Here is a 72,089-nt window from a genome sequence, read left to right on the forward strand (position 1 = left end):
TGTTAAATTTTAGTCAAGAATTGCTTCCTTTCAAAGTGGTCATTGATCCACTGTTAAAATACCTTATAAAAACAACCATTTGTGAAAAGATTTATAAGATTTTACTGCTGTTCTATCACAATTTTTAGAGTTATTTTCTAAAAAAAATCTCAATATTTTCAAATAATTATTGGTCTAATTACAAATGGCTATGAAATCTAGGAATAAGACAGCATTTGTATTATTTGTATTTCTACAGAAAGGAAAGATAATATCCAGGACTAGCTTTTAAAACTATTAATGAGCCCTGGCAATGCGAGAAAGAGATGGATTAGGTAGATGTAATGAGATATGATTAAAGGGTGTAGGCACTGAAGGGTGTTGGAGAAATTCTTTTCAGAGGGAGTATAATTAGTGTCTGATAAAAGTACTTAGTAGATAAGATTTTTTAAAGAAGAAAGGTTAAGATAAACACATACCATATGACAAACCTGTTTAATTTTTTTCCTTTGGTTCTTGCATAGTCAATAAACTGTTGAAGTTTTATACATAAATAACATTTGTTGAATACCTGATGAAACTCCACAAGACAATTAAAAGGGTTTTAATTGCAAAGACAGAAAGCAGAGAAAATGTCCTATTACATTTCCTTTTCGCTCTTCTTTTTTGATTTATACAAGTTGGATAATAACATGCAACCTTTTCCTGAAATTAAGCAAACAAATGGACTTCTTAAAAAGCAAGATTTCTAGAAGTTGCTTAGCAACTTTCAAATCACTTTTTATTAAATTGGAAGCTTCTTCCCATAGTTTAGTGTCTAAAAAAATATGCATCAACCTAAAGCAGACCATCCCAGCCACCTTTATACAAGTCCTGGGCAGAGATGCTTCTTTGTCCCTTTAGCCAATAGTATTGTGCACACTTGAAAATAACTCTTATAATGAGATACCAGGCCTTTAGTTTTCTACTTTTTGGTGTGAACCTTCAACCTACAACTGGAGTTTGGATTTGGACTGGCAGATCTCAGTCCAGTTAGAGCATTCATAGATGAATTGCAAATAAATATATTAGATACTTACAGATCCAGAAGAGAAGTTCACCATATGAACTGACCATGTGAAGCATAAAAACTTGAAATAAAAACAAATGCTGTGCCCTGAACATCTGGGGTTCCTCAGTAAAGGAGAGCTACCATGTCATGGTCTCTGGTCCTTATTTACAAGACCAGCAGTGGTGAATTCCCCTTTCTTGCCTTGTTTTTAAGACACACTATCTTTTCTACAGTAATTCATTACAATAGAAAATTGTTTAGGACTTCATAGAATCACAGAACAGTTTGGGTTCAAAGAGGTCCTAATCTCATTCAGTCTGAAGCCATTTCCCTTTGTCCCCTGTCACTACATGCGTGCATAAAAACACCCCCTCCAGTTTTCTTGTAGGCTCCCTTCAGGTACTGGAACACTGTAATTAGGTCACCCTGAACCCTTCTCTTTTCCAGGCTGAAAAAAAAAAAATTCTCTCAGCTTTTCCTCATAGGAGAGATGCTCCATTCCTCTAATCATCTTGCTGGCCCTCCTGTGAACCTGCTCTTGAAGGTCAATGTCTTTCCTGGACTGGGGACCCCAGGGATGGATGCAGTACTCAAGGTGAGGTCTCACCAAAGCAGGGTAGTGGAGCAGTATCACTTTCTCTAACCTTCTCATCCTGCTTTAGGAGATTTGAAATGGTTGGCTTTCTAGGCTGCAACACTCTGCAGTATTCTGGACATAAAGTGCTTCAATTGTCCTTTCCTTATCATGCCTTCATGAAGAAAAGCATTGGTAAACATTGGAAACTCTAGCCTGACATGTGGCTTCTGAAATAGCTCTGAAAGCTGATTCAGGCCCATGTTCCAAGAGAATTGGCCTCAACATGGCTGCTTCTTCACACTCAGTCTCAGAGCAGAGGAACTTATTTTGCAGTTGCAGAGCAGAAAAGCAAAACTGCAAGCCTGAGATCAGGCTTGGCATGGAGCCCACATGCTGATAGCACTGGCTTTATTTCAGAGCAGAGGAGTAAATCAGGATCATCTTCCTCATCCTCAAAAAGTATCTGTATCTCTTAAAGGACTGCCACACATCAGGAGCAGATTTTCTTCCTCCTTCTGTGTACAGGAGTGTCATAGATTCTTACATCAGACTTCCTGTTCCACGCTGCACATGTGGAAATCAAGCCTCTACATGGCATGGAGGGTGATCCCACTTATGAAAAAACACACACTTATACAAAACATTCTCTAAATCATTGGCCAAGTTATTTAATCGTACTTCTTAATCAATACATAGACCAGTTCCCACAGGGCACATAACCTACCCAGAGAATATCTGAAATTCCTACAAGGTACTGAGTTCAAGTATCTTGCAAAAACTACCCCAGAAGACTTACTGTTATCAATGAGCAAGTAACCAAAACAAATAATAGAATTGGAGAAAAGTTCCCATCCCTAAAAACTAAAACCCAAATAAATACATCCAGACTTGAGGATTATTTTCATTGTTATGAGCAAGGACAGTAGTGATTTTTTGTGATATTTCAATACTAGATCAACATCTTAAAGAGAATAGATCTTTTTGTCCCGTGACTTCAGCAATTTATGCAGTTCCTACCAGTTCATTACTAATTAATTAATTAATTGTAAGATTTTTACCTCCTCCAAACTTCAAGCAGATTTTCAATAGCAGTGAATTAATTCTAGGTGCCAGAAGTTTCAAAGTCACTCCCAATCAATAGACCTAAAGGAAGATTGAAAAACTCATTTTCTCGGCAGTACTCTGTTATTTCTGAAGTGTATTGATAACACTGTAAATCAACATTGTTTAGCATCATCAGCCTTGGGTTTGATACTTCTTTTTCAGCTTCAGCTCCACCAACAAATCTGAAATATTTGATTTTTTTAAATGAGCATACCAAGGTGGTTTATAACTTGGCTTATGTTTTTGTGGAAGTATCAATCCTAGAAATTTACAGAAGAAGGAGCTACAGCTTCATCTATTTCTTTTCAGTGAAAGGACATTGCTCAGATTACATTAATCTCTGGGGTTTTTTTGCAAATTTGGCATTGAATGATTAGATCCATGGGGCTTCCAATATTTATGTAAATAATCTCAAAAATCTTTCCACCTGTTTCCATCAATCAGGAACATTTTGAGTATATTTAAACTTTTTTTACAGTTTTTTATCATTAGTCTGTTTCTTCCAGTGATATTTCTGGGTCATAAGGCAAGGAGGCAAAGATTTGATGGGCTCTGGCAGAACAAGAGTGAAAATGGAAGTGTCAGGAATTCTATTGTGTTGTAGGAAGAGAGAGAGGTGATTCTTTGGAGAGAATGAGGCAGCTAGGTCTCACACATGCTTACTTGCTTACACAAGTATCCATGCCCAAGTTTCTTCCTGTAAACCAACAACACTATTTCATAGTTTCAATGGGAATCATGGTGGAATTTTACAGAGAAAGTCTGGGTATCCTTAGGATCTACATGAAAACCAGGCAGGAAGCACTTTTTGGCTTTGCTGGTAGGGACATGTGTCAAAGAACTCTTAGGGACATTAACAAAGATGGGTTCATATGCTGCAAAATGGACTGATCAGACACCCAAAGACCTACACTACTTTCTCTTGTTACATTTCAGGGTACTGCAAGCTATGGTCTGCTCTGTTTTTGGGGTAAGAATCATGTAGGCTGGAAATCAGTAGTACCATTCTGTACTGCAAAACACTTCTACTTGCTTTCTTTCACTGCCATTAGGCTTTCATTCTTCTGCCTTCTATCTTTCTTTCCTTGATAAAGTCTTAAGGTTGCTGTTGCTGATGCTGCTGTTCTGCTTGAATCAGGAACCAAAAACTTGTGACTTTTCTAGCTCTCCCCTTTTTTTTACAGTTTCTGCACCACTCAGAATGATGGCACAGAGTCCAAAGTCACAGCTCTGGGCTTTCCATAGATGAATCTTGAAGATGCAATGCAAACATGAAGAGAAAAAAAAGGAGTTTGCCTGTAGGTACTCTGAACTTTTCACTGAGTTCATTTGAGCTGACAGGAACAGGATGCTATGTTTGAGTGACAGCATTTACCCTAAATGGAAGTCAGTGTAGAGGAGAGGAGCAAGAGAAATATTATGAAAATCTTTACTAAAGATGAGAAAAGATATCCTGTTTGAAAAGAAAACTGTGGAATAAGCCCTGCTGGTCATAAATATTTTAGGTGTTCCTGCAGAGAACTGAAACCTATCATTGATTAAATTTTTTTTAACCACAGAGATTATGACTGATATTTTCTCCTTGTGTGTGTGTGGTTTGATGTTCCCTACAATTGTACTACACTGATTCATTATTTTCTTTAAATGTTAACATAAAGAGGCTCTCTTTTACTGCATTCTCACTTGCTTTGGGAATTGTTTTGTGCTTGGTTTTCTGTTTGGGATTTAAGGGGTGGGTTTTGGGGTTTGAGTTTTTTTTCCAATTACAATCAAATTGAAACTACTTTTAGGTGAAATAGGGTTATCCTCCTCCCCTCTCCCCAAAAAAAAAGAGTATCACTCTCCTTTAGGAAGGTCTGTGCAATCTTTTGAATATTAGGGACACATTGTAGGCATGAAGAAAGTTGTCTGGGTTTAGATCAAAGTTGGGGATTGGTGAGGAACAGGGGAAGTGGAGAGAAAAATAAATCACCGAGATGATCTCAGAGACTGCAAAGCATCCAGCGTCTTGTCTCTTAGGGCAATGTGTACTTTTTTCCTACTACTTGCAAGGAGTTTAAATAACTATTTGAAAAATAAGGAAAATTGTTATTCCCATAAGGCCTAAGAAATACTGAGCTGAAGCTTTAGGAAAATATTGCTCCTTTTTCACCTCTCAGATGATCAGAAAATTCTTTGCATTTTCTGTTTCAGAAAACCCTAAAAATAATGGATAGTTCCTTTCAGAAATTGCCAGGAATACACCATTTTTCCCAGGTTTTCAGAGCTCACAGTAGTGGCTGTATAGATGAGGCCATCACGAGCCAGAGACATCATCAGAGCAGAACACTCTGCTTTTTATTTAGACTCTGAAAAAAAAAAAAAAAAAAAAAAAAAAAAAAGCCTTCTTGCTTATTTTCCTAAAATAATTAAAATGCATCACTTAAGTTCCGATATGCTAAAAAAAAAAAAAAATTTAAAAAAATTTTAAAAAAGGCGTGGGAGCATAAATGTTTTGGCTCTGAGCTGACAGTAAATATATCTTCATGTTTTTATTTTACCGTTTCCAATGCATCTATCCTTCCTAGCCCCTTCCCCTCCCCCATTAATTTCTGAAGTGTCTGAAAGCCCTGGAGCTCACAGCATTCTCTCTCTCCCCTCTTTACGGCGGGAGACCAGATGTATTACCTTCCCCTTTCGCACGCCTGATGGCGGGATGGAGGAGCGGGTTCAGCCGGCGCCGGGCCCGGCCCGGGGCCGCGCTCAGCGGGGCGAGCCCGGGCGGGAGCGGCGCCCGGCCCCGCTGCCGGCGCGGGGCTTCCCGCGGCGGGGCCGTGGGAGGCAGCGAGCCCGCCGCCGCTGGGCCGGAGACCGGCCTTACCCCTGTCTGTGTACCCCTGTCTGTGCGGGCTCGGCTCGGGCGCTGGTGCTGCTCTGTTGATGGGTTTTTTAACCCGCAAAACAGGTCGGGGGGGCGTTGCCCCAAATTCCTCCACTGCTGACTGGCTACCCCGGGAAAGGAGTTTCTTGGATTAAACTACAGGGAAATATAAATATATGTTTATTTCAATCTTCATTCGCCTCGAAAGCTGAGAAATGTCTGTTATTTACACGATGTGCAGGAAAGCCAGCTCGATATTAATTTAAAGAGAGTAACTCCAGCACTGCTGGTGATGTTCATTTGCAATTCCTACACACTGGCTATTATGTGCAGGGAACTAATCCTGCCTTTCCTTGAAAACAGAGCTTTCACTTAGCTCGCTGCGCTCCTCAGATTTCCTTTAAAAGAGAGCCCTTGTTTTGCTTGGATTTTATTATTTTTAATAACATTACATAGATATTTGAATTCTCCCAATATGTGTGTAGTGCTTTATTTTTTCTTTTTCTCTTTTGTTTTTTGGTTGTTTTGGTTTTGGGTTTTTTTGTTTGTTTGTTTGTTTGTTTTTTGTTGTTTTTTGTTGTTTTTTTCCTGGCTTTTTCTCTCATGAGCCCTCGGGATCCTGCCGTGCTCCCGTCGCTGCCGTGAGACGGGAAAGTTGGGAGCACCCATGATTTGTTCCTCCTCCCTGTTACAGCTGTCGGCGGTGAACACCAGCCCATAGGCACTGCATAATGGCCAACCCTCTCACACCCTGGATCGGTGTCCAGCTAGAGAGCACCGCCGAGGTTTAATTGCATCCATCTGCTGGCATTCACTGAAAGGGTGAGCGATATGGGCCAAGCTACCCACCAGGGAATCCGTGCCTGGGAGAGTTGTGTCTCCTCGCGGGCAGACCCCAGGTCCGGCACGAATCAGGCAGGGTTGTCTCCGGCCGCTAAACTCAAAGTCCTGAAATCCTGAACCCGCTGACACGAAGCGAGCGCTTGCCTCTGCGACCCCTTGCAAGCCAAGACTGGCCCCTCCGAGGAAAGAAAACCCAGAGGTCAGTGTAACAGACCCCAGCCCACCCAGCCACATTCTCCCAGAGCACCAAGAGCACCCGAAGGTAGGACCCAGCGGTCCCGAACCGAGCCAGATCTCCTTTAAAACGGGCCCGAAGGGCCGGGGCGTCTGATGGCCGCTAGCAGGACGCGTTTAAAGCGTTTATTGGCATTACGGCAATACAGTGCACGGTCAAAAATAATTCAAGATGTTACAGGCTTGTCCATGGCAGCCCTTCCCGCCTAAACCGAGGAAGAAGCTCCGGTTCTGCACAAAATTACTCCAGGAATAAAATAATGTTTGCAATTTTAGTAGGATTTCACAAGTGACTTCACAACCTCTTTTCCCATCCTATCCCCTACCCCGGGGCAGAAAACTTGTTCCCTACGATGGTCGGCGATTATCGAAGAGCCTGACTTAACCTCGTACACCTGCCTGGAAGATTTTGGGATAGATTATGTTATAAAGTACTGTCCTTCGAGTCGGTCGGGATCCACATTCCACAGCCGCATCTCGGAGCGCTCCGGTGGCGCCTCTGCCTCCCGTCAGTGCTCTAGCCCATTTGACAAACGCAGCTTCTCTTCTCCCGGGGAGACGATGAACTCATGCTAGCATTACAGCCACTGATTTCTCCCATCTCTCACTCCCCGTCCTCACTGACCCCCTTGCCAGGATCCCCCTCCCCCACCTCACCTCCATCTCCCCCCCTCGCCCGCCCCTGCCCCCTCCCCACTTTTCTTTATGGTTCTAGAGAACAAAAACCGGCTTTTGATGCCAGCACACTGTCCTGGGCTGCTTGTGCATCATGACTTCGCAGACCTCATTCATCACGGATCCTTCTCCCGGACAGTTCCCACTTTGGCTGTCAAGCTTTTCTCGTCACGTCACCTTCTTCCTCCACAGATACCTAATCAGGGAGAGAGCACATCCCAGGCACATCCAAGGCAGAAAAGTCCGCCCACCCCCACCTTCCCGTGCTCCCTGAGACCGCCCTCCAGACCCCATGGCTTCGGTTTCTCAGGGCTCAAGAAAAACAGGAATAGAGAAGAGGGCTCAGCCCTGCAGGACCTGGTGCTAACACAGCTTCCCCGGGTCCCAAGCTAAGTGCACCGATTGAGGGAGGAATTTCCCCAAGCATGACGCGACAACACCAAAAAACTTTCTGAACGGACTGTCCACATCAATTCCTGCCAAAACACTTGCAATGCTGGAGAACGATGCTGCTGAGATAGCTAACGACGGCTGGAGGTAGGTTAGGAAACGCTGAAGGTCTGGTTAGCGGAAAGTGCAAAAAAGCAAACATCGAGGAGAGTTTTTCAAGAGCTCCTAATAAAGTCCCACTAAATCACTATTTTCTTCAGAAGAAAGGTAAAGGTATGAGGGCACCTATTTAACCCTTTTTATTAGTGTTTTTAAAAGTATGAAAGAAGGTACAATCCTTAAGAGATTTCTCTTTACTTAAGTGATGACTCAACACACCGTTAGTAGCTTTTCAACTATCGGCTACCACAAGATGTGCATGAAAACATTGAAAAAAAAAAACCAAAACAAACAAAAAAATACCAAACAAAACAAAATCCAAAACCCAGCAACAACTAAAAGAAACACCAAAGCAAAACCAACTAAACAAAAAGGAACTGCGGGCCCAAACTCCCGTGAGTCATCATGTTTAATAACTAGCTAGGTTCAACTCTGCATCTCTATGTGCGTTTGTATTTTCATTGTCAAAGAATAAGCGTGCATGTTCTTCACATGTTAGATTTGCAATTTCGTGTTCATTTCGACATTCCCTAACGACCCATCCCACAGAGGTGTCTAAAAGCACCTACAGATTATCTCTCATCTCTCTACTACTCTAATGTGACACACCTACTTACATTTTAGGGGTAAATAATTTGAGACAGATTTACAGTTCAACCCTCTCAGCAGACAGGAGGAGAGGTCTGCGTGGAATATAAATTCAAGAATGTAATTCTTTCTCAAACAAATAATCTGTTCCCTTTCAAATATAATTAATGTTTTGATAGTGCATTTCTTGTGAGAGAGAGATACAAAAACAGAGGCAACCTCTTGGATCTCTGTTTGTATATTTTCAACAGGAATTTACAGTACCTATCTTGTGAATGTGACAGATAGAGTGTTTTGAACATTTAGAATTTTATTTATTAGCAGAACTACAGCAAGAAACTGATAGGTCCTTACTATCCACCATGCCCATTTAATGCACGGTTTTGTTGCAAAGGAAATTGCAGTGTCAGGAGGAGGGCATTAGTCTTTCAGGGGGATGAGAAATGTTCCCTGGTTCTCAGGGTGCAGACTTCTGTGCTCTTGTGCTCCGGAGGCATATGTCCTTGTGCTTTGTCTTTCGTTCTCCTCTCTCTTTCCTCCCTGGGACTGAGCCTATGTCCCTTTTCTTCTCACGTGGGGAGTTAAGGAAAACGGTGGGAACATTTTGGTTTTGAGTCTCCGGCGTTCACACTGGTCCGGGCAATGATGTGTTTCAAGTCATATAGTCTGAACAAAGCCATGTTTGAAATTGCCCAGAACATTCGTCAGATGTTTGTTTAATACTATTTTATGATTGCATCGTTCATTAGTTATAGATCTGCTACCTAATTCAGCTGGGCTGAATTGTCTTTTTTCCCCTTCTTCCTCTCTCTCCCTCTCTTTACTTCTTTCTCTCTTTGCTTTCCGTCTCTGGTTTCAGAGGAAGGTAGGCAAAGACAATTCTGCCACACTTGGGAACACAAAATTCGCTGATGTCTGTTCTCAATGCCTACATGGTTTCTAAAGCACAACACAAAACTGTCTTTGTGAGGGAAAAAAAAAAAAAAGCCTTAATCAAGCTACCAGCAAACAAAAAAATTCAAAACAAAACAAAACAAAAAACCCACCCAAAAAAATCAAAACCCAAACATCCAACCCCAAACCAAACCCAAAAACTATCTTTTAACTCTAAACGCTATGAACGCTGGAAATCAGTTTGAGGCCAACGCCATATGGACACTACTATCTAGTTCATGAATGGCCAGATTCAACTTTCACAAGTATCGAAAGTAAATTTCACATTCCTGCCACTGCATTGGGTCCCCATTATGACTACAGCTTAATAATACATCTTGTCATATCGTTCATTTTCCAATGTCATATTATTTTTGAAAAATCGAGTATTAATTGGAATAGCAGAGAAACTTTCAAAAGCGTTGGTTTCCAGCTGGGGTTGCCTTGCCTCACCTCACTTTGCTCAAGCCGGTACTTTCAAAGAAAGGGAGGATACATCTGAAAATGACTCTTCATAGAAAGTGCCAGACCTGCAGTCGGTCTGAAAGTCTTTAGCAACAATAAACATTAGGAATATGCGTCATTACTAACCTTGAAAAAATAATCACTGGGCTTAGAAGAGTGGTGTTTGCGTTTACAAAATACTGCAAGGAAGGCCCTCTAGTTGTACAGGAAAGAGACATGGCTATTCCGATGTCAGTCTTTAAAAAAAAAAAAAAAAAAAAAAAAAAAACCTCTATTTTTTAAAAATTTATAATCTCTAGATAGATTATTACAGACCCATAGAGTGTTATCTCCTTAAACACGGGTAGTATAACTTGGATTTGAAGTATACAGTATTGTAACACCCTTTTAGTTTTATCGTGTGTATTGTCCGGATTTACCTTTTCTAGAAACTCCTAAAATGTCTTGTAAACACCTGAACACTATGACAGAGATAACCTTAGTTCAATACAAAGTTACCAACCTCAGTCATTGAGATCCAATTAATTCGATGTTTGCCTCCAGTGATCTGTGAAAAAAAAAAAAAAAAACATACGGAGAGGGAGGCGACGGACACATAAAAAAAGGAAAATATTTACCGCATTGATCTGATAATATGTAGGAAAATGTCAAATACACACTTTTTAACTATCCTCTTTAAAAATAACAAAAAATAATAAAAATAGCTTCGGTACCTCTGATATGCAACTGGTCTTTTTTCGCCAAAGGCTAACATTAGGGACGATCGCACTTACGTTCAGAAAATATTGTTATTTTTCTTAATGGGGAAAATTGGACTCCCGCGACTTAGATCTGTGGTTTTTAGAACTGGGATGGAAATTGGACTGACACCACTTTGCACTTTAACAATCGGATTTCGTCAGGGTACAAGTTGTTTGTTTAACCCGACAGCTCCGTGCACCCCGTCGCACGCTTTTACACACTCATTAAAACGATTATTCACGACCTGTCGAGTGTTTTCTCGTTCATTCACAGGAAAGACTTAGCGCTCTAAGATTCAAGAGCATACGGTCAGCTATACCACTGGCCGAGGGGAGAGATTACTTATCTCTGTGATCATCTGATGCGGGGCTGTCTTATCTCTACAGGTTGTAAAGCAGCAGTTCCTGGAGGTAAAAGAAAGAGGGGAAAAAAATCTCCCCCCCCCACCCCCCACCCCCCCCCCCCCCGCCAACAAAACTTGCCGAAAGCAAAAGACGAGGAAAAGAAGTGAAGAAGGGCTCAACACCCGCTGAGCACGGCGCGCGGGTCCTGCTCCGCTCCCCAGCCCGTGGCTCGGGCTCCCGCCGCGCCGCTCCCCGGGCAAGCGGCGGCCGGGCCGGCGGGGGCTGCGCCCCGCGGGGCAGCGCGGGGCCCGCCGAGGCGGCCCTGCCTCCTGCACCGGCTCCCACACCGACCCCCGCCTGCTATCCCTGCTCCCAGCTCGCTCCCCGCCGCCGAGGTGCCTGCGTCGGCACAGTCGGAGCGGTGCGGAGAAGGTATTGATAAAGCAGAGCCCTGTCCGCAACGGCTGCGAAAAAAAATGCGGGTGTCGGCTGGAAAAGTGTGTTTAAAAAATAGATCAAAATGTCAGCCTTCTGGGGTCCTGAGACGGGATGGCTGGAAAATAGACCGTTTAGCAGAGAGACTGGGGCGATTCCTTTTGGACCGATGAAATCATTAAGCCAAAAAAGCAACACAAAATACCGCCTGCTTTGAGCGCCCTGATATTTGTATGCCTATCCCTCTGTTTTGTTTTGTTGGCTTTTTTCTTTTAATATGTCGATTTCTGATTTCGATATTCAGATTACCTTCCATCTATGAGGAAACCCCAGGAGCCACTCTGTTGCTGGGAAGGTGTTTTACACTTACAAAGGAACCTAAGGGCCCGGAAGGCGAAGCACACATCAACTCCTGTTCAGCCTCTGCGGATCCAGAAACCCATTTTTCATTTGGAAAATATCTAAACATAATGCCCCTTTATTTAAATGAACCGACCCCGAATGCAACAAGGGATTTTAATCTGAAACGGTTTCCTAATTGCTCGAAAGGCAAGCACGTATAAGTAATTTGTTAAACTTATTGGATTGCAATAATCCACTATCAGGTTAGCTAAGAATGGATCTGTCAAGTGTGTTTCCCAGTCTAAGCTCTTTCTTTCAAACCAATCTGGTATAATAATTAGCAGACAAAGAACCCGAAATATGTAAGCAAATACCTAAAGATCTGCATAAATAAACATACTAATCAATAGCAAGCTACTCAACACTTGTCTTATTGATGAAGAGACAATCGATTTTGCTGTTCCAACCCGCAATCAGAGATCTGTATTTAATTATTAGTACTTTTACCTCCACTGATTTAGTAATAAAAATAGAGGTAATAAGACCTACCCTTCCATCTAAATACAAATGATAGTGATGACATAACTAAAAGCAACTTACGCTTCCCAGCAAAACAAACAATTTTGCTCAAGCAGAATAAACAAGCAAGCAAGAAAAGAGCTGCCTTTTCTGATGAATGCTAGATGACACCTTCACAGTCAGAAGAGATCGGACAAATATATACACGCATATACACACACGTGTATACACGTGTATATGTATAGCTATAGAAAGATAAATATAGAGGGAAAAGTTCATTGATGAAACAACAATGCCATTTTTATTTGCAGAATTCTCATCTGTTTTCTCATAAACCCATATGAATGTGTGTATACTATATGCTAATAAAAATACACTTGGCATTTTGTACCACTGCGGTACAAACTCTAGACTGCATTTAGAGCCCTCTAGATGCACTCGCCATCAGAAGTGCAGTTCAGAAATCTAAAAGGAGATTTACTTATCACCAGCGTGTTGTGAAGTTACCTATGAGCCACAGCATTAAATATATAAATGATTACGTGATAGGCTTAACCATACTCCGCCACAGACCTCTCTAATAATCTTTCCCAGCTTTGCTTTGTTCGGGGTCTAGTGAAAAGTCTAATCGGAGCCATCATCCCCATTAGAAAATATATTGGTGTGGGAATGAAAGTGTGTTTGGGCGTGCAAGCATCATAGAAAGATTTGAAAAGCAACTTATAGTATAGCATTGCCAAGATTTTTGATTCAAAAGAGCAGTTTTGTAACCAGTGAATATTACCCTTCCTTAATTTATAAAAGGATTGCATCCTTTTGAGACATGCCACGCTTCACAATGCGATTATGCATAATTTTTATGATAATGTTTTTTCTCTCTCTCTCTCTTTCTTTTTTTTTTTTTTTTTTTTTTCCTGGTTGTGTTCGGAGGCTAAAAAAGGGTTCCTTTTTTTTTACTTTATAACCAGGCTTCGGTCAGATTTTTTGGCAGGTGTGTGTCTCCTCTTGGATAGAACTAACTTAGTAGACTAGCTAATATGAAATACTTGAGAGAATTTCTGAGTAAAAGCAAGCAAGGTGGGGGTGTGGGGTCCAGAAGCGACGGAGACGGGTTCTCTTCCTTCTACTTGCGAACCGTGTAGGGCAAACACTTAGCTTGGAGGGCCTTCAAGTTAATGGGGATCTTGGCGGGGCCGACCGCTGCAAACCCGGCTCCTCCGCCACCGTCAAGGGAGAGCTGCCGGGAGAGTCCCGAAGGGGAAGGGCTGCTTTCACGTGTTTCTACTTTCCTGTAAAAGATGCCCCTGCGAAACCATTTGTAAAGAGCTCTGAATTCCCCACCGCGGAGGAAAAAAAAAAAAAAAATCAACCCCAGAGAGCCCAGGCTTCGTGCCGCCTTTGTAGTTCGAAATTCAGGCTCCCTGGTCAGGCGGCTCCGGGCGAGGAGAGGTTTCACCTCTCGGGCTTAGGTTAAGCAGTTCTTTGCAGCTAGCTTTACAGGGATGCTTTACTCACCTTAGGGTAGGGTGACAATGGCAGGCTTTTCTCAGACCCCCTCTCGTTTAGTCTTTCCTCTCAAATCACGGATAACCCCAAATACACTTGAAGGACTCCCTAGAGATAATTCTTTGAAATGGACTTTGCATTCATTTCCTCGACTGAGAGCAGCAAATCCGCTCGCTGAGTCTAATTCGCTAGCCTGATACTGTATTCTGTTACACGGTATTGAAGTGGGGGAGGAGGGGAGGTTGCTGGTAGTTGCTTTGGTTATTTGTTTATTTTGGCAGTTTAATTTTTTTTGTTGTTTGGTTTTTGTTTTTCAAGTTTTCCCTGATTTGTTTTACTCCAGTGGAACGAGAGGTGAGTTTAACATTCCCATTCCTGGATCGAAGCATCCTGGACTAGTTCTTGGGAAGAGGGCTTTAAACGCCTTTCCCTAGGGCAACATCTGTCTCTCGGTAGCTAGAAGAACGCGACTCTAAGTCTGCATGGAGAAGGACACTTCAGATCTTTCCTCCTTTCTGCGGGGAGCGAGGCGGCAGGGAGCAGGCCCTGCGGGTGCAAACGCCGCCTGCAAGCCGCCGTTTCAGCGCCGGGCGGGGGTTGCCGGGCCGCGGGAGAGCCCCGAGCGGAGGCCGCGCTTTGCGGGGCGCAGCGCGGTGCGCCGGTGCCCGGGCCCGGCGGGGCGGCTCTCCCGCGGGCCAAGAGCGCCCCCAGCCCGCCGCAGGCGCAGCGCCGCCGCCGCCGCCGCGCCGGGCCCCGCGGACACGCGTGTGCGGCCACGGCGGCTCGCTCGCGCCGGGAGGGCGCCGGGGGCTGGCGGCGCCGCTCCCCGCCGTCCCGCGGACACGCGAGCGCGGATGCCGCCCTCCGCAGCGCAGGGCGTGGGCGGCTCCACCGGCGCTCCGCGGCACCCACGGGGCCATCCCCGGACGGGTTTGCACCGGGCACACAACGCGCCGGCGGGTCTGTCACAAGTCACCGCCGGCGTGTGCTGTGCGTGTGCGAGCGCTCGTCTCCCTGCACCTGCGCCGGTGTCTGCCATGCGAAGGAGACGGGCGCTCAGTACCGCTGCCCCCTGCGCTGAGGTGTCCCAAGCACAGCGTCGCGGAAAACTCAACTTGCTGTATATTAAAAAAATTAATTATTTTCATGAGGTCAAAAATGACAGGAACAAAGGGGTCAAAGCCATCCGCCGGGTGGGACACCAGCCGGGGCTCTTTCCCCTCCGCCACATCAGGACAGCAAAAGAAGAACAAGTGGGTCCACGGAGGGCCCCATCCCGGGTCCTGCCCACTCAGCAGCGCGCCTGCCCCCACCCGCAAGGATGAGCACACTGAGCACATCACTTTTATCGGTCGTTTAAACTTTTGCCCCTATTCCGAGATTTTGGCATGAAAATCTCAACGTATACAGAACTCAGTCATGGAATTTGGAGAGTGGGAAGACAAAGGGAGAGTGCCTGCAGCTCTCTCATGGACATGAACGTCGCCCGCGATGCCTTTTAAGGGCGCATTTTCTTCACTGGAACACTCAAAGGAGTACCCAGCTCAGTACGGCTCTTTGCAAGGTCTCTTTCCTCAATCTCCCCAAATTTTTGGTATTTAGTCACTTTCCTGAAAATTTAGGGATATTAGCACCCTTTACACAACCCCGAAAGGTGCGATAAGCCTGTAGCTTTTTCTCAAATGACAAGCTCAGAATTTTTAGAAATAATTCATTACAGAGTCCGCCTATACTCGCCATGCTAAAATCGTCTTTCATATAGCAGAGATGGATAAAGGACCAAATTTCCTCCCGACATGAGTGGCGGAGGGGAATTTTGCCTAGCCCCCGTAATATTTCAAAAACGCAGAGCACGCTCAGGGATCTGAGGGAATGGCGCTCTCTCCCATTCTGGCACCAAAGGACAAAAATCGCGCGTGAAGTTACTTGATTCCAGAGTGTAAACGAGGAATAAAATCCGCACTCACCCGGTGCCGTCGGAGGACTCCTATTCCCAAGTGCCATCGTGCGCCTTTCTTGCAGGTAGAGGCAGTTTCTCCCGGCATCTTAAAAAAAGGCAAACACAACATTGCACCCGTGTGACTTTCTCTGACATTGGTGGCAAACAAGCAAACAAAGAGCACGTTAACAAAACAAGCTAAAATATCTACAGATTAACCACAAGAACTGCTAAATCGGCGAAGAAACTTCCAACTTACCGATTGAAACGAAAGAGCCCGAGGGGGAGGGGGAAGGCCGGGGGAGGAAACGCTTTGAGGAAGAGACCGAAAAGAAAAAAAAAAGAGAGAGAGCGAAAATCCTGACATTAGGCACACGCAGTTTTGGTGTAACCGGTACTTTGAAACTGTGCTTCGGTCGCACGGGCGACCTGCTTATCGGGGGCCACGGGGAAACTGTGCGTTTAGACAGAAGTCTGTCATCTCTATTCATTCGTATCACATGGATCTGCCTGTGGGGATAAGAGGTAGGGAAGATTTTCTTGAAGTGCACCTACCCTTCTGGCGGGAAGGATTGCTGGGCAGGTTTCTTCTGGAGGGTCCCATCTCTCTGGAGTAGCTGAAGTGGAGTTGAGGGCAGGTTCTCCGGTGAGGTAGGAATGTGCAGGAACTCCGCCCTCTGGGCACAGTCACACAAACCCAGCACAACAGATACAGCCAGCCCTAAAACCTCTATTGATCTTCACCTTCACCTCTTCCTAACCCATTTGCCCACCAGTTTTTGACCCATTTACCCAGGCACCTTCACCACGGGGCGGAAGGGGGGGGGGGGGGTATTAAAAACAAGGACACTTCAGTGCACAGAAAAGCAGAGAAGCTACTACAGACACTAGTGCAATGGATAGACACCTCTGCAGTCTGCGTGTGTCTATATGTTGTATACATATTTATTGCCAATCGCTGATTTTGTAGTTGCTTAAGATGTATGCGCATATACTTTCTCCGGCGGGTGTATTATTCGCGATCTCAGTGCAATAGCGGTGATTATCTACAGGCAGACTTTTTTGTTTGTTTGTTTATCTCCCATCCTAAGGGAAAATACAATAATTAAAGAATAAAGTCGCTAATAAAAGGAGTGTTGCTCAGTGTTCTTTCTTAAGCAAAACTCTGATGTGGATCAGTCAAAACGTAACCGGAGTTCAGTGGGAGTTTTGCTTGAGTGAATATTGAATACATGGTGATTGAGACCTCATATTAACACAAGTGGTGAGGGGGTGTGTACCTGAATCATAATTTCTGACATAAATCTTAATAATCATCAGAAAAAGTTATAAAGAGCAAAATGACGTCTCGGTTAAACTATTTTTTTCCAAGTATCAGATTTAAAAAACGTCACTCACCCAAGCAGAAGTTTTGTGCCATTTAAGCCAAATTACATTTTTGTTCACTTTTTTGGAAGCCCTTTCGTAAGAATACATTCCACATAAGGGATGATATTTTACTGTAACAAAAGAAAGATATCTAAAATATGTCAAAAATTTGTTGGCCAAATATCGCGTTGAGAATTCGAGTTACTGTTTATTATGCTTCAAACATGTTTGCGAAGGCAGTCTTAAAGTCGTAATTGGATGTTTCTTGATGAGCAGATTTCTTCTCCTACGATCTACGCGAGCAAAGTTAATCACCTCCAACATCAACTAAGAATATAACAATAGCTCCTTAATTCCATAAAGACCGCCCGTCCCCCATAAACACTCTAAATTAGGAAACGCTAAAGAAACGACGCTAAGACACTGCATCATTCTAGAAATGTACATGTTTAAAAAATCCTAAAGGCTTAGCTTGAGGATTTGACATATAAACCACGGCGGAAACAAGTTATCAGATAACAGAAATACTGTATGTTAAACCACCCCCCCTAAAAAAACCCCAACCAAACCACAAAAAAACCTATCACCAAAAAAACCAAAAAAAACCACCCAAAAAAAAAAAACCCAAAAAAACCAAACAAACCATCGCCAACCCCACCCCCCCCCCCCCCCAACAATAAAGCAACAACAAAAAGAAAAACAAACAAACCACCACCTCTAATTCAGTGCCGAACGAGCCTGGGCAAGGATCAGCCTCAGCGAACAAAAGGGTTTCTCTGTCTGAGGAGCAGGCAGAGGTAAAGACATATTTGGGGCCTTAGCAGTCCTGACACAATCCACCACAACTTTCGCGATTTACTGGTGTTATTTTATTTTTGGTTTGGGTTGTACTTATTTTTTCCTTTACAAAAATAGTCTGATTCCTGCTAACGTGAATAAATTACCAGCTCAGCAACCACCCCTGCGCCTGGTGTAAGAGGGAAAAGTCTGTGGCACCTGAACTCCTTAGGCAATACTTTGCAACACCGAGCCTAAAGGAGAGCTCTGGGAGCGAGTGCCGGCTTAAGCTAAGTCTGGAGAGACTTACATCAAGACTACCTTTTTCAGGAATTATTATGCATCACGCTTATCTAATTAATGCTTATTAGCCAACCTCAAACTCTGACATGGTGAGATTGTGCTTTCCTCCAACCTGATCTGTCTCTTTCCTCCCTTCAGTACACTGACAGCAGATTTAATTTTTTTACATTGCAAACAAAATAATACTTTACGTATGTGCTATTGGATTTCCTACAGCATACAATCAGTTGCAAGTGGTAAATAATAAATCATTTTCTTTGTCAGCTGCAGCAGATGCTGCTCTTTTAAGTTGTTTAGGCACTGGTACATAGAATGGGGTCTCTAGGCTTCAAGAATTTAAATCACACCTATTGTATTTTATTATTTCCAATAGTTTTGTTGAAAAGGAGTTTTACTTTTTTTTTTTTTGTATTTTTGCATTATTAGTTTTAATGATAATAGAGTCAAGAAAATGGGGGAGGGTAGGAGCTTCCAAGTGATGGTACCATCTCTCCATCCCCAAACAAAGCAATCGTTTTCTCATAGTGATGATTAATTTTGAATTGCAGGAGTGAGAGTGAAAGCTAAGAATATCAGAGAGTTCTCTCCTTCTCCCCCACACAGTGCAGAGCTGGGTGTCCCATCTCTCATCCGTAACCTTTCACTTCTCTCTCTTTCCTGTAGATCTGTTTGCATCTGTTTATATATTACTTATTTTCGGGAGATTCTCTCTTCCTCCCTTTATTCTTTCAGCACGACAAATACACTCTGCAAGAATTCAGATTTTCTATTGCTTCATTATTCACCCCCGGCACTTTTCCCCCTCTTTCTTCCTCTTTTCTGTCTTTCTAAGATAAGCTCTTTAAAGCGTTTGCGATAACATCTCCGACCTAGAGATTATTTTTCATTCGGCCTATTGTGAGCAGTCGCCGATTTATTGCACTGCTGCAGAGCTCAGTTTGGGCTACAAACGCAACAAATGAACAACTTGTCCTCTGCGGACTCTCCGCGGGATCCAATTAGTTCCTAAACCTTTTGCACAAGTTTTCTAATTATTTTCAAGAGTTGTGGCCTTTATAGGCTTCTCTAAACTCATCAAGACACCAATTCTTTCAAGGATTAAACGCTTCTTAAAATTACTAGCAGCGTTGCCCCCTCAAAACTAATGGATCGATTCTCCGGGCAACGCAGCTTTCTTAGGGACGCCTGCGTGAGTTACTGGGCTTCAGCAGGCACCGAGGGAAAAAGAGCTCGTTTTCAAAAGTTTACATGTAAGTGCATCCATACAGGTTTGTTTTGTTGATTCTTTTTCTTTGTTTGTTTGGTTGGTTGGTTGTCTTTAGCCCCTAAAACCTTTAAAGATCGGTATGCAAGGCAGGGTGTCACGTGAGCCCGCGGCGCCCTGCCTCCCTGCCATGGACTGCGCCTTCACCTCGCCGTGCTCGGCTCCTGCCCCCCCGCCCAGCCCACGGGGCACAGCTCAGCGCTGGCTGCCAAAAAATACCGCTACTTTCACAGTACCTACAGCCAAAGTGTCTGCAGCACGAAAAGTATATAAATACACACAGCCTAGATACTTCCGGAAGAGCGCTCCTTTAAGATAAGGGTTATATTTTATACACACACATATCATAGCCTGCTAAATTTGGTCAAACGATCATATGATAGCTGATATGTGTGTGTATTTACGCACACATACACATCCTTTGCTAATATATCTCGAGTCATCATAGAGACGAAATTAATTTCTTTCGGTACAATAAGTCTTTGAATGCATTTCAGAGATTGCAGGAAGAACACGTACCTACACAATAATGCACCTTGGCCTTTTCCCCAATGTGTGCTTATATACTTAAATTGTATATGTATGTATGTATATTTGCATACATATACAATGTTAAGCATTTTCAGCCTAAGTCAGATTTTAGTAAAACACCCTACCTTCTACTAACAATTTTTAAGCAGATATTATAAGAGTCCTGCCCCAAAATGGACATCAAAATAGTGGCCATGGTGATTGATTCAATACCCTGATCCTTTACATTTGAAAATACTGCAGTTAAAGACAGCATGGGAGGGGGCGGGGGAGAAAGAAAGGAGCATGTGAAAAATGGTGGACCGTGCAAAAAGCAGCGCTCTGATCTCACTGTAACTTTAAAGCCTCTGCCACATTAGGGTTAATAAAAGAGACAAAAAAACTATCAAGTATATATGAATTTAGCCTATTTTTTTATTTCTGTGTGTTCATAGTAAACATTTTTGTAAGTGACAAACACGGGCATATGACCACAGTATCACAATCAAGAAATTTTAAGACGACATTAACAATCACTCAAATTTATGCGGCTTTTGCGCAACACAGGTTACATATTTGCAAGGTTTACCTATAAGTACAATAGGTATTAACATTTCACTACATTTAGAAAAAAAATAAAGGTGACCTGTTAGTGACCACATACATCAAAATATACACAACACAAACTGAAGGCAATCATTAATTTTGTCCCCTTCTGATTAATTTGAACGGGCAGTGCTGAAAACTGAAATAATCTTGCTGTGTTTTTTAAATTACTTCGTACACTGAGTGCATTTTCTAAAACCCAATCTTTGGTCTAAAAGTAAACAAACAAACAAATGAACAAAAAAAAAAAAGCAATTCGGTAAAGAAAATAATAAAATAATAAATGGCCAAAAGTAGATCTTGGGCATTTTTCATTATTAATTCTGCTTAAATACAAATTATGTTTTAAGGTTTTTTTATAGTTTTCACAAATTTAGTGGTTTGGTTTGGTTTTCTTTTTTTTTTTTTCTTTCAAGGTCTGCACCCACCGACATGTCCATGATAACTTATAATACTGCAAACATGGAGAATCGGGCGGCTTTTAGTGATAGACTCATCATATTTGAGTAAAAAATTGCAAAAGCAGTCACTATTTAGATACACATTCTACTATAATTTTGTCTTCCAAACTTCATAGTCTACAATGCAATCTCCCCACATTGCACCTTGCTGACACTCCTCACCTTGGTGGAATAATAAACAACCCTAAAGACTGAACAAACGTACAGAAAATGGGGGACTTAATAAAAAATACCTGGACTTTTTTGTTTTGCTTTTTTTTTCCTTTTAATTATCATTTACAATGCAAATGTGTGTAAAATGTTCACTTACAGTCTGATCCCATGGATGTTAATGTATTAAAGGGTTTGAAGAAGACCCCTGATTTTGATGTGTGAAATAATCAGAAAGTCCTCCGGAAAGTCCCGTTGTAAAACTTGGCAAAGAAGGTCTTAAGGACTCACAGGGGAGAGTGGAGGGCGCCTGTGGCGACGTGGAGGAGGAGGCTGCCCTGGCCGTCATTGAAGTGCTGCTTTGAGAAGTCATTGAAGGGTGAGGAACATGGGGGAAAAAGTAACTCGTCTGTCCTGCTAGGAGATTTACAGAGCAGGGATTTAGGGAATAGGTGCCGGAGCAGGGAACTGACAAGCCACACGGCACTGAGGCGGCCAGAGCTGCTGCTGTGAGGTGATGAGTGGCATAAGGTATCTCTCCATTGACTAGTCTATCAACACTTAACCCATTAGACGTGGAAAAGGAGTGGTTGTTTCCCAAGGAGTTTTGAGTCAACACTGAGCTGTAGGGCATGGGGTGGCTGGGGTAGGCGGACGTGGTCCCATTGTAACTCAAAGTGCTGCTGGCCCGGGGGTGGTGCAGGGAGAGGAAGGGGGACATAGGCCAGTACAAGGATCCTGCCCTATCCATGAATGTCAGTCCGGTAGAGGTGAGCCGGGCGCCCCGCTTGAAGGCCAGCTTGGCCCGAGAGGTGGTGGAGCGCCGGCGGAGCTTGCCGGTGGTGCCCCCGATGAAGACGTCGTCGCTGGAGGGGTCCAGCATCCAGTAGTTCCCTTTGCCCGGGTCGTCGTAGTGGCGGGGCACCTTGACGAAGCACTTATTGAGCGAGAGGTTGTGCCGAATGGAGTTCTGCCAGCCCTGCTTGTTCTCCCGGTAGTAGGGGAAGTTCTTCATGATGAACTCGTAGATGCCATTGAGCGTGAGGCGCTTCTCGGGGCTCTGCCGGATGGCCATCATGATGAGCGCGTTGTAGCTGAACGGCGGCTTCTCGTACTTGCCGTTCTTCTTCTCCCCCTCCTTCCCGCTCTCCCCGTCCTTGGCCCCCTCCGCCGCCCCCTTCTTCTCCTCGGCCGCTTTCTCCTTCTCCTCCAGCTCCGCCGCCGCCGCCGCCGCCGCGCCCGCTTCGCCTTTGCCCGCCAGCATGTCCGCCTTGGCCACCTCCAGGGCGCCGGAGGCGGCGGCGGTGGGGGGCGGCAGGAGGTGCTGCCCCTTCTCCTCGTCCTCCTCCTCGGCTGCGGCCGCTCGCTGGGGCTGCTGCGGCGGCGGGTGGTGGTGGTGGTGGTGGTGATGGTGGTGGTGATGGGGGTGGTGGCTGTTGTGGTGGCTGTGGCTGCTGTGGTTGTTGTCGCTCTGGACGGCTTCGGGCACCAGGCTGTTTATGCTAAAGGAGGATTTCGGCAGCATTTTCACTTCCTTCCTATCTCCCATGTCCAACATCACACACTAGTCTGAGGGGGAAAGTTGCGGCGGCTGAGGGAGCTGCGCGCGGGGCGGCGGCGGAGGCGGCGGCCGGAGCGGTGGCGGTGGCCGAGGCAGCGGCGGCACCACCGGCAGCGGCGGCGGCGGCGGCGGCGGCGGCAGCGCAGTTGGACCGCAGTCTCAAGCGCTGGCAAGTCATGTAGCACGGACAGGAACCGCCGGGGAGGGAAAAAATAACAGTAATAATAATCACCGATCAGAGAAAAATCAAACCGAGTCGGAGCGGAGGAAAAAAAAAAAAAAAGGTAAAGAAGGGAAAAAACCTTCTGAAACCTAAAAAAAAAAAAAAAAAAAAAAGGCAACAACACACAAACACAGACACACCAAAAAAAAAAAAAAAAAAAAGCTACTTCATGGTGCCCGGTTCCCCCGGCACGGCAGCGCAGGGGGAGGCAGGAGGGAGCAGCAGCCGCCGCGGGCCGGCGCGGAGCGAGGCAGACGGGCGATACAGCCCGCCCCGGCCGCAATTAATTTCAGAGCTGCCGGCACGCACCGGGGCTGTAAAACATTTTTTGGTTTAACCTTTCCCACCGGCCGCCCAATCAGGGCCGGCGGCGTGCCCGCGCGTCTGCCCGCCCGCCGGCCAATGGCGGCGCGCCGCCCCGCCCCGCCCCGCCCCGCGCGCCCCGCCCCCGCCGCCGCCGCGGCTCCCGCGGCGCAGGGATACCGGCGCAGAGGCGCATCACCGCGCGGTGCGCGCGCCCCCCGCCCCGTGCCCCCCCGGCCGCCGCCGCGAGCACAAATCCCCCCGCGCCGAACAACCCGCGCCCGTCCCGCGGCGGCGGGCCCGGCCCGGCCGCCCGCTCCCCTAGTGCCTCCGGGGCACTCACGTTGCCCCGAGCGGCTTTGCCCCTTCCTCTGGCGACGAAGGAGGCGGGGTGGGAGGCCGGGTGGGTGAAGCGGCGGCGGCACACCGGTAGCGGCGGAGGTACTACTTTGCGGATCCCGCCGAAGTCGCTCGGCGAGTTTATTTTCCCAGGCCCGGTTATTTCTGTTTGTTATTTTGCCGAGGCAGAAAACAAAACAATCGTCCGGAGGGGACGCAGGCGGCGGGATGGGCCCGGCTTGCGGCGGCGGCCGGACGCCGCTGCCCGCGGCCTGCCGGGGGAAGACGGGGTCTGCTCCGGCCCGCCCGGGCCGTGCCCGCCGCTCTCCGGACTGTGAGTTGGGAGGCTCGGGAGCGAGCGGCCCATCTCTTTCCCTGCGCTCGCCCCGTGTCACCGGCGGCCGGAGCCGGGCTTCGCGCTTCCCTGCCCGCCGCCGCCCCCTCCGCCCCGCGCCGCTGCCGCTCGGACGCCGCTTCCCTTGCGCGGCCGCCAGAGCCACGCGGGAGGCGTCGGGCTCCGTCCGCCTCCTCCTCCGCGCCGCCGGCCTGACGGAGCCAGCCGAGCGCAGGCCGCGCGCCAGGCGTGCCAAATAAATGTTGGTATTGGTAGCCCATGAAATCGACCCTGCGGTTTCCTGCCGGCCCGGCCCGTGGGCCCGGCCACGGGGTCTGAGTTCCGCGGGGTTTCGTTTTGCTGGGAGAAAGGATAAGGCGGGCGGCAGCGGGCCGGGCTCTCCCGGGGCAGGGAAAGGGTCTGGCACCGCCGCTTCCCACTAGGCTCGGGCTTACGGCTGCGCTTTGCCGGGACCAAAGGGTTGGGTATTAATGGTCCACAGCATATCGCTTTTTACTGTCAGCACAGGAACGAACAAACAAACAAACAAAAAAACCCACAAAACAAACAAAAAAAACACCCAACCGGAAAACAAAGTGAAATATATCGCGCAGCCTTCTTACTCGGAAAGGAGAAGGGGAAATGTAATGGACAGAGAGCGTGCTGATCGCATCAGACCAAAGCTGTGGTAAACCTCTAGCAGCGCGTTAAGCTGCTTCACGTTTGTGCTGGAGGAAAAGATGCTCCGTAGAAACAATACGTGCAGCTCAACCCCAGCTAAAACAACTTATCCTAAGGAAATTCAGGTTAGAGCGCAATGCAATGAATGTACTTCTGTGCAGACGTGCGTTTTATGTGTGTTTGTGTATGTCTGTGTACGAGGGAGGGAGGAAAACCGAGTGTGGGAAAGAGAGAGTAAATAACGAGGACAAGTAAAATGGACCAGTAATAAACAATTGCAATTGGGGATGGCATGAACTCTGGGCATTGGATTAACCTCGAATGACCTTACCACAATTGTATTTATTTAACCAATTTCATAACAGGTTGCTACTGACACACACAGACAAGTTAATGATCAGCAACCACTCTTTTTTCCTTTGTTTGTTGTTTAGTTTTAGATTTTTTAGGCATTTTTTAGAAATGCAGGTTGTTTGGGTTTTTGTTGTTTTTTTTTTTTAATCATGACAATTCATAATTATTTCGTTTCTCAACGCTGAAGTCAATGTATGGGATTTCTTGACGAAGAGTGCCGTGTGGACGATATTATATGACTCTACCATGGCAAGGGGTAAGAGGAAAGGTAAGCTTCCTGCATATTATTATGATTATGATGATCATTAACTAATATGTGTCATTATGGTGCACTAGGATCCCATTAGGGTGGCTGGGCCCAGTGCGTTTTCCTACTCGGTCTAGCATGTAATGATTCGGTGTAACCAGATTCTTGAGAAAGGACAGGTTACGTAAACATTTACTGATGTGGAGTAACTATACTATTTGTACTCTGATATGCAGGAAGGAAAGTGTTGATTAACACAGAAGAAAAAAAAAGCGAAATTAGCTGATTGCATGCTCATAAGTGCAAGCTGTCATTGAACTGCTTTTAAAATAGACACAGCTGGGTGTTTGTGTTGAAAAATTTCTTGTGTTTTTGCTAATACTGAAATAAGCATGATTTTGTATACCAAACATTTTCAGATCATTAAAATTTGTAATCTGTGCTGGTTTTAAACACAAAGAAAAGAAACAGATTCATTTCGTTGTAAAATTTGCTGATATTATATTAACTCAATCAGGTCTGTACAAATGGTGTATTGTGCCTTATCAAATCTCTTTGATCCATTTAATACACAAAGTGCCAAACGTGTGTATTGTTTGTTAACATTGAACGTTTTATTCAAATCCCAGCTCTGTAGCGAACTGGAGGAGTTCTTGTTTAATGTAACACTGACATTGCCTGTTGAAATTTTAATGCCTTGAGGTGTTTCTTAGGTCAAAGCTGAGTTTACTTTGTGTTGTGATCAGGGATGAAAATGTAGCAGGGAAGAAAATAGAAGTTTTATCTTTTTTGCATTTCTAAGCAAAAGGCTAACACCGCCAGAAGCACACTTTAAAAACATTTAATGATCTAGATTTAACATTTGGTCATTTGTCACGGGTGCGGAATAAAACTCTGTGCACAAACTTAGGATTTATATATATATATATATATTTAATGCTGTGCATATACAGTTCTACTAAAAAAGGAAATGTTTTGTCCAATATGTAGTACGTATCTTTCTACGTCCAGAAGATTAATTCATTGTTTACGGGAGAGCAAAAAGATATGTGAGAGAAGCCACGTCAATTATAATTTCTGTTGGACTTAAACTTTCGAGTCCTTCTTTTTTTTTTTTTTTTTTTTCTTTTTTTTTTTTTTTTTTTTTTTTTTTTTTTCCCTTCGGCAGAAAAGGCACCGTTTATAAAACTATTTACTTTGGAAATGCGGCGGTGTTACTCTAACGCCAGTTCCTTCCTGAGCTCTGCCCCGAACACGACTCCACTTCAGTGGTACCTTTGTGCGTCGGGGCACTGCATGAGCGGCAGGTTTGACCGCTCAGCTTTGGCTAAACCCGAATTCTCTCTTAAGAAAGTCCCTCATGGCAGCATTTTCTAACAGGGAGGGTTTTGTGGAGTGTTTGGAATAGAAGCTTCTGCGTGGAAAGGAGGCGCACAGCCCCAGCCCTGTGAAATGCGGGTGGGTGTGCAGAGAGGAGCTGACTCTCTGCAGAGTGTGAATGATGCCTCACCTGCACGTTCGTCGGCGCTGCGGATCCACCGAACCCAGCGGCGGGGATGGACTCAGAGTATCCAGCTCCGGGGTCAGGATGGGGCTGAATAGCTGAGCTGAAACATCCTGGCTGAAGTGCCATTCAACAGCGATCTCCGTGCAGCTCTTGGGTATAACTCGTAGGGATAGTGTTTCAACCACATACTTTTCCGTCCCCGCCCTCCCCCCTACCTTTTTAAAAAAATTATTTTAATTTTTATTTCGTTTTTAAATTAAAGGCCAAAGGAAGAAAAGACCCTTCCCAACGTACACTTAATGCATATAGCGTACTTCCCTTGCACCACCCCCCGCCCCAGCTTCAGCCTTCAATCCCCCTTCACACGGGTATAGTGGCTCTGTACTCTCGGGCTCTTTCAAGGCGGTTAAGCTGCTAAAATGTACTGACAGCTTAAGAAATGAATGAGATTTTTTTCAGCCATGAAGAAAGGGTATTTAGTAACCAAGCTTCGATGGCATCATGCTTCCATGAAACGAGTCCGGACACTTTGGTTTAACAATCAGTAATATCACATTCAGTACAGTAAATGCCTCCATGTACGCTTATATAATTCTATTCCCCCTTGACTATAAGCTTGCCTTATTTATTCCAGGTTACCTGGGCAATTAAGGTAAGGACTGCTCAGCAGATACTGATACCCTGCTGCTAAGGCATGGCGAATGGGGACGGAGCAGTGCGCTAACAAAGAGAAAGAGGTAGTCAAACATTTTGAAGAGGGGTGAATGGGACTGAAGGTGGATGGATGAATGGAGGCAAACAGGGAGAGGAAGAAGCATTCAATGGTCCAGACTTCTCTCTGAATTTGTAGATTTAAGTTTAGGTGTCCGCCTCTAGCCAGTTTCCAGTTAATCCGCAACAGCTTCTAGTGATTAGAAGTTAGTCTATTTAGCATGCTATATCCTTCTTCCTTGGGTTTTAGTTACAAGTTATACGATTAGGATTGCGAGAACAGTAGTGAACTAAACTTCCCAGTAAGAGGTCTTCACACCAGGGAAGTGTTACTTTGCTGCAGCAGCCCTGCCTCGTCAGTCATTAGGAAGCTGCAGGTTGTCAGAGGCTTCTCTTGCGCGCACACAAGCGCAGGCACACACGCGCGCACACACAAAACCACAGCACTAAAACTAAATTAAGAAGCCGATGATTAAGACAAGCGTCTACGAGGCCTGTCATTTCAGCATCCTTCCATCATAACATTGTGGCACCGAGAAATTTGCTTGAAAACCCTGGAAAAAAAATGTCTATGGGAGAGCCTCGTATTTGAGGTTGTTAATATCAAATATAGACTGGGAACTGCCTCGGATGCAAGATAGTATTCCGCAGAGGAAAGGCGCACTGCAGAGACCTTGGTGCTATCCGCGCACTCCTGAAACTCTGGTAAGTATCTCTCCCTTCTATTGAAGCAGGTACGCACTGTGTAACTGGAACTGGACCGAGTTTGAAATCCGTAGCTGTATTCCCTTCGGGGAACTCCCCCTAAAGATAAATCTGTAATGAAAGGTCCCTACTGATGACTAATGGTTATTGGCACTCGGTGCCCCTTTAAGGAGAGCAGCACATATTGTGCCGAAGACCTTGCAAGCACACTTTAAATACAAACCTTTTAAGTTTCCTTCCCATGCATACACATCCCTGTTGTTTTTGGGCTAGCTGTGTTGTGTCTCTCCCCCCTGCCCTCCTTATTTAAGCTCTCTAGTCTTCCCTCCCCCCATCCCATTCAGAACTAATTGCTCAGTTACTTAAATGTTTCAAAAAGAGCTAAATTTCTCCATCCGATGATCTTTTGAGAAGCTGCACTGTACCATAAGGAACCGCCAGCGGGGCACTGTATACCTTAGAGAAGCCTGAGCAACTAGGGGAGAGGTAGCGTTAAAGCAATGACATTAATAAACTAAATGCACTGAGTTCCCCTCCTGTTGAACTTTAGGGAGTTTCTTGGGCGGGCAGAGGTTGAGCGCAGAACGTCGAAGTGGGAAACAATGGCTGTAGGGGCCAGAAAGCTTTGCTGGTGTCGTAAGCGTAAAACAAGACAGAATAGTGACAGAAAGAGATCCGAGTAAACATTGGAGTATACATTTCCCACGGCGACTACGCCGAGTGGAGAGGTCTGAATTAAATCGCCTTAATTAAAAGCTGAAGATTTTATTTATTTATTCCTGTAGCTGTAGAATGCTATCCACAGAAAGTCTATCTAGGGAGTGTAGAGAATCCACTGGATTTACTGTGTTCAGCTGCCACTGCCAGAATTTTTCAGAACAGAATATTTTTATACTCACTGCCAACTTGAAGATCTGCGGGTTTTTAGAACCTAAATATCGCTATTTTTTATATGCTAGTGTGCAGAAAAGAGCCGCTACACCTGCACAGGCAATGGGTCTATCTGTGTAATGAAAGCTCCCCTTAATTCAGAAACCAAACAAAAATATAAAATATCCTTTAGGAATTATCCACAGCGTTATGTAGACGACAGTAATAAAATGCAAGAGATAAATGAACAAGTGAAAAGCCTTGTTTTGTTCTCGAGGTTTAAATGCATAATTTAATATTCTGTTTGGTTTACTGTTAAAACGTTCTAGGCCGGTGTTGATGTCGGCGTTGTGATATTGAAGCAAAGAATGTGAAATAAAATATGGGGGACCTGGGGAGAAAAAAGAAAAACAGCAGAACAAACCCCAAGTAGTGCTTGAAGAAGACCTCTAGCTGCTCTTTGACTCCTAAGAAACTGTTGATGGAATATTTTCATGGTGTAGTTCTAAAGATCTTCAGCCGCCTATAAACGTAATCTTTGGCAAATGACACATGAATCTGGCTTTGCAGTTTTTCGGTGACTCGAGAGAAAAGACGCCCTTTTCCCCCCCTCCACCCGCCCCCCTTCCTCGGCTTCCACCCCTTCCTCAGCAGAAGGACAGATAGAGTCTCTCTCCCAGCGCTGTTCCCATTCCGTCGCTCCGCCAAAGGCATCCGGGCGCGGGGGGGCGCCGGTGCCCGGGGGTGCCCATCCGCCCGTCCTACCTGGCCGTGCCGCGCCCGCCGCTGCCCGCTCGCCGCTGCTCCGTGCGCCGCGGCCCGGTACCCGCACCGCGCCTCCGCCGCAGCCCTCGGCCGGGTCAGCTGCGGATCCATATTTTAGGGCCTACAAAAGCGCGTCATTCTCCCTTATCCTCCTATCTTCCCCCGCCCCGCGGTTCCCTTGTAACCACAGCAAATGCCCGATGTAGAAAGAAAGCCACAATCGGCTGTACACCGCTCTAGGAGAAGGCGTTCGGCAGCCTCGGAGGAAGGATGCTGTTGACTTTCCCCGTGTCGGGGCTCAGGCGTGAGGAGGTGCCGGAGCGAGGTGCCGTTCTCGCTCTCGGCCGGACCCGCGCTTGGCGGGTGTCGGGATGATGGGGCTGGCGCTAGCGCCAATGAGGCTGCTCGGGAAGCGGACCCTGCTCGCTCCTTGGTGTCCTGGCACAAGCAGGGCTCGCAGGATCTACCTCTTTGTTTAGCTTGTTCTGAACACTTTTTATATCGGGCAGGGTGGTCTCCATGTTTTCTTTCATTCTTCCTTTCTTTAGCGGAGGGAGGGGGGAGTGATGGCAAGGGGCTTGTTGGATGATTATAACCGCTACCACTTAGAAATAAGTTTCTTGGGGAAGGGCTGATATCGTACCCTTGATATCAGTGGGTGTGTCCATGTATTATTTTAATATGATATGCCTTTTATATAGAGCTTGTTTTCCTCCTCCCTCTCTCCGCGGCCTCCCCCTCCCCCCCGCTTTGTTTCTGGAATTTGTTTCGCTTTTAAAGCACCAGCACAAACAAACAAACACACAAAAATGACTGGCAACAAGTTAAATCCCATTTGTGTCCCTCCCACCGAGCACGGACCATGCCTCGCTAAAGCCTGGGGCTTGTAGTTTTGCCTCGATGATAATAATATGACCAAGAAAATGAAGTGGCTGCAGACAGACTCTCCCGGCACTGACAATGCGGAGAGGAAAAACATAGAAAGATTTCTTCCGGAATGCATCCCCCTGGTGTGGTTTCTTCTCTCCATCTTTTAGATGAGGCACTCGCATAGACGCTCACACACACTGAGGTTATGTTTTCTAGGAGTTTTTAGAAAACAATGTTTATTATAATCGAGCTATACACACCACCAAGTAATGAAATCATGCCGTAGCTACGGAAACTCCAACAAATAAGTAATTTCCATTTGTCTTCTAGCAGAATATTGCAGAGGATGACATTACACTTTATTTTCGCATTCGTTTCAAAACACCAATGAAAGGGCAAAGAAAAGTCTCTCGAGTCGTTGCACACTTTGGAATTAATTAAACGAAAAATAGTTCTTTTTTAGTATTTTTTCTGCCTTCCAAGGCGACTTCAAGCTAATTTCTGTGGCTATGCTAAAGAGGGAATCTGCAAAAGCAACAAGCATGGTTCTCACTGAAGGTCGGTATCGTGTCCCGCTAAAGCTTCACTGAAAGCATCTCACAGTGAGCCACCCGCTCATTCCTGCACCTTCCCTTAGTTTTAGCTTACACAATAATGGAGAAAACATTCATGTTTGATTGTACTTAAAAAAAGCATCTTTTTACGCCATCGCACAGTTTGCAAACGATAGTTCAACTTTATCTGTTGTGGTGGGCACGTGTTTTGTCATATGAAATTAACTTGTGAAAGCCTTTGTATCAATTTTTGATTTGTGTTTGTCGACAACGCAGATCATACCTCTCCGCGTTGATGGTTGATACAATTGCTAAATTAAAGACATGCTTTCGGCTTTGGAAAACAACAACAAAACTCCAGCCCTCTGAGAGCTCATTCTCAGAGAAACAACCCGAGGAGCAGTAGAATAACTCACCGCAGTGGGTTATTTTGTATGTGTTTACGGTCTCTCCATATACTTCTGTATCATTCTGCATCTCTATTGTCTGTTCCTAAAGGTAGCCAAGTCAGTCCTGGGATTCTTACCTATAATCGCCTACCTAAAAGATCATACGGACAGTATAGTGGCTCTAAATTCTTAGAGGAATATAATTGGCGTGTATTTTCCCCGCGCATTTTTCTTCTGTGGTAAATACTAGCAACTGAACTGCTTGTCTTGATGTGTTTCTATGTTTGAACCTCAAGAAACTCCTCAAATCATTGCAGTAGACTCATCAATCCTTCCTATGCACACTGGAGATTTTTTCCTCTCTGCTTGTTCTGCTTCTCATTTCCAAGGATAGCGTGTTGAGCCAACGGTCTAGTTTAGGCACTTCTCTGGACTTTCAGATTTTCAATCTAAAGCTTTAAGTATGTTGGGACTGAAGTAATGATTTTCCACGTTTCAAAAGGGACGAGGCTCTATTTATAAATGTTACAGAAGGTTTCGTTACTTCAGGATCAACAAAACAGGAATAGAACTGCAATTTTCAAGAAAATAGAATTTCAAAATATAGAAATAAAAAAAGTAGTGGAGATGATGTATAATTCAATCAAATTACAGAAAATTGCTTTAAAATTCAGAACAGTAGCGATCCATTATGTCTCTGTTTTATTAGTGACAAGTACAATTACTCTAAAATAAAGAACAGTGGTGAATATATAATTGGCTGTAATCATGTTAGTGTTTGAATAAAAATGACGGGGACATTTAACACTTTGACAACAAAATGTTCAGAAAGAACTTATTTATTCAAACAGTTTTTATTTGCATCCACGTGAAGGAGAAACACACTTTTGCTTACGATAAATCCAGGGGTTTTCACTTTCAATAAAAATATAACTAAAAAGATATTAATTATTTTACTATCCAAAGCTTAATAAAGTCTCCTGAGTATGACAGTACTATTATTGATTACTCAGTACCCAAAGGACGCCATCTACAGGAAGAGGTCTCTAGGCTTAACACCATTCTAATCAATGTTGATCTAAAAAAAAAAAATCTGAGTTAATATTCCTCTATAAATCCGGCTCCGATTTTACCCACAACACCGATCACAATATTTGCTTTGTAATTGCTTCTTGTGATTCAATTCATTATAATTTGACACGATCTAGGAATCTGTTATAGGAGGCCTTTTCTCTGAGATATGGCATTTAAAATAATTCATTGAACTCACCGAAGCAGCAATTTTTCTCCTTCTAAAGCCACTTTTTTTTTTCCCCCCTCTCTCAGGACTGACTTGATCGTCTCTGAAAAAGCAGAGCAGCCCATGAGATCTCTCCTTTCCACCAACCGTGTGGAAGATGCTTGCAGAACAGCCCTGAAAACAAAATAACATAATTGAAGGCAGTTCATGCAACAATGGTGTCATGGAATACCTAACATTTCTTTATCTGTAACTAACTTATTTAATTTTGGATAGTTCAATAAATATCAGCTATGCCGAGCATACTCCCATCCGTTCTTACAATACATCCTTTGCCCCGTATCTTGGCACTTAAAGGTGCCATTTTGCCGTAGCCCAGCAAGGGCTCGGAAACCTATCGAAGTAACAAGAGTGCCCTTTACTATTTTGACCACACAAATACAGATCCATGGGAATGGCATATGTCCTCCGTGACGCGACTCCAACATCCCAGTACAAACTACAGACTGCAGAAAATACGAAGAGAGCTAGAAGAAACTTTCAGGACTCCTCTGCCAGGGGGCTTTTTAAAATTACTATTTTCGGGTTTAACCCCCAACGATTTTTTTTTTCTTTTCTTATTTTCAATTTTTATTCACTCCCCCGCCCCGACAAGTCTTCAAATTTCTGCTGCTGGTGTGTGTGTGCGTGCTCACAGCGGGGTGGACCCCACGCCGACCCGAGCGGGTCCCTCCTGCCGTGGGGCGAGCGCAGCTCGGTCCGGCCGCGCCTTCACCGCCGGCTCCCAAGAGTCTCCCTGCCCAGGCGGCTTTCGCCAGCACTCGTAAAATAAAGTAGCTCTGGTTTCTTTCTACTTCAGATCCGTGATGTGAATGGGCTTTGAAAAATTCGGGAGGGTGGTAGGGGGATGGTGTATAAACTATACAGTGAGGAGTTAAAAGGCAGAGGTGTGTTGGCACAAAGGCTGAGGAAAATGACCCACGGTGCAACCTCGATTTTGCGTGTTATTTTGTAAACCGGGGACAAAAGCCTGGAAACTATTGTTATTTGTACTTTCACTGCAATCAGGCTCAAAGTTTATACCGAAGGTCCCCTTCTATCTTTTCACTTCTGGCCATTGACCGTGAACGTTCCAAATCTAGAGACTGTCGTATAGCTGTTTTCATATTTGAGGAAAGCTCAGGAGAGGAGGTTTCCTTCCCTGGGGCAAGCCGCTCCCGCAGGCGCCGCCGGGGCTCGGTGGGTCCCTCCCCCGCCGGGAGCCGAGGCGGGGGCGCCCCTCTGAACCGGGAGGTCTGTCATTTCTCGGGTGCCTCGTACCAAATCGCAGATGTCAGCCTTTCCCTACGTGTTCGGGCTGCTAATGCGGACACTTCACACAACAGAAATGCTCAGCTTGGGAGCTTTTCCCAGGGCCAGCCGCCGATTTCGTGCTTCGCATCTGCCTCTGGCGGCACCGGAGCTCCGTGTGGGGGATCCCAGTGTGCGCAGTAGCTTTTACCGATGGGACCCTATTCCCGTGCGAGCCAAGTACCGCGGTGCTCTGCTCCCTGCAAACCGGCCGCAGCACAAACTCCGTATATCTCCACGGGAACACGCTACCCAGGCTCCCGGCTCGAACCTCCTGCGCGTCTTCCGCAGAGACCCTTTTATCGTCGAAATTCACACCATAAAGCCCCTCACCCAGCCACCGTATCGCAAACCGAGGCCGCCGCGGCCGGGGCCGCAGAAAGCCTTGCCGCCCGTGGGACTCCGAGGTTTCCCCGCGGGACCCGGTCCCCGCGGGGAAGGCGGGGGCCGTGTGCGATGCCGGCGGGGCAGGCCGGAGCGGAGCGGGGCCCGCCGGCCGTCCCCGGGCCGGAGCGGGCGGCAGCGGCGGCGGCGGGCGCCATCCGAACGGCGCCGGCGACATCTAGTGGCCGCGGGCCGGCAGCGCCCGCCGCACCGCCCGGCCCGGCCCGGCACGGCACGGCACGGCCCGGCACGGCCCGGCCCGGCCCGGCACGGCACGGCACGGCACGGCACGGCACGGCCGGGGCACGGCACGGCCCGGCACGGCCCGGCACGGCCCGGCCCGGCCCGGCACGGCACGGCACGGCACGGCACGGCACGGCACGGCCGGGGCACGGCAGCGCCCGGGGAACGCGCCCCGCACCCCCGGCCCGTCCGCGCTGGCCGCGCCCGCTTTTGTAAGCGCCAGCCACCGCTGTGCTCCATCTCAAACGCCCTCATGTTCTCTGTGCAGTGTTGGTACCAGTACAGAACGGGTTAGTTTCACGTTTACCTACACGGGGCGCCGAGAAGAGAATTGTAAGCACCTTCGTCTCCCCTCTCGCCTCCAAAGGACTTCCATAAAAAAAAAATCCAAAACAGAAGCGCAGGAGTCCTGCCATCTTCACCCTGAAAGATGTCCCCTCTGTCAGGCCCCTCTGTCCCTGCGCTCACTGCTGGGGCACCTCTCAGACCTATGAAGAAGAGGGGAGGAAAAAAAAAAGAAAGCAATATTGCGGAGACACGGCTGGCGAAAGGAACCCTCACTATTTAAATCCTGGTGTCAGCTCTCATTAACAGCTCAAGTCATCTCTTCCCCGGGGCAGACCTTGTCTGGTCTATCGACTTAATGGAAAACAAAACACATGTTTGTATTCTATTATTGCGGTCTCGTTCCTTGCCTTACGGAGAGCAGGGACAGGCTTCGTCCGCTTCGTAACGGGCTTCCCGAAGCGACAAAGGTTTCCACTCCTTACTCCCTCCTGCCCTCCCAGGAAAAGATGAGGATTCCGACGTCGGTGTCCTGCTCTTTCTCATGAATAGGGACTGAAGTGGCAGCCACAAGAAAAGGCTTTCACTGAAGCCGCTAAAAAGAGCCGAAGAAAAAATAGTTACTGGTATGTTCAGTAAAACTTAGCAAAGCACAATAGTCTCTGCGGGAAACTTTGGGGGTAATCTGTGCAGCAGGTGAAGTTCTCAGCTCGGATCCAGCTGCCAGGACCACGGCACTCCCAGGGAGGCCGGCCGTGAGGAGATGCGCACGCTAGGCAGTAACAAGCGACAGACTGAGAGAGTTTTGAGACAACCCAAAACAAATAAACAAGCACTCCCAAATCTTCTGCTGGGAAGATGTCTTTGATAAGGAAGCAGGGAAAGTTTTGAAGAGCTGCAGACATTTTTGCAAATGTATTTTAACTGGTCTAAGTAGCTGAAGTAAATTGGGTGGCTGTTGGCTTGTTTTTTGTCTTTCCCCCCCCCCTTTTTTTTGTCTTTTTTTTTTTTTTTTTTTCTTTTTCTGAGACAAGGCTACAGGAAGGGGAGAGTAAGAGCTTGATAAAAGACAGGAATACATTTCTCAACCAGCGAAAGCAGGAGAGGTCTGTAGAAGTGACGACCTGACTTGGATAAGGGAGAGGATTCTGGTCAAAGGAAAATAAATTATTAATTTCACCCCATCCTCAGTGCTTTCGTTGAGGTACAGGTCTCTGTGCAGTGCCAAGCACAGAGCACTTGAACCTGGCAAGAGTAACCGATCGAAATTAGCTGTTCTAATGTGTACTTATTCGCTCTACTTAGGCATTTTAAAGCCATCTCCAGCTGATCTCCCCCCTACCCCCAGCCCCACTTCGGGATGCGCAGGAAGGGTGGGAATGGGAACCGGTGCCAGGGCACTCCTTGGGCGGCTGCGGGGTCCCAAAGGAGGGAGCGGGTTTCTGCTCCTGGGCCCCTCTCCCGCCTGGGGTGCTCCTGGCATCTCGGCATAGACAGTAGGGCCCCCAACTTCAGCGCTTTTGAAGCGTCGTTTGCTCTCAAGTGCTTGGCTGTAAATAAAGGCTGTAGCAGTGACAACACAGCCGTCCTGCAGTCAGAGCGGAGTCTGCCTCTGCACCTTTCCTCTGCAACACACGCCGTCAGCGTTTTAATTCCAGCTCCAAAGGGAACCTGCAATTATAAGCCCCCCTCGTCCCCTCCCGCTCACAATCTCTTGTCTGAAACGTTCACTGAGGAAGGTTATTTGGATTGAGAATAAAATCAAACAGGGAGGGGAGGAAGAAAAAAAAAAAAAACATAAACCCAACAACCCCGCAAACCCTTCCATTTGCTATTTACAAACCTCATTGTCATGCTTCACTCAGGCTGTCTGCCTAGCTTAGGGAAATAAATGTGACTGAACCAGAGACAAAGCCGATGCAGCTGTATTTGAATTTCTCAAACACTGTCAAACGTGCTCTTGTCTCATAATTCTCGGGGTTGTTGTTATTATTATGAACATCATACCTAATGTGAACATACTCGAAAGAGAGCTGCTTGGCAGTGGAGAGATGTGGCTCCGATCGGGATTGCACTGATATTTCTTTAGCAAAAAAAAGATAAGAGCTAGTTTTCCCTCCTGCTTGGAAGCCTAGGGACATGAATTAAGGAATATTTGAGACCTATAATTTCCCTCCTATTTTTTCCTTCTCTCTCTCGCTCTCTCTTTTTTTTTTTTTTTTTCCTTTCCCTCTCTTTTTGGTTCCTTGTGTTTTCGCGATTCCTGCAGAAGCGGTTTAGCTTTGACTATCTAATTTCCCAGGTGATAACCCACTTCGGCAGCCCCTCACTGCAGCCGCGGTGGGAAGGAAAACGAGAGCACCGTTTCCGTAAGAGGGAAAGGTGTCTGCTAGCGGACACCTCCGAGCCCTCACGCCAACCTCCCTTCCCGGGGGCTCTTAGTGCCTGCCAGTGTGCTTGGTGTTAGCAGGGCTATCATGAGGCAGGTCCTTGCTCTCGACTCCTTTGGAGGCGAGGAGGCTAAAACACTCCGAGGCCGCCACAGCAGTTCTCTAAGGGATGCCTGGGAGCATTCCCATGTATCACGCCTTAGACGCCCTGCTTCCGACGGGAATGAGCTAACCCTGCCGGCCCTTCCCCAGGCCCCGCCGCCCCTGCAGGCCGGGCCGAGCGGGGAGCGCTGCGGAGCTGTCGGAAGCCTGCGTGCCCCGGCAGTGGCCCGGTGGCCTCGGCGAGCAGCCTCGGGCCTCGCCCGGCCCCGCCGCCGCCTGAGGCAGTGCCCCTCGACGTGTCGGCAGCGGAGGCGGCGCCGGCCCAAGCCAGGAGGGAGCTCCGGCTCCTCGGCGGCAGCCCCGGCCCTGCCCTCGGGTCCCCTGCTCCGCCCGCGCCCCTTGGCACGTCCTGCGAGAGCCACCCGTCCCGGGTGCCGCCACCAGGTCAAGCCGCCGCTGACCCCCGGGCTCTGGGGAAAATGGGGTCTTGAAAGCCGAGGGGACAGACCTCGCGACCCCAGGTGTAAGCTCTGTCCTCGCCATCCACCAGCGCAGCATCTCCTCAGCCCTTTTTTTTTTTTTTTTTTTTTTTTAACCAGCTTTTTCGTCGCCACACTCCTCAGACGGCCCTTCCAAGCTCCCTTGGAGGGAAGTCTTGTGTCACCTCTTCCCGGCAGGACCACTGCCTCCGAGCAGGGCCGCCCTCTCTCCCCAACTCCTTCGCTCCGTGTCCTCCGCGATTTTCGTTGCACGGTGTCCTTCAGAGAGTGGAAGCAGAGAAATGAAAAGTACTGTGATCAATTATTAGTTTTAGACCATATTTATGGACGTGTAGTAGTAATAACAGTTATTTACTTTGTCGAAACGTTTATTTCGCACTTGGTATATTTCCTTACAATCGGAGAACAGACGTGGGAAAAATAAGCACAAATAAACTAATGCACGCAAAGTACGGTTTTAGCCAAAGGTGATCCTTCTCCTGTCTAATTTTCCCGAGTGCGTTTCTTCCTCCTAACATTAATTCAAACCAGCGAAAGGGCTAAATAGATTAATCTCTAGCCCTCAAATCAAGCAAGAAGAAAAATAATAATTTAGTTGTCTGCCCCCTTCATAAAAGACTAATTTCCCCCCCTTTTCTTCAAATTATGGATGAAGAACAATCAAAAACCAAAGCAGCCAGGCGGGCAGGAGCCCTTTTGGGTGTCTCGAGGGTATGGCCAGGGTACCCCCGCTCTCTCCTTGGTCCTGTGGACTCCCTTGTTCTCGCTCCCTTCCCGAATTACCGGAGATGGCCTGACCCTTGGGCGCAGGGCTTCAGGCTGCTTTCACACCTCCTCACCAGGCTTTGTTCCTTTTGAAGCTTGATAGATTTCCTAATTTGTTAGCAGCACTTCGACTGCCCTCAGCTCAAGGAGGAGAATGATGCCAGAGGCAGGGCAATAGACACCGCTCTGGGATTTCACAGTCTTAGTAATAGTGCTTTCACATGCACGTGTTTCATACATCGCTGACACCAGGGTGACCTCAGCGAGGGGGACAGGGGAAGGGCTGGGGAGGGAAAAATTTTAAAAAGATGCAGTCCTACTGTGTATGTCAAGGATTACAAGTAGAATTGTGCTTTATTCCAAGGCAACAGTTCCCCGTTGAGGGCTCTTGGTCTTTGAATTGCTTCAATTCTCATATTCCAGCTATTTATTTTATCACCTGCGACGGTGCCCCAGATTGGGTGACACGTATAGCCACTGGCAAACAAAAAGTGGTCCTGGTTGCCCGCAAACGCTCTGCAGTGGGTTGTGCGACAGCTCGGTTGTCTCACGGAGCAGCCGCTGCCTCCTTCCCCACCAGCAGCAGCCGCTGTGCTCTGCCCCGCACCGCGAGGAGCTCTCTGACCAACAACCACGCTCATGACACCGTCCCGTCCTACACTCATTCCCACTCTTTCTGTTTGCTCCACGGTTAAAACTGACACGTTTTATAGACCATGGCGCCTTGCAGTGGGATCTGCCAGGGAAAGAGCAAGAAATTCTGGAGAGGGCAGGGCACCTCACCAATACTTACAGGGGTCAATTTGGAAATGTGGTTTTTTTATTGGTCTCTGTGACATATGCAGTCTCCAGTCTGTTGTCTTCTTTGACGGGCAGCAACATGCTGCCCTTTTCCCTGGATACGTAGTCTTTATGCAGTGCCCATAAATAATATATCACCTGGAATCAGAGCGTTCAACATCTTCCTGTTCTGTTGCTGGGGCTGCCCCTAGATAAAGTCCCATCAGCACAGAGAGATACCCACCGTCACTGCACCTCAGGACCCTTGCCTTCTGCCCGGTCCTGGAGTTCAGGGAATAAGGCCAAAGACGAAACTCAGCGCTCAGCTGAGTTTCTGTCCCAGACCTGCAGATCCCTCCATGCAGCACAGCCCTCCCTTTTGCAGCATAGTCTGTTCAGGATTCCAGCATCAGACGTTCCCGAGAAAACCTATAGGGCTGACATGGCACAGATTACTTGGTTTCTGACCCTGCTCTTCAGTCCTCATTTTCAAACCCCTACTCTACCAGCAGCTCCAGATGGAGAGTTCCTCTGTTCGCTCAGGTATCTTTATGTTGACAGTCCTGCTAGAAGGGACAGAATAAAAGAGGAAGATATTTGGTCTTTAGACCCAGAGTTCTGGCCCTACTTTGGCACAGTGTTACTTCTTGAGCAGCTCTAACACCAACTAAAGCACACTTAGACAAGGTTCTTCCAGTTTATGAGCCAGTTAATTCCTCTGGTAGCTGTCCGAGATTATAGCCTTGTGTTTCAGACAAAGTAAGGCAGGTAAGTTAAAATTTTATAACCACAAATTACTTACATTTTTTCCTCAAGTGAACTATTTAGTTGATTTAGACATACCACATTGGACAATAAAATACCATCTGAAACCTACCAGGAAGTTTTCAACATATAAAAAAATGCCAATCTTATTTAATCTCTGGGAAAGATAATTGTTTGCCCTTGACATATGCTTTGCATTCTTGAAGTATATATTTTGAGACATAATATCAATTTTGAAATCTTATATATGCACCTTTACAATAGTAATGGCTTTCCACAAGCTCTGTGGGAGGTGACATTTCAGCAAGATACTTCCCCTTGACTTTGTTTATTCCAGCAGTTTAAATTCTACCTCTGGTGATAGCTGTTAACTTGGCAATGTGAAAAGTGCTACATGATGTGTACTGTGCTCAGTCAGCTCATCAGAAGCTTACCAATTACGACTGTGGAGCCCATTCTTCTTGCCACAGCATGCCACCCACCATGCATAACTGGGACAGCTGATCTTCACATGTGCATAAAATCTGAAAGTATGCACACATTTACTCAGAAGCCATGCAAAGCAGGCACAATAAGTCTGCTGCTTCTTAGAAGCCTTTTTATTTCCTGCAAGCGCTCATACACAAGCAGTTGTAGATAATTTTTTGCTCCCTGCCTGCCTTGGAAATGTCAAAAAGGTGGAGCTTTCGAATGTCACCCTACAAGAGGATAAGCTTTGTACGTCAGGCATTCAGAACACCTGTCCTGGGACCATACGCTGAGGACAGCTGTGAAATAGGATGTTGCAGCTATTAGGATTATCCATCTCACCCAGGGCTTGGTTTCCATCCACATCTTTGAGGTGCTTGGGAAAGGAGGTAGTGGGAAGCAGATTGTAGACTCAAATAATTGAAATGTGCTGGAACGGCCCATAAATTTGGCATCTAAGCATTATGAAATGAAGAACTTACTTAATAAAAGCCTTTGTAAGCCTGTTTCTGCAGAATGAAATCTAATCTCTGTTTAAGGTCTCTTAACGACATCAGTGAGGCAAGATTTAATTCTAGACAGATGCTATTTATCAAGCATATAGGGAGTGTTTGAGCTGCAAAAATAATGCTACCTTTGAGCATTCATTTTTGTTTGGAATATCCAAGTGAACATATGAAGTCCAGATTGGGCTTTTTGTTAAATTGCGATTTGCGCTTATCCAAAGATATTATTTTCTTTATTTTGAAGCAGCTCTTTTCAAAGACATTTAGTGCCAGACTCTGTCACCTTTGACTGTAGTTTCTTTTGCATCAGCTAAAATAGAAGTAACTCTGTTCAAGTAAGCAGAGTAACACTTCTGAAAAAACAGAATAAATAATCAGAGAATCAAGCCCTTTGAATAGAAAATGACTCCATAAATAGTCCCATTGATTTCAGCAGTATTTTATGACATAAGTAGCTACATTAGTGGAAGCAGCATACAAGACCCTTTGGGCTTGGACAGAGAAAAAATTCCCCAAATTATAATTATTAAAAAAAATATTCCATAGCACATCAATCAATTGACATGTTACTAGCTTATTCTATGACTTATCATGTTACTAGCTTATTGTATGACAAAGACAGAATCAAGTGAGTTGATGATAAGGATGATTCCTCTGTTAGCTGCTGTGACATGAAAGCTGGGTCCCTTATTTACAAAAAAGAGAAAGCAAATAAAGCCACACCAGTGAAATGCTTTCCATTACCCTTAAAGAAATGATTCTTTAAGTCAGAAAGAACATTTTAGCAAATGGTGTTGCCCCTTTCTGGATACTGTTTATGGACAATAGCAAAATGCGAGAATGCAAGGACATGGTCTCTCCTGGCTCTATCACTTTGCGCAACAGAAAAATTCTTTTGCTTGCTTTTCCTTGAAATTTGGTAAAAAAATAAGTGAAGTCCAAACATGCTGTCTTAATTATGTTTCTTTGGCTAAACACATTTCTTAAAAACAGAGAAGTGTTCTCTCGAAATGTTTAGTGGCATCTTTAAGCCTGAATATGAGAACTGTGTCTGGATCCAGAGAGCAGTAAAACACCTACCCAGCTTAAAGTCTTCTGGAGCCAACAAAAATGTTCCTGGGATCTAATTGCTGTGCTGTGGACCATTTCTGAAAGAGACTTTGAGTGGTTTAACTCCACTTAGAGAGTTGGAACTTGATGCACAAGAGCTGGGGAAGAAACCACAATGATTGGGGAATATAACTGCCTGACTAGAAATGGCATCAGATCCCCCATATCTTCCTGCCAGTACTGAACTTGGAGTCATCATTCTCGGGGAAGCAGGTGATGTATTTCAAGTATTCAATAAGAACTATGCACCCACGTACACGCTACTGCTGAAAACTTTTGTAATTACAGTAATTTTAATGAAACCACATCAGCTTTGTCCTTGCCTTCCTCTCGTTGCTTTTCTTTGTACTCTCTTCTAGTCATATCACATAGTAACTGTAAAAAATGTTTTGTCCAAATACAAACTCCCTGTTCTGAGTGCCATTCTGCTATCAGCAGGAACAGTATTTCAAATAAGATGCCGGGCATTTGCCTCTATGAATAGCTTCTTCTTTGCACATGCTAGATTGTGAAAAGTAGATATATATCTTTTGAGTGCACATTTTTCATTAAGAACCTCTAGAGCACAAAAGGAAGGGGTCAGTAAAAGGTGAAAGAAGGATATCTTTAGCTTTATCGCAAACAGTTCTCTGCTGTGTTTCCTCAGTTATGACCAAGCTGTGGCTATTTTCTGTTGAGCGTGGTGCATTCTTATTCCTGGAAATTTTTTAAGGGAGATACTTTGAATAAGATTTTACAGTGCTGATTTTTCAATGCTATCTGACAATAGTCTGCCATTACTTTTCTTTCCATGTAACAGTGAAGTGACACAAAATGGATAAAAATTTTCCTTTCTGTCAGGTGAGGACAAGGCTGTGTACCACCCCACACTTGTACTGTCCATGCTGTTATCCCATGGCTGAAGGGTAGGAGGTCTGCCTATATCCCCAGTTCTGGGGAAAAGATCCCATTTGGTGCTCACAGTGTACCTTGCAAAAGCAGCTGGAGGAGGTTAGATGGGGGGTGGTCCCCTACAGTTGACTTTTGTAATCTTTTGGGTTAGGAATACTGTCTTGCTGGAATGGGTTCCTAGTGAATTATTGATACCTTTGAAACAGAGAGGACAAAGAGAAGTAAATGAGATATTTGTGAACCAATACAGCAGTAAAAGATTCCTAAGAATGGAGTTCTCACCACCTCACCACAAACCAGAGGGATATTTGGTGTTGGATGCAATTCCGGTCCCTAGTGTCATAAAAACTCAACTCCCTCCTTTTTATAAAGTGGGACTCTAAAACAAAATTTCTAGGTTACTAGTAACAAGTCTACCCAAGCTCTCAGAAAACATAAATGAAAATTCAGATTAGGCTGTTTTCTGAAAATCACTTTTTATAGCAATCTCTTGATATTTAGGGGGAAGAGGGAAAATATTTGGCTTATTATGTTTTGGTGTTTGGGTATTTTTTCCCATACTTATCTTGAATAATTTTTCCCATAGTCATCTTGAAAAGGATCTCTTGAAATATTTCCATTACTGAATGATTTTGTTATGTCTTACTCTGCTTAAAAAAGTCAATAACATCTAATATGAATTAGCTGGGGGTTTTAAGGGGTCTTGTCCCTGAATTGTTTTTCATTTTTATTTTCTGGACTGAAACAATCTTCTTTCCCTTTCCCTTTCCCTTTCCCTTTCCCTTTCCCTTTCCCTTTCCCTTTCCCTTTCCCTTTCCCTTTCCCTTTCCCTCTCCCTCTCCCTCTCTCTCCCTTTCCTTTCCTTTCCTTGTTTTTTTTTTCTTCCTCCTCTTCATTAATTTTCCCTTTTTCTTTCAAACCAGTCAAAAAAACAACTAGCCAAACAAATTTTAATTTTTTTAGTTCTGCTCTGAGACAAATTTACTACACAAGATAGTACCAATCAGAAGCCCAGTGTTTTCTAGTGACTCACAAGCCTACCTCTGCAATATCAGAGCAACTTGATCTCACTGCACCGGTAACAGAGTGTCCGGTTTCATGGGCTTGACAGTGGTGGCATGAGAAGGAGTGAAAATTGACAGCAAGTTGACAGAATACTACTGGGACTACTCCTCTGGGGTCCATCACACAGTCATTTTATCCCTATGCCATTGAACAAACTCACTGAAAACCCAACAAGTATGCCACCAGAGTAGCTGTCATAGGGAACTGATTTAACACTAGTGGTTGTTTTTAGGTGTTTGTTATGAATGAGGTTTTCCTTTTCAGCCCTTGGGATTATCCTTATATACCAATGGAGACGTGAAAGAAGATGGGTGAAAACAAAATCAGATGGAAAGAGGACAATATTTGTTTCCTTCATATGTTTGCATTGTGCTGAGTGCAGCAGGGTGCTAAGATGGACTCCTCAGATGCTATCACTGTAACTGCAATATCATATAGCTCTATGTCCCATCAAGCTCCTCTGCCAAGTCCTATAATGTGATCACTTAGTTGGCTGTGTACAATCTATATACTCTGAAAGGAAAAAGCATTTTCTTTTAGAATCTGAGCTTATTTTCTCTTCCTTTTGGTGTTCAAAATTCAATTGTAATGAGGAGTCATTTTATTGTTGTGGCTCCTTAGTTGTGTTTTGGTTTCTGTTGTCTTAATAAAAACAATGAAACAAATGGTTCTGAGAACAGCAGAGCTAATGGAGTCATGTTTTGAGGATTTGTATTTGACAGCCTTATATCCCTTCCTTTGTCCCGTTACAGCAGCTTTGACCATTTATGCTGAGGTTTATGCCCAGCTCCATTGGACTTGCCCCTTTGCAGTCTGCTCAGCTGCTTTTCAAGTCTGCAGACATCGGCTGTGCAGAGGACATTATACGCTCTCCATAGCTCAGAGCTACTTTTGCACAGACACGCTGGCAGAATACTTGCTGACTGGGTAGCAAGAGGTCAATCAAAGAAGGTAACTGCTGAGCTGTCACTGATGTTTTATTCCTAGTGGGAAGCAATCTGGCTCTGTGTCCTCTATCTAGACATCAATTTAAATGGAACTTTTGAGACTTCTCTTTAAGGCTTTGACCTCCTTCTTATATTTTTCTGAATTTGGCTAGGAGTTTCAGAGGTTATGAGGAGACAATATATCTCAGGTAGATCAATAATACAATATTTATAAGGGCTAATTAAAAATAAAAAGTTAAATTTCCAAACCAAATTTTCTCTCAGAAACAAAATAGCTGTAACATGATTGTGGCTTGTATTACTAATTCATATAAGGACTTTGAATATTTCACTAGGAAAGAGTTTTGATAGTTTGAGTGAGAGAAAAATACATATTTTAAAGGCATGATAACAAAATATGCTAGTTATGAGTCCACCTAGGCTGAAAAAAGAACATTTGAATTGTGGCATTTACACTGAAATGCTTTTTTTTTATTTTGAATTTTCATCTGGCTCAGAACCTTGCACTCTTGTTGTGTGATTTTGACTATCTGTTAGAGCATTCAAGCTGTATCATAAATAGCAGTATTGAAAACATATGCCACAGGGGAAAGCAATATGTAATAAAACCAGCTGTCATTATATGATAATGAATTTCAGTCACTACTGAGTTGGATAAGTGTTTTTCATAGGGAAACAAGTGGTAAATTCAGCAAAGAAAAACGTGTAAAACTTTCAAGTTTTTAAGCTAGCACTAGAAGATATAATTCACTTTTATCAATGGGAAAAATAATACAGGGCTAATTTTGAAGCTGAAAACATCTAGTTTATTAAATTGTGAGTAAGAACAACATGGTAACAGTTTTCACATATGTAGGAGAGAAATAGTTTTAAGGTAGCAGTTTTAGGGTGCTTAGTCATGAGAAAGAAAAAATAAATCACAGAAAAAAAAATCAAGTGTTTAAACACTCCTAAAAGCTAGAATTTATTAGACAGAAAAGTAACTTGCAAAATGTCAGCAAAGATTTCATTATCTGTGAGAAGTGGAAAAGTTTGGCTGCATTATCAAATGTATGTAATGAAAAATATTATAGCTTTGGAGTGAGAAACTTAGATTGTCTCATTGTTCATTCACAGTTTTAATTTCTATGATTCTATGACTGAATCTCATGTTGAGGTGCCTTTCTTCTCTTGGAGCTAGCTAGCAGATAAAATAGGCGTGTATATAATGGCAAATAAGCAGTCAGGTTAGCCTTTGCATAGCATGGCCACAGAGTATTTTTGCTATTAGGATGACGGTCTGTAAATTTCTTTCAAATTCTCTATTTAAAGTAGGTTGAACTCTAGCTGGTGACTATTATGTTCTGAAATGGTGTTATTATCTCCAAGGGAATACTGCAAGAACACAACTACTTCAGGAATCTCTCCTTAAGGACAAAGTTCATACACATGCTCCCTCCCACCTACACACCCACCCACCTTGTATATGTATAGATATCTCCTTTAATAAAGAATTGTAATTATAGATCATGTTTTAGCATAACTGAAAGCAAATAATTTCTCTTTGGAAAGATATGGGGTCAGTTGCAGGATGTAGGAACAAAATCAGCAAAAATAAAGCTGCAGATTTCTAAATGTGCAATATATTAAATAAATCCACATGACTAAACTTCCACATGACTAAAATTGCTTGATTCAGAGATGTTTTCAAGATACATGAAGAGTGTCAGCTCATAACAGGAAGAACAAGATTTTTGAATCAGACATAGTTTAACTCAGTAAGTGAGTAAGCTTGTAAGGTCTTACTGAGCTTATAAAAGCAAAATAACATATTTGCACTGTCAGAGAATTCACTGGAAAAGATGCTCAAGTAAACAGGTAGGATGCAAATGTGACTTCCCTCTGGGATTACGACCTGAAGGTTGCTTGGCATAATGTCATATAAGTAGTTGCAGAAAATCTTCTGGTTTCATTTCTGTCATTTGGATTTGTCACTGTTTTAGAGGGCACAAAGATGCTTTATAGAAATTTTCTGAAATCCACCAATAAGATTTTTTTATTGTGTTTTGACCTCTGGCATTTAAGGCATTAAGGAAAACTGGTAGGTTTGTTCAAGCACATGGCTCTTCCTGTGCTGTGCATGGTGTCTCCTGGTCCTGAAAGACCCAGTTGGGCTGCTGTGAAGGGAGGGTAAAATCTTTTGCTTTTAAGTGTGCTAGGCTTCTGCTCTGAGAGTTTTGGGAGATACAGACACACCCAGAACTTCCTACATAGTGCCTAGTTCAAGTGGAAAGACCTTTTACAGAGCCAAAGCTCCAGCTGTTTTCTGACAGACCCCTGCCAATCAGTCTCAGCACAGACTGTTAGCATAAACAGTGCTCAACAGTGTTCATCCAATGTATAGCTCTTCCAGAAGAGACTTGGCATAATTCACAGCAACCCCAAGGTACCATTAACCTCTGCTGAAACACAGGATTCTGCCAAACTGGAAAAACAGAGATTCCCAGGTCTCTGTATTCAATTTGGAGATCTGTTTCTTATTGAATGGTTTGTTTTTCCAGTTCAAATAAGGGTAAATCAACATTTTCAAATAACACATGTATGTACCAGTTTTATTAAAATTTGTCTCTTTCACATTTTTATCATGGCTCATGAAATCAAATCAAGATAATAGCAGAAATAATTGACCAAAGAATAGCAGTTTCTTTAATCAAGCGAACATGGTGATTAAATCAAAAGCTTCAGTTCTGTGGATGTCATCAATGGTCTTTTGACTATTAATAACAATATGTCATCAGTGAATTTTTAAAATGCATTTTTGGAGGGTGAAATGTCTACATCTAGATGGAGAAAGGTCAGAACAGTATTATTTGTAATTAAATCCATTAGCGGTACTGTTGACAGTTTTTAAAGTGATTTAGATTAAAATATACCACTTTAGATTAATATATACCACAAGAATTACAGCAATACTTACAATGAAAAAAGATCCTGAAATTGAAATGATCCTGCAATGAAAAATCCTACAATTTCTTAACATCAAGTATGCTTTCCCTGGAGTCTTTAATCCTTAATAGGATCCAAACAGTATTTTTAAACAATTAATAATAATAATACTACAACAGCAACAACAACAGCAACAGAAACCAGAACAACAAAATGTCACTAAAGAAAGGCTTGCTTTTCCTTCAGAAACCTTGGCAGAAATATTCAACTGCACTGAAGCCTTCGAGACACCATTGCTTCCTGTTATGCTGTAGCCACAGGGAGGGTGAGCCTTCCATTCCTTTTGTGCACAACAAAGCTCTTCAGCAAAAGAACACATTCAGGCCTGTAGGGATTTTCTAGCCTAAGGAAGCAACAGCAAGCATATGCTGGGTGTTACCACTGTCTGTGACAGTGTGGAGCTTTCCAAAACCAAGGTACACCTGTGCACCAAATACCATTGCTTGCATAGTGCAGCTATATTTGATATATTAGTCCACTAATAGCGAGAGACTATCTGTGCATCCATAAAGATGCATGGGAAGGTATGATTCTTCTGTTTCCCAAACCTGCAGGGAAGAAAGATTACAATTTCCCATGGCAATGTTTAGTGGCATCAGCTCAGAAATCCTTTTTCTTTATCCTCTTCTTTCAGCCACTGAGTTACAGTTTCCAAGGGAAAAGTTTTTTATAGACATGATGTATTACTGTTTTTTCTGTCCTGTGTATTGGCCAAGAAATATCCTATGAAAAATAGATTTTCTAACTAATGATAGTATCAAAATGACCGCAACGAAACCTGATGAAGTGCTTATGCACCTCAGCACTTGCAGTGTTTTGCTACTGAATGAAGCTAATAATTTGGCGTTCCTCAGATTGTCTCATTAAAATAGATACTTTGTATTAATTTATTATCTCAGTGTACATTTCATGATAACTCTGTAGAAAACTGTGCATAAAGCTGTTTGGTATCATATAGGTATAAACTTGTTTTTGATAGACAGTACACATTCATCAACAGGACAGTGGCACCAGAGACACTTCTATTGCTTACCTTTGGAAGGTCTGCAGGGTCAGTATGAGCATCTGAACAAAAGTCTTCCATATGTCAGCTGTGCAACAACTAAGGCTGGAAAACAAAGATGCTCCAGGTACTGTGGCCTTGACATGGTCACTTTCTTGGACAGAAATAATTTGGCTACTACCCATGCAAATTGTATGCAGTGGGATGGAGCTCGAGAGTGAAAGGAATCATGGCTGGCTGCAGAAGGTCCTGGAATCTTGTTAACTGATATAATCTATCATCCAGGTCTTTGGAGCTCTTACTCACAAGTAGGCAGAGAGGAGCAATTTTATTCCGTACACAAAGCCCAAATAAGGTATGCATAATGTATTGAATTAATAAATGTGAGATCTTTGTACTGTAACTGCAGTGTTATAGGCTTTTAAAAATTTTTCAATTATTTTAGCCCTTTTGTATTAGAATTTGTCATTTTCATTTCAGAAGTGCTCGTGTACTATCAAACTTTTTTCCTGTTCTGAACACCTTTGATGTATCTATGTCTCGACCTTTTATAGAACCATTTCCTCTAATATCAACAGCTTTTATATACTATACTACTTGCTGACTACAGCTCATTTGTTGAAATTTCCAGTATATCTTCTAGAATATACTGATAATTTTAACCTTTTTTTTTTTGTGTGAAGGGATGCTAGCTTATCACAAATTGTCATAAATTCGAAAGTACAATGTGCTGTAGTGGGAAAGTTGAAAGTATCCAATATGTACTCTTCTTTCATTTTTCTGATCATCTCTATTTAGTTCTGTTAGCACTTTCTCAGAACAGAAAGTAATCCATTTAGAAATGATTGGATCATCTGTTTTGTCCTCAACAAAATGATATTCATTCACCCATTAATAGTCCCTTGTTTCCTATCCAGAGCTCACCAAGAAAGAACTTTTTCTACTTAGAAAACTCCTCTAAAACTCCCAAAATAACATGAAATGAACAAGTGCAATTAAATAATTCTCAGTGTAAAATTTTACAGATTTTTGAGATCAGAATTTTTTAAAAAGGGAGGAAAGGAACAATTAAAAAATTGTCAGATGATTAAATTACTACAGCTACTTCCTTGGGAAAAATATATGCTTTTTCAGGTTATAGCTCTACCCAAGAACGTCGGATATATTTTTGATGTACTTTATTTTGAGACAATAATTTTGATGTATTTTATTTTGAGACATATTTTTGCTCTCTTCATTCATTTGCAAGATCTTTATTTTTTCAGAACTGGAAAATTAACTCTCCAGACAAAGAAGACTCCTTCCAAGCTCAGTAAGGAAACAGAACAAATAATTTTTTCAATTTGAAAAAAATTAAAAATCAACTTCTCTAAAAACTGGAAGGTGGTAGTGTGTGTTGGTGTTCTTTAGGTGAAAGAAGAGCTACAGTTGAAGTTTGCCGAAGTGTGGTTTAGAGATGGATCGTTTTCCCTCCAGTTCTCTCTGGTGCTTCTCAGTGAGGAAACCAACTCCCTGTCCAAAGCTGGTTTTCCTATTCTGTTCACAATATCATGATCTAAGTGATGATTTCTGTTTTTGGAAATATGAAATACAAATGTTCCTTATGTTATATCTTTCTATTAGTGCATATAGTTCCTGAAGTCAGGAATGGACTCTTTCTTATTTATATACTTTTGTGGTGGTATTTATGTATGAGGCAAATGGGCTAAGATGTAAAAAATTATCCTGTTGACTTTAAAATGTCAGCATGATCAACTAGTCTTTTCTAAAATTATGAATTATGAAATACAATTAAAATTTCTTACAATAATGAAGTACAATTATTTTTGATGTGTGATATATCTATTTATATAAATAAAATGTTTGGATTTACTCAATTATAATTTTATCTTATTTTTCATTGAATACATTTTAAAATTGCTTTAAGACTTTTTCTTATCAAATGACGTTTGAAAATTGTTGTTCCAAAGAAAGATTCAAAAGAAAAAAAAGATATTTTGTGTAATATGAGGACTTCAGATGCAATGAAATTTAGGAAAAACAGCAGATTATCTGACACTCACAGGAAAGTTGTACCTAGTAATACCAGCTGGATTGCTATTTTATTCTGTTTTCCCACATTTTGAGCACCTAACAATTTTCTGCCAGAGATTTTTCAGATCTAGTCATTCCCAGCCTTTTTGGAGCCTGAAAGTAGCTTCAGAATTCTGTCATAGCTGTATCCCCTGCTTAAAACTATATTTCTAGTGGATTAGACACCTTTGAAAAGCTTATGTACCTCTTATTATTTTTCAGTGGGAAATATTGGAAGGTTCAGTTAGTTTGTTATTCAGCAATATTTTTATTCTTCAGCACCTGGCATTTAGTTTTCTATCCCAGTATTTGCAGCCCTTAACCATATCTACCCATGGCTCCCTCACAGTTTGGCTTTCATTGGTTTTTGACGTAATTCTGCTTACTCTGTGAGAGTCTTGGCATGTAGGTTCACTACTGCTGAGGATAGGAAATATTTCTCAAAAAGAAGGATGGCATAAAACGAGTCTACATGTACCTGGCCAATTGGAAAATGGTCCTAAAACAGCTGTATAAGGATTATACTTCCTACTTTTACTCTGAAAGTGCATCAATTTCCCAGAACTTTAATAAAACTGCTTTGTCCCTTAGTTATCTGGAATTTTTTGCAATCCTGCTAGAAGGTTGCCTAAACTTGTGATGTTCCCCGTAGCTGCTGGATGTCACTCTGCTCATTGCCTGCATATGATTGCCTGCCTGTTCTTTGCATCTTGCTGCAAGAGCAGGACTGGTGTATCTCATCTATGAGAACGTCTCTTTAGCATAGGCACAATAAAGGAGCATGGCTGTGGCTACTGACACAACAGGTACCCCATGCATTGGTTTTGCATGGCCTGGCTGTTTGGTAGCAGTGGGGGCCGCTGCCGTGGCTTCTGAGAGAAGCTGCCAGAAGCTTGCACCATGTCTGGCAGAGCCAATCCCTGATGGCTCTGAAGATGGACACGCCCCTGGCCAAGGCTGGCCAACCAGAGATGGTGGTAATGCCTGTGACAATACATTTAAGATGAAATCAAAACAAACATTGCACAGGGAAGAATGGGTGGGAGAAAATCTGAGCAGAACAACATGAAGATACCAAGGCCAGTGGAGAAGGAGGGGCAAGAGTTGCTCCAGGTACCAGAGCTGAGATTCCTCTGCAGGCTGTGGTGATAAACATGATGAAGAGCTGTGCCCCTGTAGCCCATGGAGGTCCATGGTGATGCAGAGATCAGCCTGAAGGCTGTGGAAGAGGAGCTCCATGCTGGACTGGGTGGTACTTGGGACGAGCACCCATCTAGTCCGCATGGGAGACCCGTGGAGAGCAGGACCCTGCTTCCAAGCTGGAGCAGCCAGTTCTCAGAGAACTGCACCCCATGGAAGAGTGACCCATGCTGCAAGCAGTTTTGGGATGGACTCACACTGCAGCAGTTCATAGGTAGCTGCTCCTTACAAGATGAACTCACGTTGGAGAAATTAATGGAAAACTGTCTCCTGTGGGAGGGACCCCATGCTGCAGCAGGGGAACGACTCCTCTCCCTGAGCAGCAGGAGAAACCTCGAGTGATGAACTGACCATAAACCACAATCCCTGCCTCCATGTGCTGCTAGGGCAAGAGGTAGAGCTTGGAAGAAGGGAGGGGTGGGGGAAGGTGGTTTTTTAAGGGCTTATTTTGTTTCTAATTATCCTGATATAATTTATTTAGTAATAAGTTTGTATCTCTCAGTCAAGCCTGTTTTGTCCTTGATGGTATTTACTGAGCAATCTCTCATGGTCCTTACCTCAACTCATGAGCCCTTTGCTAAATTTTGTCTCCTCTGTCCAGCTGCAGAGAGGAGTGAGCAAGTGGCTTTTGTGAGTGCCTGGCATCCAGCCAACATCAACCCACAACACCCCAACAGGAATATTCTCCTGGTGGTACTTTTTGCAGTGTAATCTATGTCAGTCACGCCTCATACAGATGACTGCCCCCAAATCAGAAAGAGTGAAATATTCAAAGGTGGTTTAAACTTTGTATTTCACATAAGCATTAATCTGCCTGTGGCCTTGGAGTGCTCTGATTACAGTTTGGCCAGGTGGCAGGGTCTGTATTCAAGGGAAACAGAGCAAATCTGTGGAGAACTGGAAACACTTTTGAAAGTCTTTTTCACTGTAGATGATATTGTTATACAGGAATGAGTAATTTTTAGCTAAGTGTATTAGTTCTCCCAAGTGATTTGCATGTATAATCAAATGAAAAGACCTCTGAAATATTGAAACTCTAGATGAGAAAAGTGAAATTCTATTAAGAAAGAAAGAACCTCTGCATTTATAGCACATTCAGAGAACATATCAGAGTATAAATTTAATGCAATACAGCGATGCTCATCTTACTTTAAAGGTAATTATATAGAAAAAGGGGCATTTAAAATGTATAAGTAGAAGCTTTTTTTTTGCACTCGTACAGCATATAATTAACAAAGTTCTTTAAACCTATTCATAAAAGAAAGTAATAAAGCACTTGTAAATAATGGCAGTCTCATATTCTTTACAGTTAAATATCAATAATCAGAATGTCTTTTTTATACCTCGTTGTAAAACTACATTTTTGACATATTAAGTAGAAGCAGGTATTACTAGTGACATTTCAATTTTCTAGAGATTTAGACATATTCATATAAAAAGGTTATAAAATGAAGAACTATAGCTATAGAAAGCTGGAATGCTTGCAAATTAAATCAATGCTCTGCCTGCAAAACACAAAGCGATAACAGAAAAGTGAAGTTGCAGAACATTTCACGGCAGAATTAAAAGGTGTAGGTGTTGAGACCTTAAAATACTAAACCGTAGGTGCAGAAAAAGAGAACAAGAGAACTACAAAGGAAAGTACCAAAGCTTGTAGTATTGTACAGATCAATTAATAATGATTTGCTTTGCAGCAATTTCTGAATCTTCAGAAGATATACCTTTGAAAAACAAATCCGGATTTCTCCAATGCTCATGTGTTACACAATGTTTTAGAAGCAAACAGTTCTCAGAAATAAGGGGGAAGAGGAAAATACAGAGAGGTTAAAAAACATATGAAGAAAAAGTAATAAAGCAAAACAGATTAGATAATGAGTGATTGTGGGTTGATTTTATTTCTTTTTTTCTTCCTCAGTCTTTAAAGCCTTTGTTGCAGAGCAGATCACTGTTCTGGGACATGCCATCTTGAATAGTGACAATGCAGGGTGCTCGCAGTAGATTATTCTGTGTTTGTAGGAATGTACAGCTGGCTACAATAAAAGCCCTACCACAGCAGTAGAGACTGGACTAGGTTGAATATTACAGGCATGGAATAAACACAGATGAAATTAGTTAAGGTTAAATCTTTTCCCTTCTGATCTGACTGCATTTAAATTTCAAAGTTTAGGAACATATCAGGTTTTTTCCATGTTTACTGCTGTCCATGGCAAGACAAGGTACTTTGCCAGTTTGTAGCAAGAAGTGAGAAAAAAAATCAATACTTTGCTGAAATTAAGCTCCAGTTGCCATTGCTACATTTCAGGCACTGCACCTTTAGAATCACAGTTTATGTTGCACCTATCCTTGGGTATTCCAGGCTGGTTAGCTTTCCACAAAGTAAGTTGAATATCTAAATTTGTATTAAAGTGTCGTGGTTTAACTCCAGGTCTCAACCAAGCCTTAGGGAGCTCTTGATCACCCCACCACCAGTGGGGTGGGGGAGGGAATAGGAACAGTGAGAAAACTTGTGGGTTGAGACAAAGATGGTTTTATAGGTAAAGTAAAAGCTGTACATTCAAGCAAAACAACACAAGGAATTAAGTCACTGCTTCTGAAGTGCAGACAGGTGTTCAGCCATCCCAGGAAAGCAGGGCTTGCTCATGTGTAACTGTTATCTGGGAACAAAAATGCCATTACTCTGAATATCTCCCCCTCTCTTCTCCCCCAACTTTGTATGCTCGGCATGGTGCCCTATGGCATGGGATATCCCTGTGGCCAGCTGGAGTCAGCTGTGACCAGTCAGTCTGGCTGTGTCTCTTCTCAATGTCTTGAGCACCCCCAGCCCGCTCACTGGCAGGGTGGTATGTAAAGTAGAAAAGGCCTTGGTTCTGTGTAAGTAGACCTTGGCTGTAGCAAAAACTTCTCCATATTATCAACCTGTGTTCAGCATGAATCCAAAACCCCCCCCAGCACCGTACCAGCCACTGAGATGAAAATGAACTGTGTTCCATTCAAAACTGGGACATAGAATGATTAAAAATATTTTAAAAGATAATCTTGATTTTTTATATTAAAATATAGATATTTTTGCCTGTATGAACTAGATGTTCGATGTCAAAGAATATATTACCATATTTTCCAAATGCATTGTTTTTCCATTAAAATGACTAAAATTTCTTCCTCATATTTTTAGCTAAAAGATAATTATATCAGAACAGTCTTCAATATTGTATTTAAGACACTGCACATATAGAAACAAGATATTGCAGATAGATACATTTATATCTACAGATAAATCTGTCTATCTATCTGTACATATATAGATACACACATATGCATGAATACTTTTCAGGGTACATGAAAACAAATTAATTAAATAAATAAACAAAAATTTTTGCTACCCAGATTTATTTTATGACAAAAAAAAGCACTCATTCTTATATGAGTGTTAACAAGCACTTTTGAAAGGCAAAAGACAAATTCCCTTCACTCTTCCAAATTTTCAGAGCTGGACCAGAGATAGGTTAGATCAGAATGTGTCTTCCAGATACTCCTTTCTGTCTTTCTTGACCGTGGAAGAAGACTAGAGTAAGTGTTGCAGCTGTGTCCAAATCGTAGGTGACACTGTGAGATGTCCCAAAGTCTTGGTCTTTCAGTTATACAGTCTAGTGACCGGGCTGGATGTCACTAGATGTGTTTCCCTGCTGCATGCCTACTTTTCCTTGCCAGGCAAATCCAGGAACGAGGCAAATGCTGGTGAAACCTGGGGGCTTCCTGCAACACACAGTGTTGTGTAACCATGCCTGACACTCTAGACACTTCCCAAATTCCTCTGAGGACCCCAACACAGAGAATTAAAATTAGATGTAATCAATCCAGTCTTTAGTATTTTAATATAGGAATTAAAGTAATATTTGTTCTGATGTTGAGTTTATATGGGCTTCTTTGAGTTCTTTCCTGTATGCACCTCAAAATGATTTTCCTTATGCAAGATATCCGTTGTAAGATGAGAGATATAACTCTCTGCCTGCATGTGGTTCAAACTCACAATATTGCTCCTTCAGATCACCCAGTGTGCCATTGCCTAGCCTGAGAAGGGTAGGAAATGAGCACTAAGTCATCAACTGTGGACTGGCAAGAAATTTAAAGAAACTGAGGTTTTTTTTTTTTTTTTAAACTGAGGTTTTGGAACTTAAACTTCTGGATCAATGTGGAATCAGCACTAGAAAATCCTTCCCTGTGGCAAAATCTGCTGGTACATCTGATTCCTCTTTTTTCTTCATTTCCATGCTGGAATGAAGAAAACTGAAACAAATGAACAAATTTCATTTTGATGCCAAAGTAGCATTCCTGCCGTGTGGGGAGGATCTGAAAAAGCAGAAATCTGGGCTATAGTGAGGAGATTCAGACTTCTCTAACACTCAGCTTGATCAGAATTTCGAGCTGAAATTCCCATGTGTTTGCTAATGATGAAAGCTAAGTGAATACAAACCAGGTGACTGAAATGTAAGTGCTACATGAATACAAAAAACCATAAGAATGAAAGTCTTTGAACTTAAAAGTAAAAGAATACTTGTATGGTGAAGTTGTTCCTATTTTTTTGTCTCTTTTTTTTTTTTTTATACAGCTATCAAACATATTTGGAATTGGTGTAATAATCAGTGATTACACAACAAAGGCACATACCTATTTCAAGGACATCACTACTACTTTATGAATTCAAGCATGATGGTTAGATATGGGATTATTGCATTGGTAACCCAATGATTAGTCCTCTTTTTTCCATTCCAAAGAGTAATTTATTCATGGGATGGGAATCTTTTTCTGCATTTTGAAATCAAACCTTAAAAATGGGAAGCAAACTGCTCATGTTGATGTTCATGATTTGGGAATTGAAAGCTGTTTGTTCTTTCAGTCTCCTAAAAGTTGAATTTAATATTTTATTAACTTTGCCATAGTCATTCCTTTTTTTGAAGAGTGAACAAATATTAAAGAAAAATAAAATAGACAATCTTAGGTCCAAAAGCTGAAGGAAGTATGTGCGCAAGTAAAATATGGGAAAAAAATTAAGACATTTAAATAATAGAAAATTCATTAGCCATTTCTCTACTATAAAAGAAACAGATCTTTACTTACATTAAGGCTAATTCCCTAGTGTGACTCTGGAAATCTTGTTCTTTTCACTGTACTTGGATGTAAGGCGATTTAGGAAATATTTACTATAAGGCTATTTACTCCACTGCTGTGCAGTATGACAATATTTCTACAAAAATCACCATTTCAATAACTTGTTCCAGGAGAAATGCAAGGAACTAAACATTTTGAATTACTCATTTTTACCCCTTCCACCACTATGACAAGTTTTTTTTGAACCTTGCTTTAAAGTTCTCTCATCTTTGCAGGGCACCTGGAAGCTTACCAAATTCAGGGTATTTTGAGCTGTGAGTGGGTGGGAGATAGTCAAATGAGGATTGGATTATCATGTTTGATGGATTATTGTGATGGCAAGAGAGACCCAGCTAATCAGAGCACAACTCTGGCCTGAGCTGAGGTGCAAAAGGCAAATGTTGTTTTATCAAAATATTATCAGTGGCAGCATAGAAGAAACTGGGCAAATTATAAGAAGTTATGTGCTTAAATACAGGAAAGGGACACCAGCAGGATTAAAGAAATGGAGTAAATGCTGGAAACTAATGGATAAAATAAAATAATGCAGAGTGTGTATCAATAAGAAAACTGGGGAATGACTTTTAGTGTGAGTAACTTCACAGAGTGAAGTGAAATGTGAGAAAGGAATGGCAAAATCAGTGATTAGAAGCTGAAGTAAAATTCAGTTCAGGAAGGAGAAAATATATTTAATGGGAAGAATGATTCAATCAAATTGTTGCAGGGGTTTGTCTAATTAAAAAATTACAATAATGCAAATATACCATTATTGGTCTCTGAGGTATGAAAGAACACATCAAGTTACCCACTGATCTTCTTTGAAGGTAAACTCTACCAATATACTACAAAATTAAATAAACATCTCTGCTCTTCTTTTCAAGTCCCTTATCTCAGTGTTCACGGGAGACTGATAAAATACCAAATTTATTCTTATTCTAGTTATTTTTCTAAATGTTTCAGGAATGAAAAACTTCTACCCATAAATATTTTAGTTCATATTCAGGCCTCATAACTGCTAGTCTGCCAATCAAAGAAACACAGGTGTTACTGCTTGCTGCTGTTTCAGTCAGTAAGCTCAGAAAGACATCTGTAGTTTTGCTTGCCTTTGTTTGAGGAACAAGGGAAAGATATCTACATATACATATATATGAAGTACAATAGATTAATATAGGTGACAATTTAATACTAACAGTACATATATATATATAATATATATATATAGTTACATATATACATAAATATATATATAGTTAAACTAACTGAAGCTAATATGGAAATCAGTCAGAACTGCGAGTGTGGCAGAAAATATGCCTCTGTAGAAGACACACAAGATTTTTCAGAATAACAGTGGATAAGGTGGCAATTGCAAAAAGGATACCTGCTTACTGTTAGAAAAACAACAGGCTTATTTTTAGAAGATCTGAAATGAAGGATTAAGTCTAGTACAAGATTTCATATCTTAGAAGAGAAGAAGGATGAAGCAGGCAGTGTTTTTTGGGGGAAGGGATGCTGTTGTAGAGGCACGCCAAGAAAGAAGGAAACTGTCTTTCCTTAACAGTTGTAGGCAGAATTTGTACCAGAGCCATGATACTAAGGCTGAATCACTAGAGGATGTGTTTAAAACAGCTTGGTCTATTCAAGTTTAGAAGAGCTGATGAACTGTAGTTTCAGTAGGGAGGAAAAAAAAAGAATAAAAAACAGAAGAAAAGTAAAACTATAGCAAGGCTGGGGCAAGAGGGTCATATGCTGACTTTCTGAGTAGCTGTTTATGTGAAAGTAAAGGTAAAAGCTTTTGCCACTTATTTTTCGCTACTCTTTTATTACGTGTGCATGTGGAACGAAGGCAGAATGGTATTAAACTGACATCCTGCCCCAACTGCCAGAATGTCTTGTTATGGCTTCAAAGACTGGATTCACACAGCAGAAGGCACTGTCTGCTTTACTCACTTGCACACTAGTAAGGGCTCTTATACAGCCTGTGGGAAACCTGGGCTCAAATTCCTCTTCTGCTGTTGGAAGAAATGTAAGTCTTTTTCATTTCTGTGGTAAGAAGAAACTCAATTGCCAGACTGCAGGGTATTTTGAAATGGAGAACTTCTCAGTCTCTTCTGTTAGTTCTTTTTCACTTCACATGTCATACTTAAATGTTCTTCGAGTTAGAACAAAAATAGCTATCTAGTTCCTTGAGCACCTGCCTGGAAGATGGAGAACCTGAGGTTTTTGGTGCTGTTTGACTTAATAATAGACACAAACAGGGTCTGTGTTAACTTGCACTCACTCCTGCATGTGTGAGCCTTGGTGCTCCTCTCCTGTTCAAAGGTGCACCACTGATGTTCCCAAACAAGGAACTTGTTGATGACACACAAGGGTGAAACCACTTGATGGCATTCAAACTGCATCTCTGGCCAAAGAAAATTGCCATTAAACTTTGTTTTGCACATGTGGAACACAGTTTGGACTCTGATTTGCAAGTGCCAGGTATATTTAATAGCTTCCCAGCTCTTGCATGCTCTTGCCTGTTCATTTTTTCCTCCAGTCTGGCTCCTAATCTCTATACTTGACCAGCATTTATTTTTTGGTGTTAAATTCCATCTTCTTTTGATCCCACTGGTATTATTATTTCCTCCTCAAATGACCTGACATGGTTTCTGTGATTGCTATTTGTAGTACAAGTCTGCAGAAAACCAGCAGGCTCTAACATTATCATTGCTATTTTTGATATACAGACCTCCCATACTGATGGAAACATCCAGGGGCGATTGCAAAAACAATATCTCCAATCTATTGAGGTTTGTTTCGCATGTTTTTCTTTAATGTAGTTCCTAATTCCTAGGATATAAAAAAGTTTATTATGAAAAATTTGAACTGACTATACCATTCTAATAAACTATTCCTGCTTCATCTTTCATTTTATACAGAAATCAAATTGCAGATCTTTGTCAGAAATGAGTTATCTCAGCAGGGTGCAGAACAATAATTATTCATGCCAGGACTGCGGTGATAGACATTACTCATAACGACTCAAATTAATCATACGGCATATGATTGATGATGAGTACATCAAATTGTGTGGTGTGGACACATGAGGACTGTGGATATTGCTAAACATGTCTTTGATCCAAAATCAGAGGTGACTTTTTGAGAGAGGTCAAATCATCTGACTATTTTGTTTAGTCATTAATATGGATCCACATATCAAATAAAGGCAATCAAAGTCACTTCATTTTCCACTGACAACTTTAAAATCTCTGAAAAAAGTGTCTAGAAACATTATTGCTTTTCCATAGAATATTGCCAGTGAAACATGCCTGCATGCCAACATAACGTTGTGTGCTTAAGATCTATATATGGGTCTTAAGATTTTACACATGATTTCTCAAGTCAAAGGGAAATTTAACAAATAAAGACAAAAGTAAAATTAACTTCCCACTTTAAGATTATCTTGATTAGGTAGAAGAAGGATTTAAATTTCCCCCTTTTGAGACATTTTTCCTTAGCCACATGTTGTTAGCTGATAATGATGGGTCAGATTGATGTCTAGGTTTATCACTCCTCGCTATGTCTGTACATCATCTCCATAAATTTTGAGTTTGCCACAGTATTGAGAATAAAGGCTTTTTGCTCAGAATTCCTTTCTTTTTCATGTCCTCTGCACACATGAGGAGGGTGTGAAAATAATCTTGGCTCTCGCTCCTCAACATGGCAGTGAGCTGAGCTGAGCTGGCAGGGGTGGCAAATAATCTATACTATAGAGCATTTGCAGGTTACTTTCTTTCTGGAGCAAGTAGGCAGTGGAGGCTGAGAAAGGGGTTGGAACTCTCTGAGTCACAATTTCTTCCCCAGCTTGCTCTGGAGGTGCTATAACTACTTGCTGTCCCAGACACGGGCAATTGAACACAGGTTCAATTTGGCCCTCAATAAAGAAGAAATCATGAGTCTGAGAAAAATTGTTCCATTTCATGAACCAATTTTCTTATGAGAAGACACAGCATATCCACAGAATTTCTGCAAACAGCACAGAAGACAGATGTATATTATCTGTGATGAGAGGAAATGGCTGAATTGCTTATTGCAAAAAAATTAGTTTCCTTGATGACTCATTATTTCAAAAATTGCCTGCCGACTTAATAAGTGGACTTTATTATTATTATCATCGTTTATTATTTCTATTACAGTAGCACTCAGAGGTTGCAGTCAAAAACTGGGGTTTCATTGTGCTAAGCACCATGTACAAATAAAATCTCTGATGGTCTCTGCCCTAGGAAGCTTACTATTTTGAATCCCCAAATCAGAAAATTTTCAGCATATTTTTTATTTCAAGTCTCTGGGTATGTATTTTAGCAAATAAACTGTTGATAATTTTTTCCCTGAAGGATTCTTTTCTTTTAAAGCAGAGGAAATACCTGGAAAATATAAAACCAATAAAAAGGATCCAAATTCCTCTTTGTCCTTAGCAGACTGTTTCATATTAAAGTGCATTATGAACTCTGATTAAGAAATCTGCACAACTAGTAAAAGTTCTGACATTGAATTAATTAGTTCCAAATCTTCAAGAGATGTAGAAATGGATAGGTTCTAAAATAATTAATTTAGATTGTCAAATCATACATGGTCACTATGTGTGTGTATATATGGCTTAGGTTGGAAGGGGCCTTAAAAATCACCTAATTTTGACTCCTATGACAGAGGCAGGGACACCTTCCTCCAGACCAGCTTGCTCAGAGTCCTATCCAACCTGGCCTTGAACACTTCCAGGGATGGGGCATCCACACCTTCCCTGGACAACCTGTTCCAGTGCCTCACCACCTCCAGAGTAAAGAATTTCCTCCTAATATCTAAACCAACTCTCTTTCACTTGAAGCCATTCCCCCTTGTCCTGTCACTCCAGACCCACATAAAAAGCCTCTTTCTATTTATCTTGGAGACTCTCTTCAGGTGCCCTGAGGCTGCAAATAGGTCACCCCAAAGCCTTCTCTTCTGCAGGCTTGAACAATCCCAATTCTCTCTGCCTTTCCTTGTAGGAGAGGTTCTCCATCCCTCCAATCATCTTCAGAGCTCTCCTCTGGAGTCACTCCAGCAGCTCCATGTCCTTCCTGTGCTGGCACCCCCGAGCTGATGCAGCCCTGCAGCTGGGGTCTCAGCAGAGCAGAGGGGCAGAATCCCCTCCCTGGCCCTGCTGCCCACGCTGCTCTGGATGCAGCCCAGGACACGTGTGGCTCTCTGGGCTGGGAGTGCCCATGGCTGGCTCATGTCCAGCCTCAGCCAGCAGCACCCCCAAGTCCTTCTGGGCAGGGCTGCTCTGGCTCTCTCCATCCCCAGCCTGTGCTGATACTGGGGCTTGCCCTGACCCAGGTGCAGCACCAGCACTTGATCTTGTTAAAACCCATGAGATTCTCATATTCTCTTATTAATCCATGTGTTTTTAAAAATTTACACTTGTCCAAAAAATATTAAAACACTACCTATTCCAAAAGACCTTTCCCTTTTTTTGGTCATATTTTTTGTTTTGCATTCTTTAAAAATTTGTAAAGGTAATTATTTAAACAGCACCTCCTAATCAAATGCTATGTTCAGGATATTCTAATGTGATATATTTAATTGAATTCAAGACAGTTCATAGAATTTGTGGAAAGTAGTGATTGGTGAAGGCAAGAAGTCAGCAATGAAAACCTCAGACTACAAAGGGCAAAGATTACCTCCCACTGAAAACCTCCCTTCATGAGCTGGCATGTACCTGCAGAAAATAAAAGTAATAAGTAAATAAATAAATAAATATTATTAATGAGGTCTCCATGAGAGAATGAAACTTGCAGGCATTAAGAAATTAGCCAGCATAGGAGGAGAGCTTGAAGTGATTTCAACTAATGAAGTCAAAGCTCTATTCAGCTGCACTAACTCTTCCCAAGAAGAAAAGACAGTCTTGGAGCAAACAGAACATTTGTCAGTCATCAGGATTTTAATGGAAGGACATGACTGTAAGACTTTTATTGCAATAACTAGGTAAATATGTATTGCATTTAGACTTGCTTGGCAACTATGCCTGATCCAGACTCTGAAGATTGCAGGGTGTTTTTCATGAGGGATTTCAATGCAACTTAAACCAGGTAAGCATCAGTCACAACAGACGTTGCACATTTTTGTTTTAGTATATGTGAAACTTCAGGTAACACATAGCTTTCCTGTCACTTTTGCATCATGTAATTAGCCAGAAACTATAAACAGGGAACTCAGTAGTGTGTTCCTGGTATGGATATTGTGAGTTGTGAGATAAGGTCAGACCAACAAATTTGGAAAAATCTTAGTGCATTTTGCAGCATACCAGGAACAGCTCCAGAAGTTACAGGATTTGCACTCATATCACAGAGCCATGTTCCTTCTTGCTTCTTTCTTGCCCTGTGTTATACTCAGTGAATAAAGGAATGAATGACAGCTCTTCCCCTTCCCTCCTCTCTCCCACCCACTTTGCCTTCACTTGCTGATGGCAAGATGCATTCTCTCTTGAATCATAGCCACCCTATAAAAACACCGTCAGGTTCTGTGGACAAAAATAGAACTTTGTAAATTGTTTTTGTGTAAGAGGGTAACTGAATCATCACTGATATCAGTAGATATGGGAACTCATACCCTATAAAAAAACCTTAATAGATTCTCCTCAATCTAATTTTCTTGGCATTATTCAAACACACACAGTTTTTTTATTAAAAATATCTACTGATTTCAAGATATTTTTAGCATCTGAAATGACCTCCCAGCAGATATACTATTGTCATGAATGCAGGTTAATCTTCATAATAACTTGAGGAGCTCATGTTTCTGAGGAAGCTTTTTTCCACCAGGCCTCCATATTCTTCTCCAACTCTTCGTCTCTATCCAATCCTTATCTAGCCTACAGCTTTTATGAGATACTTAGATTTGTCTCATTGCCATCATTTTAACTCTCTTCCAATTTATCCCTAGTCTTTCTCTTTTACAAAACTAGTGTGAGCACAAACAATTTAACATTCTTCTGCTAGTGCTGTACAGCATCAGGCAATACCAGTGCTTCATAGAACTGATTGCTTGGCTAGTAGCTGCCTGACCAAAGGATTTAACCAAAATTTCTCCCAAATACTTTGATTCATTACCATTCACATTTCCTAGCTTTACATCCATTAGCTTCACATTTCATAAGACAGATTTGAGCAAACTTGAGCAGAAAATATAAAGACAGAAGAATTACTTACCTGATCTGTTATGTTCTCTAAAAGAGAAGCTTTACTGTTAAGCACAAAAGGTTTTTTATTATTAATCTCTGTTTTTACAAGCTTGGCTTGTATTAAGAATATGCACTTCAGAACAATCAGCTTCTGAGAGCTCATTTTTGTATTTTTCTCTGTGTGTCCTTCCCGTGGCTTTGATTGTCCTCTATGGCAGAATCACAAGGTAAACATTCATAATCAGATTACACAGCCCAGTGATGCTGAATATTACCTGATTAGTTCACTTCCCAGGCTGAGGGTACACAATGACATCCTTCAAAGCTAATTGAGAAGTAAAGATAAAAAGACAGTCAGAAATACTTGGAAGTGGGGATACTTTTACTGGAAAAAATCCTGGAAAACAATTTTTTAATATGTATACCAGAATTATATGGTTGCCCTTCAGTCACCAAGGAATAAACACATTCACTGTAACTCAATGTTTTAATATAGCAGCAAAATATGCAGCTACTGCACACCGGAGCAACACTACACAGGAGCAACACTACGGACCAGAACTAATTCTTGGTTTCTGAACTGATTAATGAGCATTTTTCTTCCCCCTCTTATTAAAAAGTTACACTGAAGAAAATGACCAGTTATTTAAGATGCTGCTATGAAATCCTTATAAAGTTGTAAGGTTCCATTCTCACCTTTGCCTCAGGTCTGTGGCACTACCTTGGTCAGGTCAGTGATGCACAGGGTGTTGTATTGAGATGAATTTTATGGGACAGGGCAGTTAATTTTACAGGTAAACAATGCTTCACTAAGAAAAGCCAATTGAAAAAAATATATGTAATTGACTGGAAGGAGCAATAGCCTTTAAGGACCAAGACATAATTATATTCTAGAGTTGGAAAGATAACTAAAAGTTCAATTAAAATCTAGAAAATTATAAATCACTAGTCTTAGGAGTTTTTTTCTCATTTGCACCTAGGAAATGCCACAAAACAAGCTTTGATAGTCTACCATACAGGAATATAAAGTAGATGTAAAAGCAGCTCTTAAATTTTGATTTAAAAACATCACACTTTCACATTCCAAGAGAAACTACTGAATAACTTCTGCCTCTGTGATTGTGAATTTTACATTCTTAAGAAATAGAATACCCAACATCAAATTAGACTAATATAAAAAGAAAATGTTAAATTCAGGCCTGTGGCAAATAACACAGTTTCCACTTCTGCCAATAGACTGTTTTAACGCTGGTGTACCATTATTTCTATAGACTATCAAGACGATTTTTAAGCACGCTAAATTAAGTGGTGAATAAAGTCCTAACAAAATGTTCTCTTTGAAAAGCTTCATTGAAATACAAGGAGTGGGCAGCTCATACTGCTAGGTGAATGTGATATGAATTACTTTAAGAAGCTACAGTGACTCTGAAATTATCGTCAATTACAGTTGCCAAATTAAGTAGGAAAAAAATAATGGACAAGATATGAAGGTGGGAGTTATGGAGATACAGTTACTATTAAAAATACAGGTAAAGCTGTAAAGCCATCATGACACAATACCTAATGATTTGCTTATTATTCGGCATCTATTAAAATATCAAGGTTTTTTTTCCTATATCTAGTGGTTGGTAAATCATTTCTCTATTGGTGCCAGAGTGCCTTCATTTAATGCTACATTTTTAACGTGCTAAAGAAAATGTTAGTTAAGAAAGAGAGACAGATGAACTGTTAGATAAGGAATTGGTTGAATGGTCATATCCAGAGGATAGTGGCCAGTGATTCAGAGTATCAATGAACATCAGTGGAAGTGGTGTGCCTTAGGGATCTGTACTGGGACCTGTGTTATTTAATATCTTCATAAATTACATAGAGGGATTGTGTGTACTCTCAGGAAGTTTGCAGATGACACCAAGCTGAGTGGCGTGGTTGACAAACCAGGAGGATGGGATGCCATCCAGAGGGACCTGGACAAGCTCCAGGAGGGGGTCCATGGGAATCTCATGGGTTTTAACAAGATCAAGTGCTGGTGCTGCACCTGGGTCAGGGCAAGCCCCAGTATCAGCACAGGCTGGGGATGGAGAGAGCCAGAGCAGCCCTGCCCAGAAGGACTTGGGGGTGCTGCTGGCTGAGGCTGGACATGAGCCAGCCATGGGCACTCCCAGCCCAGAGAGCCACACGTGTCCTGGGCTGCATCCAGAGCAGCGTGGGCAGCAGGGCCAGGGAGGGGATTCTGCCCCTCTGCTCTGCTGAGACCCCAGCTGCAGGGCTGCATCAGCTCGGGGGTGCCAGCACAGGAAGGACATGGAGCTGCTGGAGTGACTCCAGAGGAGAGCTCTGAAGATGATTGGAGGGATGGAGAACCTCTCCTACAAGGAAAGGCAGAGAGAATTGGGATTGTTCAAGCCTGCAGAAGAGAAGGCTTTGGGGTGACCTATTTGCAGCCTCAGGGCACCTGAAGAGAGTCTCCAAGATAAATAGAAAGAGGCTTTTTATGTGGGTCTGGAGTGACAGGACAAGGGGGAATGGCTTCAAGTGAAAGAGAGTTGGTTTAGATATTAGGAGGAAATTCTTTACTCTGGAGGTGGTGAGGCACTGGAACAGGTTGTCCAGGGAAGGTGTGGATGCCCCATCCCTGGAAGTGTTCAAGGCCAGGTTGGATAGGACTCTGAGCAAGCTGGTCTGGAGGAAGGTGTCCCTGCCCCTGTCATAGGAGTCAAAATTAGGTGATTTTTAAGGCCAAAGCCATTCTAGTATTGTAGGATTCTATGTTCTGATTCTCACTAATAATGCAGGAATAATATAACCTAAACCCCCCCTATGTTTTTACCAGAAATGTTAAGATTCTCTTAACACTATATGAACAGCTGACTTATTCATCTTGATTTCCTTATAAAAAGCCCAAATATTTTTCCATTTTTAGATTTCCTACCTAAAGATCTCTGCAGATAGTTATATGCCTAGGTTGTATCACCACACTTGCTTAATGTGAGATATTGGGGGTTTACTTTTTTTAACATTGGTTTCTATTATAAAAGATTGATTTTAAATTCACACTTGGATTTTTATCTCCTTTGAATGATATAAGGTGTTGTTTAACTCTAGATGATTTTTCTGTATCAGATTCTCTGGCTTTGTAAATCTTCATTTAGACACCATTAATCTTCCAGTGGTGCCATCTCTGTGTTTTAGACTGGCAAAAATTTATATCTTCAATTTTCTCTCTTTCCTGTGTACATACATTGTTGTTTATATAATGCATATTTTTACATTTAAATAATACTGGTAATGGTGCTTTAAATTTTTATAACTCTGATATTGTTAATTTGAACTCAGTTTTCTGATTTGAACATGATGGCTGCAACTTCATTTGTAACCAAAGGTAACTGTAATTAATTTGTTATAGAAGATGTGCCAAGAGCAGGAATAAAGACTTCATAACTTCTTATGGGTTAATAAATGGAGTTCTTTGGGGAAAATTAAATAGGCAGACAACAACAGACAAATTATAGGGAGGCTTATTTTCTGTATTTTTGCTAAAATCTCCACAGGATGCTTCCCACTGTCCTCTGAATTGGGTGATTTTCTTAGCACTTATATCCCTTGATCTCCTACTAACGTTTTAATCTCTCAGGTGTAGCCACTGGTGTTGTGAGACATGTTTAATAGACATCTTTGCATCTTCTGCCTACTTTACTCTTATCTGACCTTCTGTTTAGTACTTTTTCTCTATCAGAGAATGGACACTAGTTCAATAGCTGAAGGCTATCATCTCATAATATCTTTAACTGGATACTTTTGTTTCCTCACATCCTGTCTATTCCTACCACTGAGTCAGTTATCTCAAAATTGATTTTACTTTGCTACTTAGAAGTGTCAAGTTAAACTGAAGTCCCTCAGAAAACAGTGAACCATAGTAAATGCCCTGCATTCCTTTGACTAATTTATTTCAATTGTTAGTTTTCTAAGCTCATTATTACAGAATCGGTTTCAAGGGAGCAGCTGTCTGTTCCCTGTCCCACAATACTGTGATTAAAATATTGTTTCCACTGCAGCCCAGTAAAATGCCCAGTTTCATTGATATATGTTGTGATATATTCCCTCCCTTCTGTTCATCTGCCTTTCTGGTTTTACCATTCTTCTTATTTTTTTTTTAAAATATCTATAGCACAACCAACTGCAATTAGATCTTTACCCTCCAAGTGACTCAAACCTTCTGTCATGCAGCTTGCCTATTGATATAACATCTGCTATATAGAACTGTTACATCCTATATTTAGTAGGTTTAAACCACTATGACATAGAAATCTCTTCATTTCAACTCCAGCAAGCTGGGGAGTCAAATTCCATTTCTGTGCATGAGTAAGAGGCAACTTCCTTACATGCTTCCTGCTAAAGAATTTCTGGTCATCTGGGATAAATCTCAAGTTCTTGAAAACTTTGAGCAAAGCTGAGACTAAGGTTTACTTTAGGATCATTTAAACTGAGTCTCAGTTAGGGCTGGTGATAATTTAATATATGTGATACTTTGATTCCAAGATCACAAATACTGATGAAAAAACTAACATGCTTATCCCTGCCATCTTACTGTCTGTGCCAAGAAATTCTGCATGAAACAAAGAAATACCTCCCTAGAAGTGCAACTAACTGACTCCAGCATCTAGAACATAACCGATGCTCTTCACATCATGGTCTACCATTCTGCTTTTTCTCTCAGACTGGAGTAATGAGCTCACCAGCTCATGGTGAGTCTGGACTTACTGAAACTGTAGCTGACACTTGCTCAGTTTGAACCTCGCCTGGTATTCTGAAGAAAAGATTGAACTGCAGGGCCCCAAGTCAAGTAGCATGTGCTTAATTTTTCTTTTTTTTCTTTTTTTTTTTTAAGATCTCACTTATTTTGAAATTATACCTTACCTTAACCTTTTTAGTATATACCTTTCTCCTTTCTCAGACATAGCTCCTTGCTTTCAACTTGATTTTATTTCTAATTTTTAAATAGCAAAGACCAAAATCATAAGATGCTCTTGTGCAAGAATTAGTTTTAAAATCAGATTGAAGAGAAAGCAAAAGGAAGAAGATACAGTGACAGAGAACTTTTAGTTTAAAATCTTCCACTTTTTGTGTATTACAAGATTTCTTATTTCTTTCATTGACTTGTGGGCACGTAATACACAAAATAACTTGTGTAAATGATTAGAATTCAGATTGCAGAAAAGAGAACAAATATCCACCCTCAGCTGTTCACCCTTGCTACTGCTCACATAGACAGGGTCAGTTATGGAAGCCAAGTTAAAAAACCTTTGTTGTGGTTTTAAGAAAACACTGGGTACTGGAACCACAATGATATTGTTGCTGGTTCTTAGATATCTCCCTTCCCCTCTCTCAACAGAAAAGTAGTATCTTTTCATTGCAGTTTAAAAGTAGAGCTATCTAGTTAGTTGCTGTTACAGACTCCCATGCCATAGCTTTTAAGATCCGTTAAGTCCTGATACTTTTGCTAAAATCTGTGAGATCCCATTTTTCCTGTGCTGAAATTTCTCTCATCCCTATCAATTTTGTGCTGACATTGTTTAAAGCTGTACTACTGATGATTTACTACACCATCACAAAGACAAGAATCAGGTTTCAGAGATTCCTCATCTCTTCTTAGAACAGAACTATCACACAGTAGCCATAATTTTGATTAATTCAATAAAATGCGCAAGACCTTCATTAGCTGGTGCAGGTCCCTTGGAGTAAATAAAAGTAAATTGTAATTTGATGTCAACTGGTCTAGCTCCATTTCCAGCAACAGACTTATCCTTGTTTATAGCAGTTGAGAATGTAGCTTACTGTTCTGGCACAAACAAATGATATTATTTTGTACCACTTTTATTTTTAGGTTGTTGTTGAATCTCTTGTAGGTTGCTCAGAAGTTTCTACCTATTTAATCTATCTGCTTTGCTTGCTGTGAGTCTGTTCCTCAAAAAAATGTCTAAGGCAGGGCAGCAGCCCACACATAAGCACAAGCGAGACAGAAGGAGAAGGAGTGAAAACAAGAAGTCAGTGGAGCACTGCCAAGTTTCACTAGTTGAGGATCTGCTCTGAAACATTTTCAGTGCTTCTTTCAGTCTTGCTAATGCTGGAATGTAGCTTGAGTCTTTGGTTTAAGTCCTTTGGGAAATACACTAGCAATAAGAATAGAAAAGCAATTTAGGTGGCATCTTTGATCATCATTGCTGTCAATCAACCCAGGGCTTGGCATTAACATATGCTCTTCAGAGAAAAAACTAATCTACTCCATTTGGTAACAATTAGAAACATTAATATGACAGAAACGAGACTGAAAACCTGAACTTTTTTTCCTTGGAAGCCTGTAGAATGATAGGAAAATATTTTAAAAATACAGTTTTCAGTTTTCATTTTCAGCTTCCAGGAGTAACATTAATATTAGTGAAATGGTCTATGTTATTTTATTTAAAGAAAATCTGATTTCCAGTTTTTAGAGCTGTTTTATTTTAAATTTTAAGCTAATGTAGTAAGAGAAAAGAAACTGAAATAAAAATAAACCAATCAAACTTTACAATAAATTTATACTTTATTTTTCAGTTCACTGTTTCTGCTAATTTTCATGTTTTGACTCCCTTCATCCAGAGTCAGAATGAGAAAATTTCTCGAAATTTCAATTTTCTTCCAGAAATGGAAAAAATATTTCATATCTAGTTCTAAGTAGTTCCTTTATAATTTTTAAGGCTGAAAAACAATCTCTGTTGTCAAATTGCCTAAAACCCAGAAACTGTAGACACCAAAATGAAAAATAATTTATTGTATATTTTTATCAGATTATATATGTATATATCTTAAATTCAGACACTGTTGTATCTGTATTAATCTTTAAGCATTATTAAAAACACTTCTTTCAGATCAGACATGCACTGAACAATGCTGTGTGTTATGACATAGATGACTCAACTCAGCCATGTAAAGCAAGCATATTCAGTTGCTTCACTAATAAGAAAACTGCAAGAAAGCCAGTTCTGAGTTTAACTTAGTTTCTCTTTTAGTCAGAGATTCTCCAGAAACCTCGCACCATGAGAAAAGAAAGGAAGTTAATCAGAATTACTATTCAGTATATATTTTGAAGTACATGTGTTTATTTTCTCCACAGAACATGAATATTAA

General features: G+C 42.5%; 1 protein-coding gene across 8 annotated transcripts; it reads right to left on the reverse strand.

Moving 5' to 3' along the window:
* Positions 1 to 6,760: 6,760 nt before the first annotated feature.
* FOXG1 (forkhead box G1) lies at positions 6,761 to 22,933 on the reverse strand. 8 transcript variants are annotated; one of them, XM_064424073.1, is made up of 7 exons: positions 17,768 to 22,933; positions 16,680 to 16,770; positions 16,240 to 16,301; positions 15,944 to 15,995; positions 15,713 to 15,790; positions 10,361 to 10,405; positions 6,761 to 7,519 (listed from the first exon to the last, which is right to left on the reverse strand). In XM_064424073.1, exon 1 carries the CDS (start codon positions 22,679 to 22,681, stop codon positions 21,302 to 21,304), a length of 1,380 nt encoding a protein of 459 aa, XP_064280143.1. In that variant the 5' UTR covers positions 22,682 to 22,933; the 3' UTR covers positions 6,761 to 7,519; positions 10,361 to 10,405; positions 15,713 to 15,790; positions 15,944 to 15,995; positions 16,240 to 16,301; positions 16,680 to 16,770; positions 17,768 to 21,301. The 8 variants fall into 8 exon arrangements, with proteins under 8 accessions (XP_064280143.1, XP_064280141.1, XP_064280142.1 ...); XM_064424071.1 differs by lacking the exon at positions 16,680 to 16,770 and adding an exon at positions 17,083 to 17,183; XM_064424072.1 differs by lacking the exon at positions 16,680 to 16,770.
* Positions 22,934 to 72,089: the final 49,156 nt, after the last annotated feature.

This window comes from Passer domesticus, chromosome 6 (assembly GCF_036417665.1).
Source record: "Passer domesticus isolate bPasDom1 chromosome 6, bPasDom1.hap1, whole genome shotgun sequence".
Lineage (NCBI taxonomy): Eukaryota > Metazoa > Chordata > Aves > Passeriformes > Passeridae > Passer > Passer domesticus.

Coding starts and splice junctions, on each gene's coding strand:
- FOXG1 (XM_064424068.1), bottom strand. CDS start 22,681: ATGTTGGACATGGGAGATAGGAAGGAAGTGAAAATGCTGCCGAAATCC.